The sequence below is a fragment of the Aptenodytes patagonicus genome, chromosome 8 (genome assembly GCF_965638725.1).
Source record: "Aptenodytes patagonicus chromosome 8, bAptPat1.pri.cur, whole genome shotgun sequence".
NCBI lineage: Eukaryota > Metazoa > Chordata > Aves > Sphenisciformes > Spheniscidae > Aptenodytes > Aptenodytes patagonicus.
Window position 1 is genome coordinate 8,535,557 of NC_134956.1, and position 60,948 is coordinate 8,596,504.

The following is a 60,948-nucleotide window of genomic DNA, read 5'->3' on the forward strand; positions in this document are numbered from 1 at the left end:
CGGGTGAGGAGGCTGCATGGACTGTAACCGTCAATTTACTCAAGAGCAAACACGGGTCACGTGCCTCTGCTCGTCCCGTCAGCCATTTCCTGGCTGCTCTGATCTCTCTCAGGACACTTGTCATGACTCCTGCTATCAGTGCTGCAACATACTGCAAAAACTGCAGGTCCCTGAACATGCAAGATAATCAGGCGAGTCCCCAAAACTCGCCACAGCCAGGAACTGTTCTAGTTCCCAGTTGTGGGGGCAGGTGCCAAGAGTGGCCCAAAGCAAAACCCCTGGATCCTGCGGTCACCTGGGAACCCAGACCAGAGACACAGCTTTATATGCTGGCCTGTTAGTAGTGACAGCTGGCGTTTCGTGATGAGTCCCCGATACCAAGCGTGAAAGAGAACAGAGAGCAGTAGCGGGGGCCCTGAGCACATCCCCCTGCACTCTGGGGCCCCGGCTGCCTTGGCTGGGGGCCAGGGCTGATAAGCAGATGCCTGACCTTGGGGCTGTTGTGAATGGAGCTCACTTGGCGCAAACGCTGGCAGGAGCCTCGGCAGGGGCTCCCTGCTTCCCCGCAGGTGCTGTGCTGAAGCCCTTGCTCTTGGTCCCTGCCGAGGTGTGCTGCCTCACGTCCCTGTTGGTCCAACCCATGGACATCACCTCGAGGCCTGAGCCCGGACCTGCCTTTTCACAGTGTGCTCTGGAGGAGGGCGATGTTTCAGCACAAAGACCCGTGGAGGAGCGGCTGGGCCACGCTGCCTGGCGTGGGTACAGGCAACAGTCAGCGTAGTTCACTTAGGGCTGCCTTGAATCCGTGAGAAAAAGGGCAGTCACTACTGTGTGATTTAAAACTCCCTGAAACAGACCAAAGCATTAAAGCAAGAAATGGAAAAGCCGGGGATGGGGAAAAGCAACCACTGAAGTAAAGGGAGGCTTTACCAGCCTCAAAGAGGTGGAAAAATTGTAAAAGGAGACTGAAGAAAGGCATTTGTGGCCACTCCTGGACCGCAGCATTTTGGGTTCAGGGTACCTCCTGTTCCCCCTCCTGGTGCACAAACTGAAGGCTTTTCTCTCCCAAAAGCCGCTCTTGTTGGCAGTAGTGTCCTAGGAGGATGCTGCAGCCCCTGGTGCTGCGCTGTGCCGTCTCCGTACCCTGTGCTGTCTTGTTACCACAAAGGTTTTGGCTCCTGGGAGCACTTTGTGTTTTGCTGATTTTCCACAGCATTTCCGAGAATCGGTGGCACTTCCCTGTGTGTTACCCGTGGACGCGTAGAACACCCAATTCTGAGCGTTCGATTGATCAGAAAAACGCCAAGCCTTTCCGTGACGATGGGAAAGAGGCAGGGACACGGCTGAGCACGGCGGCGCCGACCCCCTCGGCTGGCCGGTGAGCCGCCCGCCCGTACAGACGCTCCGCGCCCCGCCGAGCCCCCGGGGAACGGGGGTGCCGGGGGGGGGGCGATGCCGCCCCCGGGGCAGCCCTCGGGAGCACAGAGGCGGAGGCGAGGAGCGATGGAGAGGTGAAAGCGGCGGGGGAGGGCTCCCGGCGGGGAGCAGCGGCTCGGCGGGGCGGGCCGGTGGGCGGGGAGGCGGCGGCGGCGGCGGGGAGCGGGGCCCGCCCGGCAGCGCTGACCATGGCGGCGGCGGGAGCGGGAGCGTTGGGGCTGGCGGGGATGTCGGCGCGGCCGCTGGGCGCGGCGGAGCCGCTGTCGCTGGGCTCGCTGCAGGGGAAGGTGCTGCTGGTGGCCAACGTGGCGTCGCTCTGAGGCACCACCACCCGCGACTTCCTGCAGCTCAACGAGCTGCAGCGGCGCTTCGGCCCCCGCGGGCTGCAGGTCCTCGGCTTCCCCTGCAACCAGTTCGGGCACCAGGTAGGGCTCGGCGGCCGGGCCGGGCCGGGCCGAGCCGCGCCGCGCCGGGGGGGGCCGGGGCAGGGGAGCGGGGAGGAGCCGCCGGTCCCGGCTGGGCTCTCACGGGCCTTGCTCGGGGCGGTTTTGGTTTTGTTTCCCTAGGAAAACGCCACGAGCGCGGAGATCCTGCTCTCGCTGGAGTATGTTCGTCCCGGCAACGGGTACAAGCCCAATTTCATCATGTTCGAGAAGTGCGAGGTGAACGGGAAGAACGCGCACCCTCTCTTCACCTTCCTGAAAGAGGCGCTGCCCTTCCCGCACGACGACCCCTCCTCGCTGATGACCAACCCGCAGTACATCATCTGGTCCCCGGTCTGCCGCAACGACATCTCCTGGAACTTCGAGAAGTTCCTCATCGGCCCCGACGGCGTGCCCTTCAAACGCTACAGCCGGCATTTCGAAACCATCAAGATCCAGGATGATATTGAATTGCTTCTGCAGAAGGTTCCTAAGAATGTTCTCGAATAAAGCAGAGCACCGCAGCGTTCGCTGCCCAGCCCCATCGCTTCCTGCTCAGCTCGCTGCGCTCCTGCCTGTTCCTCTCGCAGGGGGCTGCTGCTCTGGCAGAAACCCCAATGTCTCGTGCAGGTTTTGCTTATGATGGTGCATCTTCCAAATTCTTGAAGTGTACTTGATGTTTTCAAAAGTTGCATGCGAATGTTTGGGAAACTATGCCGGGGAAAGCAGCCGTGAGTCTCAGTAGCTTACTGTGATTCTCTGAATAAAAAAAAAAGTGTACTTTCTTTAAGGCTGTGGCTTGATAAATCTGGGCAAGTTGGGTGAAACATGGCGGCGACGTTACCTGTTCATCAGCTCGTGTGGGTGCTCACAGGGGCTGACTCAAACCACTCGAGTGGGATAGTGCAGTCAGGCTGAAATCTGAATGCAAACTTAGGGCAGTGTGATGGGCAAACAGTGTTTGCGAGCTCTGCAAACTGTGAATCAGTGCTGCGTCCTACCCCGTGCATAACGAGCTTGGCAGAGTGGGAGCGCGGCACGGAACAGAAATACCTTGCCAGACTGCTTACTGGACCTCACTCGAGGCTTGCCTGCAGAGGAAAGACACGGTGGCACACAGCCAGGGGATGATTTTACACGGGCTGACAAACTCCCAGCTTGATTACCAACAACAGGCTGCGACAGGTTAATAACTGTTCAGGCAGGTAGATGAGCGATTCTGCAGCCTGCGCTGCTGCAGCTGCGCTGGCAGAGGGCTTGGGGAAGAAGAGCCTGTTGGCCAAGGCCCATCTTGTTATCTGGCCTCTGTCAGTGGATGCCCAGGGGAGACCTAGAAGAGGAGCAGCACCCGCCATCCCTCCCCTTGTCCCAGAGCCGCTGCCCCCTCACTGGCTTAGCTGTCTCCTGGCTCTATCCCATTTTGCATCGGTGGTAGCCCAACACAGATCTCTACGTACTCGCCCAGTCCTACATGAAGCCCATTATCACCTTCATGCATGCCCAACGCCTTGCAACGCAGGGAATCACACCAAGAACCAGTTCTTTTGTGTTCCCAGTGCAGAATACCAGCCTACTCAACCACTTCTCCCACGGAAACTGTGCCTTGCCTCAGAGCGCCCTTGTTGCCCTTTGGGCACAGGAATTGCACGTGACAAAGTGCGGGTGCGCCAGGGTTCAGGCACTATTTTCTTCTCTTTAATTCTTCCCTAACACTTTTTTGACTCCTGCCAACCACAGAGCTGACAGGTATGTCATGGAGTTGTTACAATAATCCTGACATGTTGCTCCTGCGTGGCGATCCTGGGTTTATAGCCTGCTGCTGAACAGCTGGAATTAGGATTGGTTTCCCCTGGGAAACTGTGAGCCTGTGCCAAATTTCACCTGCCATCCTTCTGCCCAGTGGCTCAGGTCCTTCTGCAGGTAAATTTTCAATCCTTAAATGGCTCTGTGAGCACATTTTCATTACAAGCGACTCCTCACGAGGCCTCTCAGCACTGAGTATAAACTTGGTGCTGGACTGAGGAGTACACAGACTAAACACTCGGGCTTTCAAAGGGAAGGCATAACACTTTGAAGCATTACTGCACTGTTTTCATAATTAACAATACTTGGGATTTGAGGGTTTTGTTTTTTTTTTTTCCTGTTCGTAGCTTCTCACCTCACCAATTTGCTGGTTGCTTTGTTACTGTACCTACATTCAAGGCTCCCTCCGCGCTGACTTGAGACACCGGGACAAAACCTACAGCCGGCTCCACCCTGCCTGCTGCTACCCCTGAGTCATCGAGCTTTGAACTCAGATTGCACAATCCTCACCGGGCTATTTCCTAACTTCCAGTACAGCTTCGTGGAAAAAAACAGGATGTTTTCAGTAGCTATTTCAGCTTTGGAGCAGAAGCTGCTTGATTTGGGGGATTATTTTTTCAGTTACATCTACTTCCCTCATTAAGGCAGGATGTTGAAATTTGTGGAGAGTGCAGGGGATCATGGGCAGCAGGAACTCATTGTATTGAAAAATCTTTCTCGACATGAGCTGTGGCACTTCCTCAATCCTGACTCACCAAACTCGAGCCATTTGAGCGGGACCTCCTTTGCTTTGCCTGTTCCTTATCAGCCTGCAGCCCCTGCTGAGCCCCACCGCCGCGGGGGAGCAGACCGCAACACCTGCTGCTGTTCCAACGGCAGCCCTGCCAAAAAGGGTCTCTCGCCAAGCCTGCCGATCAGAAAGGCACCTTACACCACGCTTATTCAGTGCTAATGGCCAAGGGATTTATTTACCTTCCGGCTGCTGGGGCTGTGCGAGCAGAAAAACAAAGCAGCAGCTCCAGAACAGATACAGCCACGCCAGCAGAAGTACAACGATGCGATTCCAGGATGAAAATTAGCCATGCCAGCAGGAAAATGAATGATCCCAGTGTAAGCACACCAGCAGGAACTCTGCAGTGTAGATAAAAGCCTCTCAGCCTTATTATTCACCGTCTCATTTCAGCATTCCCCAGAGCAGCTGGCTTCTGGGGTAAAGCGGGCTGCAGTGGAGAGGGCAGCCTGCGGGCTGGAAACCTTCGGCAGCGACACCCGCAGAAGAGCACAGCCCCCACGCAGGCTCTCATGCCCAGATGTTATTTGGTGGTGTGACCGGAGGGGAAGATGTTTCACTACAGGTAGCAGCTCTATGCTGAGGGTAGACCTGAAGAATCCCAGGTGATTCCTCAGGGATTATAAAATGGCCCAGTTCTATTTCTGTAATTCCAGAGAGAAACAGACTGACTCAGTAGGAAACCTTAAAATAAATACTACTTTAGCATGCTTGGATGCTTCTGTGGCTTGAGGACATTGTCCTTTCAACATCTCGTGTCTGTCACATCTACACTTCTACACTATTTTTTTCTACTTCTGCACTTTTATTGCAAACAGCTAATCCCTGTTAGTGTTCACCCTGCTTGTCCATTCTTCTACATATCAGAGTCCCATATAGCCCTCCCTTTCTAGAGAATGTTTGTCCTCCCCTTCTCCCCCCTCCCAATGATTCCCCCCCCCCCAGCTTAGTTGCTGATAGTTGCCATCAACTTCTTAAATCTTTAAACAAGTTCAGATATTTGTAGCTGTCAGGAGTGTTAACTAGCTGCAAAGAAAATTATCCTTCCCGCCCCTACCTCCGCCTCCCGGGTTCCCTAGTGTTCTGCCCACCGAACCCTAGCACATCTCCCGAAATCATGGCTGATGAGATGTGGTGTTCATGTGGTGGTGGCCTACTCAAGTGCCTACTCAACAGAAACACCATCAAGTGGAGCCCAAGACCTTTCTTAGTCAGCCTGTTAAATGTTCTTTCAGCTATTTAAAAATCCCTTTCACCTCCTGCTGAGCTTTGTTGCACCCGCTAACTTTTAAGACCGCTTTCAGTCACCATTTTTGATCATTGCCATCATAAGGCAGGTAGGAAACACCTGCCTCCAAACGGGTGGCACTTGAAAGGGCTTTGTTCCTCTTGGTGCCACTCTCGCAGCGGGCAGCCATCGGGTTCAGCTGGAGACAAGGGCAGGAAGCCGAATGGCTGAAAGGAAAGCGCTTGAAGAGACAGGAGATCACAGACACCCCTATCTACGGTGAAACTGCAATAACGTAATTTCCTAGTACTGAATCAGAAAGCTTTGAATGAGACCATTTGAATTGTTTACTGCACTTTCTATTAGGAGTAGGTAATTCATTAGCAGAGTGAGGTCAGCCACGTAAGCATTATCTCAGAATAGCTGACTCATTTTAAAAACACACCCAGTCTTGCCATAACAGGGTGTATTAGTTTCTTGAAGCCCAAAGGGGCCCTGCCCTTCAAGAAAAACAGGAGTAACAGGACTCTTGCTGGAAGGAGAAAATGGTGTTCTTTTTCAGTGTTAACTGGATGGACTTGCCCTGCTATCAAAAAAAAAGGCCTTTAGCATTTTATTGCTGCAGCACTGCCAGGCCTGGCTGGCAGGAGGTAGAGCCCATCTGCCCACCACACTGCCGGACACCGGCTGCCGGGAGAGTGCTCCCCGGCACAGTCACGGCCCCAGCACACCACCCCCAGCCTTTTTTTCTGTGAGGTAAATGGATTTGTTTGGTGTATCAGTTTAAAGCAGGTTTTTAAGTCTCTGAATCATCGAATCCTTCCCAATTTTCCCAGTTCTCAAGGACAGGCTCCCTAAACAGCACAGGATATGCTACTCGAGAGACAAATGCCTAAACCACTTCTTGAGAGGTTCTTTCCAGAGAGACTTTCAAATTCCTGAGCGCTCCCCAGCTGGTTACTCAAACCCATGCTCCCGTTTATTCCCATAACAATTTGAAGTCTCCTTCCCTAGCCAACTCCCTGACCAGAGGGCTCCATCAAGTCAGTTATGGGAGAAAATGGAGCATGTAACACTGAAACCACACAGTCCACACCAAGCATTTCTGCCGCCCGCTTTGGACGAGGCTGCCCAGGGGGACCCTCTCGGCCACGGAGCCACCTCGGGGACGAGGCCCACCCCTCCCGGGAATGAGGCCTCCTGTGCCCCGGCGCCTCCAACCTCGCTTCGAGGCCTCCCGGCACCCTCTCAAGCCTCCAGCCCTGGCTGCTCTCCACCCCGCCGGCCCCAGAGGCCCGGGGACGGGGGTGCCCATCCTGCCCGTCCCTCAGCGCAGCAGACACCACCTGCCTCGGCAGCCGCAGGGGCTGCGCCCGGCAAGGGCCCGCATATCCACTGCCGCCCGGGAGGGCCGCAGGGCTGCCTCCGGCCGCTGCAGGGCCGCCTCTACCACAGCCGCCGGGGCGGGGCGGGCCCAGCGTAGGCCCGCGGGCGGCGACTGCAAAATGGCGGCCACCGCCCTGCCGCCCGCGCCACCAGCACCGCCCCTGCGCGCGGCCCCGCCCATCCGTCAGAGGGCGCGCGGGCGGGGCGGGGCGAGCGCAGCAGGCCCACCCAGCGCGCATGCGTACGCGGGCCGACATCCGCCCGCGACGGGGCTCGCGCATCGACATGGCGGCGGCTGAGGGCGACGGCGGCGGCGGGGCGCGGCCGGACACGATGGTGCAGCGGGCCGAGCTGGGGCCGCTGCTGGCCACGGCCCTGAAGCCGGGGGAGTCCTGGTGAGCGCGGCCGGCCGGCCCTGCCCTCCGTCCCCTTTCCCTCCGGGCGGCGGGGCCTGTGGGAGCGGGCCGGGCCGCGCCGTGCCGCCGCTGAGGGGGCCGCGCCGCCCGGTGCCGTGTGTTGCAGGTACCTGGTGGACAGCCGCTGGTTCAAGCAGTGGAAGAAGTACGTGGGCTTCGACAGCTGGGACATGTTCGGCGTGGGCGATCCCGGCCTCTTCCCTGGGCCTATCGACAACTCGGGTCTCTTCGGCGGTGAGTGCTGGCCGGCGGCGCTGGGCCGCGGGGGAGCGGGGCCCTGGGCGGCGGGGGCCTGGTGCTCGGGTCGCAGCCCGGGATCCGGTAAGTAACCTCCGCGTGCGGTCGTCTCGTCGTGCATCTTTCGCTTTTGAAGCCGTGTGTTCTGGGAGGGTGCAAGCGGCCGTCCCGGCCTTGTAAGTGAGGAGACTGGTGCAGTGCCTACCTACCCGTGGGAGTGCTGGTATTTCTTTCCGGTCATAGTGGTATGTGTGTAGTTCTTGAGAAGAAAGGATTATGTTTGATGCCGTGCTTTCTTACGTCTGTCTCCCTTTTAGATCCAGAAACTCAGAGTTTAAAAGAACACCTCATTGATGAGCTAGATTATGTATTGGTTCCCACTGAAGCCTGGAATAAACTAGTAACGTGGTATGGCTGCATAGATGGACAGCAGCCTATTGTGAGAAAAGTAAGTATGGGTGAACCAAGTTCTCTTCAGCCTGCTTTCATTACCTGATCTCTACCAAACTTAGACGATGTTTAAACATTTTGCTAGATGTGAGTTAAGACAGGATCCTCAGCAGCTCTTTGGAGGTGATAACATGAGGTCTTTCTGCCTTGTTGTCTGAAAGAATGACCTTCCAATATTACAGTTAAAATGGCTGAATCTTCAGTGGTTCTCAGTTGATGGGTTATATGGGGTGAGAACCATGAACCTTGTTCTGGTTAACTTTTTACATTATGATTATTTGGACTGGTGCAGTGGTCTTATGTTGCATGGAATAGTTTGTGCTTTGCTGAAAAATGCAAGTTGTTACTCAAGCTTATCGACCTTCTGGGACAGAATGAGGCATTGGAATAAATTGTCTTTTGGTGGCTTAGGGACTTCCTCTGGAGTTTAAGGTGGTTCTTGTTTTCTCTTCCAAAACTGTGATTCTAAAATCATGAGAAGAGACATATTCATGGTTTTGTTCTGTAAGGCTTATTTTTGTTTGGCAAATGCAGTCATGAATGCATTCTGAGTATATAACCTGTTCCAGAAGGTGAAATTCGCAAGTTGCTTTTTTGGAAATCTGTCAGATGCTTGTTTATGGGTAAAAGGGTTTTTGTTTTTATTTTAGTCTTAGGTTTTTGCACTGACTAAATCGAGTAGTGCCAGCCTATGGGGTTCATAAAGACTAATCACTACACCAAGCGAATAGCGTTGATATAATGTACAGAATTAATATTGCTTAAGTTTAAGTAGCATTATGTTACAGTAAGGGTTGCTTCAAGGTGTGCAAGACCCAGGAAAGTGTGGCACCAGAATGGTAAAAGGAAGGAAGATCCCTCTCTTGCAGGACCACTCATGCTGATCAGTGGTACTGGAACATTGTCATTCAGTGTGGGCTAGAAATTGTACGTAATGAGAAATTCTGACATCTTCAGAAAGTGTAAATGATCCCAGGCTTACTCTGCTGAGTAGGCAGAATTCCTGTGTAAACCAGAAGTGGAGGGAGTGGAAAAGAATTACAGGTTTTAGTAGAAACAGATAATTTCTTGAGGAATAGAAAAACTAGAACTGTTACTGATCACTGCGTCTCTGAGTGAGGAAGCTTTTGTTCGTGAACTGGCTAGCCGCTTTCACAAAGCCCGGCATGTTACTAGACACTCTTTTTTTGAAGAATTTGGAAGTTGGACAAGAGGTTTGGAAGCTATTGGAGAAGCACTTGGGTGACAGGCTTAACCGTATGAGCCTCCTTTTCTTGGGAGATCAGATGCCACTATTCAACACTGTATTTAGTGAGGGCTAGAGCTTAGAGCTACTGTTGTTTTACAGACAGAAGATGCTGAGTTATTGTAGTCCAGTTATGAGCAAATTTTTAAAGTTTTGAGTTGCTATGAGAGTTTCAGTCTCTGTTGTTTATTGTTAACATGGTAACTGAAGTGGATTTTTACATTTAAAAAAATGCTGAAATATAGCAGAATAGTAGGTTTGTGGGATGTTACAGCCTCTTGCAAAAAATAGAAAGTGAAAGGTCAGTGGAACTCACAAGCTGCAGCACTGCACCTGAGTAGAACGTAATCAGTATCTGGTTACAGTATTCTCCAGATAGCATTGGAAGTAAAGCACTTGAAGTTGTGGTCCTTGAATGCTTTAATCCTTTTCCTAAACCTGGATCAACTGTAATTCGTACATCAAAATATCCATAAAAGTAGGATTTGGGAAGTAATTTTCAGGCATCTTTGTAATTTTACAAGCTGGTATTTCTTCCATCCCTATGTGCTTGATGATCAGAGACAAGTACAGGAGGATTAGATTAGATTTATTTCTGGTTCAGGTTTGTTTTGATAATCTCAAACCATATTTTCAGGCAGTCTTCTATAGAACCCCACTGTGAAGTGTGTTAACGTGCAAAACATAGAACAGTGTGCTTCCTCAGTGGTTGAATGCATGTCGTGCTCAGATTGCTGTCCAACGGGATGACCTGCGTTTTATTTTGACAGAGAACAAGCTAGCTGATCAGACACTATTTAAAAGACATCTGCAGGCAATTAGAGACTCTTCTTGCTGTTCATCTGTCCTAGTGGACATGGTGATCTGATCAGAAAGAACTTCTTGGAAAGAGTTCTTCCATTTCTGAATATGGTTCTTATTTATTTGTTTCTAACTATAGAATCCTCGAGAACAGGAAGTCCCATTTAATGAAAATTCCTTCTGAAAAAGAAATGGAGAACTTGTGAATTGGTTCCTTTGCATTCTTTAAAAAAAAAAAGTCTAATTTGCCTGTCAAGAAGCTGTTTTAAACAGGGAGTTTTACTTTCTCTTTCTGTTGTAACAACAAAATATTGAAGAGCTTTCCAAATGTATTGGTTAATTATTTACCTTTAAAGCACCTTGCATATCTAATATAACCCAGCTCAGAAAAGCTGAGGTGAGGGAAGCTCAGAAGAGGGAAGGATAATTTAGCCAAATTCTCACAATAAGTCTTAGTCTTGATTCTTTGTTTCTTTCCAAAGCTGGGTAAAGTTTTTTTCTGTAAAATGATGCAGATGTAGATCATAGCAAGTCTGGTGTCACGCGAATAGAATAGAATATTTCAGTTGGAAGGGACCTACAACAATCATCTAGTCCAACTGCTTGACCACTTCAGGGCTGACCGAAAGTTAAAGCAAATTATTAAGGGCATTGTTCAAATGCCTCTTAAACACTGTTACTTTTAAAAATTATACCTGCTGGCTCAATGAAATATGATCTGAATTTCTTAGGCTTTATAGCTGCAAAGAACTGTGGAGAGAATTGAGATGTGGGTTGTTTGGGTTTTTTTGGTTGTTTTTTTTCTTCCCTTTTTTTCCTCCAGTTACATCACAGTTGTCTCAACTGGCCTCTGAAATGTGCTTTTCTTTCTGGCATAATGTTGCCAGAATTATAAATTATAAATTATGTTCTGTAGGTGAAGAATGGTGTCTAGTCTTACAGAATACCTTTCTAAAAATATGCTGAAAGCTAGTGGGATGGGTAGATGTACCTATTGGAGTATTCTCTCAAATGCGAAATTGATTTGAAAATGACTCTGAAATAAAGCAACGTCATCAAAACGAGTTCTGACATATTTGTCTGTTTTTGCAAGGAGAGGGTAATGAGGCAGATTCTGTATACTGTGCAGAAAAATAATTAATGCTTTGTCTTACTTTCTACTAATAGAAAGGATTTTGCTCCAGTATTCCAGGCTTGTTTCTTTTTTTTATGTAAACGTTAGCCAAAGACTAGAGGCAAAAGGTAATCTTTTTTTCTAGAATGCTCTGACTGTGTGATCAAATATTTTTCATGGGTAATTAGCTGGCAGTATCAGTTCAGCTGTGATGATGGACCTTTGGAACTTTGCACTGTGGAAGGAAAGCACTGGGATTTCTTACATTTTAAAAACAAAACAAAAACCCCAAAACAAGCTGACAGAGGTTGTGACTGAATCTGGACTTGAGAGCAAGTCAGTGTTCAGTTTATGGCTTGACTTGCAAGGCTCCTAAAGACTTAAAATACTTAGACAAGTGTACCTTACAGAGGACTGCTCAGTTTTTTAACTTCATGTTATTTTGTTTATCGCGTCTGCCTTCTGCTTGCAGGTAGTGGAATATGGTCTGTTTGTGAAGCACTATAAGGTTGAAGTTTATCTTCTTGAGCTGAAGCTGTGTGAGAGCAGCGATCCTGACAGTGTAATTAGCTGCCACTTCAGCAAAGCAGATACTGTTGGTAAGTAGTTCTCTGATACATGAAGCTGTGCTCTGATGCTACCTCAAGATATTTTATGCCCTCCAGAACAAGAACAATGTTGATAAACGGGAGCAAGTCTAGTGGGTACCAACAGGACAGTCGGGGTTGGAGCATGTGATGTGTGAGAAGAGGCTGAGGGAGCTACATTTAGCCTGGAGAAGAGAAGACTTTGGGGGGACCTCGTAGCACCTATGAGGAGGTTACTGAGAACATGGAATCAGGCTATTTACTGAGTCACAAAGCAAGAGAAGAACAGACAATAGTCATAAATTGAAACAGGACAGATTCCAACTGAATATAATGAAAATGTTTTCCCTATTAGGACAGACAGACATTTGAACAGGGCCCAGAGGGGCGGGGGAGTCTCCTTCCTTGCAAGTTTTGAACACCTGATTGGATAAGCCTCAAGCAGCCTGGTCTGAATTCAGTGTTGACCCTGCTTTGAGTGGTTGGACTACGAACCTCCTGAGTTTCTTCCAGCCACGGTGATTCTGTGTGCAACACAGGGAGTTGTGGTTAAGAGCTTTGAGGAGCACATTGCTTACTAACTCATGTCCTTAAGAAACATTCACGTCACTCATGTAAAGCAGTTCTGTCTCTGGTTCTCCTACAATTCCTTCTTCCTAGTGTGCGAATATTTTGGACGTCTTCTTAATGGCTCTTCCTACACTTCTGTTCTTCCTGAAATTTGGCCCGTCTCTCTCTCTCTCTCTCTCTCTCTGTATCATCGCTATATTTTCTCGTGTAAAAATGCTGAATGTCAGCTGTCGTATATGTCCATAAAGATGCTTTTTTTTCAGTTTGCTGATGTATGGCCTGACAACAGTAACTGAAAACACTTCCTTCTTGAACTTACATTTTCAAATGATGACTGTTTCACAGAAGTTGGCCTTTGGGCAGAAACTTCTCAATGTGTTTTGAACATTATTGGTTTGAGGGTTTGACAGGCAAATATATGACTGAAAACAGAAATTTTTCATTCTTTCAGACTAAAAATTAGACAAGCTATATAAGCAATTATAACTTCCATGATACATTTTCTACTTAAAGGATATTGAAGGATCAATGATGTACCTCCTTGCTGAATGTCTGGCTTGTCAGTTTTTTTTCAAAAGCACTCATGTTTTAGGAATTTTGGTGTTTTTTTCCTCCTGAACAGCTACCATCGAGAAAGAAATGAGAAAACTATTTAATATCCCAGCTGAGAAGGAAACTAGGTTATGGAACAGGTATATGAGTAACACTTATGAGCAGCTCAGCAAGCTGGATAGCACTGTGCAAGATGCAGGGCTCTATCAGGGTCAGGTAAGGGGCATAACTTTTATTTAGATTCTCATGTACTGCTTTCTCTGATACATAATTTTTTTCACTTGCTTTTATGTACTTTGAGCAAACATTGAAAATGTGATTTGTTAATGATTTTGCAAAATGTGTAGCAGACTTGCAGTTACCTTTCTTTATTACCTGAACTCTCTTTCAGGTTGTTCTAATAGAAGTGAAAAATGAAGATGGCACGTGGCCTGGACAGCATTTCCTGGCAAAGTAAGCAAGGATGTTCTAAAGGTTTCTGCTATTTTGTCCAGCTTGTTCACTACTAGGCTTTAGTGACCACATGTTCTCCGTGAAAGCCTAGTTATCACTGGCTATTGTGATTTCTTTGTTTTGGGTATTTTGAAGAAGGAGAGAAAATCTTGAATATAAATATTCTTCAGTGGTTCTGCTGCTGGTTTCTTGTCTTAGCAACAGTCTCCCGTGTTAAAGCCCATTTCAAATAGGTTGTGTAAGGATTAAATAGCTTAGGTTTCTATAGCGCTTAGGAAACGAAAGTGCTATTTATGTTGAGCTAGGCTACTTAAAAAGCTACCTCTGCAGACTGCACAGTGGGGGAAAAAAAAAAAATCTGTCTTCTACCATTGTAGAACAAAAAGGATCTTGCAGTATATTTACAAAGCTGCCAGTAGTGAATGCTCAGTCCTGGTAGTTCCCCCTTAAAAAGGGTATAGAAATAGCTGAGCAACCCCCTCTGCTGCCAAAGGCAATTATAGAAACCTGTAAATACTGACACAGATACTGTCTTGCTATTATCTAATTTAGAGAAGAGATAAGTAAGAAGGGGGCTTGATGGAATATTGTATGTATAGAATGAGTGGTGTAGAATGGAAGTTGCTTGCAACGATAAGGAACTGCTCATATCAAGTCATACTACAGAAAGTAAAATTAAATGATTAAAATGATTTTACTAGTCTGATGGCCTACGTGCTTTCCTGTGAGTAGGCCATCAGACTTGATATTGATAAAGAAAATGTTTTTCCGTACAATATGGTTAACTTAGAGAACTTGCTGCCAAGTTATCTCATTTGAGATCAAGATCTTACTAGTGTTAAACTTGAAGAATGGATCAAATAGGTCAGTGAAATCTATTTTGAAACAATTCCTTACTTCTGAGATATAATACTGGGTAAATGCATCAGGAGAATGTCCACAGGATTACAATGAACTTTCTGTAAGAGTACCATGTGAAAGGCATCTAAACATTCATACCGTGTACTAGTTGACAGTATTAGAGAGGCACCCATGCAAGACTAGATCATAATCTTTTGTTTCCACATAAAGCAAAGCTAAAAAGGAGCCCTGTAGCATTCCCAGGCCTCTGTCTTTTCTTTTTTTCAGCAGCTAGTCTGATATGTAAAGACTTTTAATTAACCTCTAGTGATACTTAAATGAAAGTGGTTATCAGTATGCAGATTAATATTTTCTAATGACATTGGAAATTATAATGTAAAACTTGTGAAATTGTTTGACGATGCTGATAATGGTGGCTGAAAGAATTGTGTTGTCATACATATAGGATTATCTGTTCCTTCGTACTTTGTCTTGGCTATTTCCTTGCCCTTATCTCTGTTAAGAAACTAAGCGTGTATATTTCACATAATGTCTTCCTTATACAGTTGGGTGCATTGGTTTAGCAAGTTCTGCTCTCTGGCTCTTGTGCCTTAGTTACTTAGTCTTGTAGGTTAAATGCATAATTACTGTTTGTTCAAAAACATTGTTTGGAAAGACAAAGAGGGGAAGAAGCTGGACTGCCTCTCCTCTTTAGGATTGACACTGGTGTGTGCTGATCAGCACACAAACTGCTGATCAAATGATAAGGACCTTTTTAAGTGGCCAGGGTGCAAAGGCTATCTCTCAGGAAAGCAGTATGCTTTGATGTCTTTGGGTTATAATGAGCCCTGCCAGACTGACATCATGCCTTGCTACGCCAAAGGTGGCTGTGTCATGTAAGGCAAGTTGGGTAGAAAGATTGGACTTTAAACTTCTTTCTGTGTTTGAAATGGAAGGAGGAAAAAGTTGAGAACTCATAGACATATGATAACAAAAGATGATGACGAGCAGTAAGTATTTTCCTGTTAGGTTCAGTGATGTTTTCTGTGCCATTTTATGTCTTTAAGCTAGTAATATTGTACAGCAGCTGCCTTGATAACCCCAAAACCGCATATGAATCGCACTCTCGCTGTTGAAATACGAGGAAGGCTGTACTGGATCTGGACCAGATGTGTCCAGTAGCCTGCCTCTTAGCGTGGGCAGTAGCAGATGCATGTAGGAGGAGTAAAAAAAGTTCCCTGTAAGAAGAGGGCATAATTAGCAATGCATCTGCCATGATGTACTGCTGTCTTCCGGTAGTCTGCAGTTCAGACTCTTTCCGAGACAGCTGACTTTAGATATTTATGTTGAATATATGTTGACTGTCCGGGGGGACTTTTCTTCTACTTTTTGGTGCTTCCTCTCTTGCATGTCATCACGCCCTGTCAAATGCGGGTGGGCTGGTGGCAGTCTAGACTGGATCATTTGTATATGTTAAGTTTTCTTTCTGCTGTTCTTTCAAGGGTTATTTCACAAAGCTTTTTACCTATTTTTAAGGGATTTATATTTTAAAAAGAAATAACAAAACTTTTTTTTTTGTTACTTAATATATTCTTAGTGAGTAAGCTAAATACAACTTCTCTTACTTGTGCTCCATATTAATGCATTTATAATTGCTCTGTGCTTTCCTTTCACATCAGTCATAACCAGTTGTGAAGTTTACTTGGTTTCCTTCCCTTTTTTAGCATATCTTCATATAAATGCATAAATACTTAATACTCTGTAGTTTGTAACTTAATTTGATGTTTGAATATTCTCCAGCTAGTTCTCATGTTTTATTGAGAATCCTTAATTTTTTCAAGACGTTCTTTTCTTAAGGGTAGTTTCATATTTCATTTTGTTTTGAATACACTGTCTAAATTTCACTTCCTTATGAAGTTGAAAGTGCAAGTACAAAGCACATGCAGAGATTTCTTACTAATCTCAGGTTGAGTCTTTTACATAAATTAATCTTCGAGCAGCATGGATTTTTTTTTTTCCCCCCTTGGAGGGTAGGAATTCAATAAATAAAAACATTAATAAAGCTTTTCTATATAATTTAAAAATTTAGCTGCTTTTTTAACCATGTTCTTTCATTTGCCAGATATCTCAGCAGAAGAGAGATATGCTTTCCTCAAGGGAAAGCATACTCTGACTTCAAATGTGTTTTGAGTTGATCTTTTAAAATTTTTTTTCTTTTGTTCTGGAAACAGTAGAAGTCTGTACTGCAGTGAAACGTTGCCAGCATTTTCACTGTTTCTGCGAGCTGGTAAAAGACTCACTAACCTGGAGTGTAGGGTTCAAATCTTGTTACTGGGTTGGGACGTGATTTGTCTTTCCGTGGGCGTGTGTGTGCATATACATGTTGCATTAAATCAGTATTATATGTTTAAGACTCCAGATTAGTGAGTGTAGTACAAACTCGTAGGGACTGTTTATACATATAATGTCTGTGGGTGATTGTGAGCAATTGAACCAGACGGAACTGGTGAGAGAGGAAGGAGGAGAGAAGAGTAGCCAGAGAGAAGATACAGAGTTCCCAGCCCAGAAGAGTACCAGTGTCTTATCCTGTGCAGTCAGGAGGTGTTCAGGGTATGTTACGCTGTATTAATATTACAGAAAGTAATTCTGTAGTAAAGGAGGTTCTTGTCTGTAGGAAACAACTACTGCTTTTTGGAAGCTAAGGCTGATATCAGAAGTGAGTTGGAAGCTGCATTAACAGCATGACTAAGAAGATAAGTGAGACTATCACCCTGAAAACCTGTTCTGCTCTTTTGTGAGGCTAAGCAAGTCTGTAATGTTGATAAGCTGTTATGCTTTCTAAATAAACTTACATTTTGAAGTTCTGAAGAACCTGAGTCCTCCTGGCTGTATCTAGTGTCAGCAGGAACTGCGAATGCTCTGTACTGAGGTGTGGTTTGGAAGAGAGTTGAGTAATTCCAGGTTTTAATCCTATCTCAGGCAAACGTTTTACTCCAATACTCTGTTTCTCAGCTGGAGAAAATAGTGTTTAGCCAAGACCATGGGGAACTTCATATTTGGAGATCTTTCTTTGGGCCGCATTGCTTTAATACTAAAAGCTTATGAGAAAGTTTGTCTGTATTTAAAGTTTTGATGGCATAAGCCAAATGAGATGTAGAGCTGTCTGCTGTCAGTAGAGGAATGGTGAGCGTCTGCATTGCCACCTGTGTGCCAAAAGAGGCCTTGGAAAGCTGGGAGTTCATGTCATTCGCTACTCGCAGAATATGTGTGTGCAAGGTGACTGGGGGGTGGGTGGGTTCCCTGTCGTAAGGATTTTTCCCCACCATTTGCTGCTTGTCAGGGGCACTGGCTCCTACCAGGGGAAACCACTTTTCCACATGTTTGGCAGCCTTCCGTGTGTTTCCCCAGCCATCAAGCTGACTGACATTTTACAGAAAAAATGCTCTTAAACTCCACAGTGGTCCCTGGGTGGTATATTCAGAGTATGCCTGGCCACTGCTGTTTTGTTAGTTTGCTGCTCCCTAAGGAACAAAATACTTTCTTGTTGTAGTTTGAAACTGCTTTTACTACTAGACAAGGTTTCAGAAGAGGGAATGGATTATACTTATTCTAGGAATTTCAGAGTTGGAGGTGTACTTTGTTTGTGAAGGGAGATTGTGTCAATGACTCTGTGGAAGTTAGTCCTCTTTAATTGTTACTTACAAGAGTCCCAAAATAAAATCCTGAGCTAGCAGAGTTCCAGCTCAGTCCTAGCACACGCTTTTTTTTATCCTGGGTATCATTTTCTTAGCACAAATGAACGAGAAATTGTGTCAGATCTATAAAAATAGCACCTTTTCCATCAGGTACTGCATTTGAAAACAGGAGTGAAGTTGTATTTAGCATGTGCCTGGTAGCTGTCAGCCTCCCTTTGCAATATGCAGCAGGAAGATACCTTTTGGTTCTTTGGTTGCTGCTAGAATTTTCTTGCTGTTTCCTCTTCCCGCTCTTCTGTTTACTGATGGCACTGTGTACTTGGTGGACTTCCCCTGCCGCCACCTGGTACTCTTCTCAGTAAAAATGTTGAGTTGTTGCGTAGTTCACCCATCTTGTAACACATGTGGCTTTTCTCAACTACTCTGTCTTGTATCGACTTGAACAGATGCCTAAATCAACGTTCAGGGATACTACATGCCAGAAACAACTGCACAATTTCAAGACCTGGGTGGTTGATACGTACTTTGTAGGTACATAATACCATAATTAAATGCCCTTTCATATTTAAAACTGATCTCCTTTACCCAGTTCCTTGTGTGCTGATGATTTCAGAGGACTCCTTCAGCAACGGGGCTAAATATTTTGTGGGCAGATCTTCATTACATGACTTTCAAGTGCTTGAGTTTGCAGCAGATGCCATACTTTCAGAGTAGCATTGAGTATGTAAGTTAAGTTAAGGAGGCTTTTGCATGTAAGAACTTTCTAAATGAAAATCCATTATGTCCTTTGCTTTGCCAGTTAAATATAAGTTCTAGCTTTTCCTGCTTTGGCAAAACCTTTTGTCACAATACTTTTAATGTTGGGTTTTGTTTTTTTTTTATATTGGTAGTTTAAAGGAGGAGGACTAATTCTACTGTATGCTCTGAAGGTAACCTCAACTGAATTGAAATATTTTTCCTATCTCTGTCTTCAAACCCCTTGAAAGCCTTTTACAATATTTTTCAAGCTGTTCAGCTTAGCAGTTTTTCTACTTACCAACCATATGGCCTCACAGTTTCTGTACTAGATTAATCTAACTTTGTCTTCTTTATGCTGATAGTCTCCAGATTTCTCCTTACTTGCCATTTGTGTGGGTTTTTGAAACGTTGCATGGCAAGACATGAAATGGCTGTCTTTAATTGGCAGATGGGGGGCAGTGCGCATCAGTATTGTGAAGCCTGAAGTTGTGTATGTGGCTATGAAGAACATGAGCCCGAAATATATGCTGGACTCTGTGGGAATGTGATTCCAGTCCTGGTTCAGTCTCCTGAATGTGAGCTGCTGTAGCAGCCTTGAGGCAAAAACAAACAAGTAACCTCAGTGGTTCAGCAGGGAAATGCCGAGTGTGCATCAGAAGACTTTTTTGATAACTGGCACACTGATAAAACTGCATGTGGAATGATCATGTCCTGTGAGGTTGTCAACAAATTTGAAAAGTAGACTAATGAGAGATTTCAGAAGGAGCCAAGTGAATTGTTGAAGAATTAGCGAATAATTTTAGTGCTAGAAGACTTAGAATTTAAAGTATCATGTCAGTGAGAAATGTAAAAGTTGATTTTAACACTGAAAAGCTTCTGTGGGATATGAGAAATGGAAATTGAAGAAGGAACTCTACAGGCAGCAGATGGAGATGAGCACAAACCAATGTCCAGATGAAGCCAGATACTCGTGCTGCAAATGAAATGCAAGTTTCTTCTGACTGTAAGGGTTATTGATCATGGGAACAGTTTATCTGTGGTCTGCTGGATTGGCTGTTGCTGGCCACTGTGAAGCCATGATGGTAGATTTTTCTAGAAGAGGTATTTTAGCTCATTTATCTTGAGAGACTCAAATTGTGCTTAAGCAAGGAGGACTGATTCCGCAGTCATACCACGCAGTCTCATCCTCAAACCTGTGAAATTATTTTCTCAAATCCCTGAACTGTTGCATGGTTAGATTAAGTCTTTCTTTGCTATAGTTTACTCCTGTATAGATTTTGTTGATGAAATGTAACTGAATGTGTTTATCCCTGTCAGAAACGTTGCTGTGGAGATCAAAGGGAAGCTGCAGGAGCTTGGCACCTTCTGGTCCAGCATCTGTTGTGCCTACAAAGAGCAAACTGAGCAAACAGAGTAGATTCAGTGGTAACCCACTGAGGGGCCTAGAACATTTTGGAAGGTTCTAAGTCATGAACTTCAAAGAAGAAAATGTTTATCTCTTACTTCAGAGCAAGGTGTTGGGACCTCTGTTTCCAAGGGAGCAGAAGTCACATACTGTGAGACAGAGCAGTGGAGGGGGCAGGTGGCTTTGACTGGTCCAAGTCTGCATGTTCCACAGAAACCCTTTTTGGGGCATTGGGGGTAAATGCTTGGCATCCAGGACTTTGATTGTCACCTCTGTGTGCAAATGAAGCAGTCTCCTCAAGAGCCTACAGTATTGTGGGGTCATTGACAGTAGCTTCCTGGGCTTAAAATGGGAAGCTTTCAGAAAAAAACATTTTTCTTACCTGCTCTCTGTGCCTTTCACCTGGAATCATAGCTACCTTTGTGACCATCTTGTGAAATGAGAGGGAGCAGCTGTGCTTAGTAAATCCTCAGTCTTTCTTCAGTTATTACAGATAGATGAGTAACTTGTAAAATATAAGAGTGCTTAGAATTTTTATCTTCCCAAGTGCATTTGATTTCTATTTCTGCCCCCCCCCCCCCCCCCCCGGAAAGCTGTTGGCCTCTCTTCGGTTGTTTTACTTCTTACATGATCCTTCCCAATTTTCTAACAGGAATTCACTCAAGATCCTTGATGACTTTGTAGGTAGACCTTTCCCCACTCTGTGACTTGTCCCTTATCTTTGCTTTCTGATCCATTTTTTATCTTACCCCATAGTTCTTAGCTTTTTTTTGTGTGCATAGGATACTGTTGAAGTACTTCTTGGAACTCTTCAGTTGCTGTCTGACTTTTGATTATGCACTGCCTCTACGCTTCTATTGGAAATTTTGAAATCCCTTAAGAGGTTGTCCTCCTTTTCTTTTCTCCCTGTTAGATTTTCTTCATATTATTTTCTGAGCATCTTATTCTGTTCTCTCATTGGGGTCAAACATGTCAAACAGAGATGCTACATTTTCAAGTCTAGCATTTTCTGGATTGCCCTTCTTTGCTTCTAGATAATTCACTTCTACGTCAAACTTTTTAAAATGTGTTCTTAATGTTCTTTGTCTTTTACAGGCTGTTGTTAGCTTAATTATTTTATTCTTGACCCTTGAAACTCCCACATGTGGAGCATGAGTCTGATAATTGTTGTTTTAGTCTAGACCCTATAGTTCTCTCATTGATCTTATCTTTGTGTCCAGGTAGTCTTGAGAAGTTCCACCTCCAACATGTAATGACTAGAAGGTTGTGTATTGTCCCAGAAACGGTTGTCTTAGTTATTTTGATAGATCTGCTCATTCTTGCTAGTATACTTTTTGGTTGTACTGGCTGGTGGTTTGGTTTTTTTTAGCATGCTTCAGGTTTAGACTGTGTTTGGGGTTTGCGTTTTCATCTGGAAGCTCCTGTCGTAGCTTGTTTCCTTCTGTATTTATTCTGCTGCTATTATATTTCCAAACTGGTAAGGCTGTCCAGCTGTTCTGCCTCCTCTTGGCCATTATGGCTTGTTCTTTGTCTTTTAGTTTTTGCTCCACAGAGGTTTGCCAAGACTGTTTTCTTAGTAGCATCTGAGCTATGAATATGCATTTTTGGTTTGTATCATTTGAGAATCAGGGCCACATTAAAAGAGATACAAGAACAAGCTAAAGCTTGAGGGCACTGTCCTCTGATGTTGGTGTCCTGCACCTCTTTGCATTCAGTTTTGCATATTTATTTGGGCAAAGATGGAGAGAATAGACAATTTCCTAGTTAGCTCTTGCTATAGAGAAATTAATTAGTATCAAAATAGTTTCTTTAAGCTTATTTATGTAGTACTGTCTTGTGGGTTTTGCTTTTTTTATGGAGCCAAAGCTGTTTATGACAGAACATTGTTGAATTTTAGTGCCTTGTTGGTCTTCTGTAACATTGTGTTCTGGTTCTTTTCTGGACCAGGAGAGTAGTAGTGTGGAATAGCCTGGGATTCACAACCAGATGGACTTGAGGCTTACGAACTGCTTCCATCCATTTCAATATCTCCATTCTCAAAATGCTGAGGATTGCTATGTGCACTGCATGTACATAGCAGTGTGTCTTGCCTCCAAGCAACACAGTTGTATCAACTACGCTCAGTAACAAACTGTTTTGTGCGCACCCTGCTTATCTTCTTACTAATTAACGTTCTGTTTGAGTGGGTGATCTGGGTTTCAAGTAGGGAAGGACTGACTGTCACTTTTAATGTGGGGCAAGTGTTTTGTGGTCTTAGGATTGGGATTTTTTTGCTTGCTTGTTTCAAGGTGATTTACTCATAAACTTAAAGCTTGCTTCCCTGTCACTCATGCCATCCAAATTGCCTACTTATTGCAGTCTGGGACCCAGATTTTGCTTTAAGCAAGAATTGTTACTCCTGCTTCTGGTACCTTTGTCTGAGGTTTCTGTTCCAGACAAGTGTTTGGAAGTGTGATCACACAGATCAAAACAGTAAATTCTGTGTGTGGGAACTAACTGTGATGTGGCAAGTCCTTGGAGTTTTGTGGGAGGTGGGGCTGGGGATGAAAAAAGTAGTAGCACTGTTTCTACTTCTTTTTCCTTTCTCCCAGATCAAGCACTGCAACTAGCAGAAACTTTACTACCTCTTCAAAATCATCAGCAAGTTCTTATTCCTCAGTGTCTGCCACTTCTGTCATTACTAATGGTGATAGCAGTAACTCCTATGGACTGAACAGCTCCCACCTGGGCAGGGGGTAAGAGCAGGAATGTTCTTTTTGTTTCTTAGTCCTTCATGTGAATGAATACTCCTGTGCATCCTTGCCTGTATAGAAAAGGAGTGTGATGGTGCCCTATGAGGAGTTCTGCTACTCTTGTGTACCTGTTTATCCAACTTAGCTTTTGAAACCACTACGTTCTGCTATTCCTTGCTCACTTGCAAAAGTAGCATATGTTCCAGAGCTTACTAACTACTAGGGCATTGCCTGATTTTGAGGGGACTGGGGGTATGAGGGAAGGGATTATATTCTTTTCTCCATCTGCCAGTGTGGTAGAAGCCTTTCCAGGTAGAGATCATAATTTTCTTACTAGCTCTTACAATGTGTCATATAGATTCTCACAGACTCTTGCTGCATTAGGATAGTGTGCTGTGTACTTGTAGACAGAGGAAATTAATGTGTTATGAACACATAATAGACTGTGTAACAATTAATGTTTCCAAAGTTAGCACATATACTTCACATTCCTGGTATTCAATATTAGCCACTATGAAGCAGCAGAAACATGTAGGCTGGTTAAACAATTTCATTAAACAGTTTTTTGATTCATATTTGATGTGACTCTCAAACAGGATTGAGAATCAGTAAACTCATTGTGGAGTTCACTGTGTTGTCTTTCTTCCAGAGGTTCTGGATTTGTCTGTAACTCTTACAACTGCAGGGACAGTGCTTCCCTGTCACAACCTGGACTCTGTGGACTCAGTAACCTTGGAAATACCTGCTTCATGAATTCTGCATTACAGGTAAGAATTGGAAAGAGCCCTATTTAGAATTAAATAAAAGAGCTGTCTCGCAGAGATTGTGGATTAAAATCTTTGGGGGAAAAAAACCCATGTTTTAATGTGATTCAATGAGGAGACTGCACCTGGAATGAAAAAACAAACAAAAACCAACCAAACCAAAAAAATCAGTTCATATTTAGTTTGGCTTACGCGTAGCACGTCAGTACTATAAAACATAGTACAGCATGAAGGACTGGATCTGAAATACAAGCCTTCTGAAAAGGCTGTGGGGAAAGTCGTACTAAACAGATGCCTAACTAACGTAAGGTCCTGTCCTGGTTTCGGCAGGGATAGAGTTAATTTCCTTTCTAGTAGCTGGTACAGTGTTTTGGATTTAGGATGAGAACAAAGTTGATAACGCACCGATGTTTTAGTTGTTGCTAGGTAATGCTTACACTAGCCAAGGACTTTTTAGTTTTCCATGCTCTACCGACTGAGAAGGCTGGAGGTGCACAAGAAGCTGGGAGGGGGCACAGCCAAACTGGCCAAAGAAACGTTCCATACCATGGGACGTCATGCTCAGTACATAAACTGGGGAAAGCTGGCCGGGGGGGCCGCTGCTCGGGGACTGGCTGGGTATCGGTCGGTGGGTGGTGAGCAATTGTACTGTGCATCACTTGCTTTGTGTATTATTATTATTATTATTATTATTATTATTATTATTATTATTATCATCATCATATTATTATTATTATTATTATTATCATTTTATTTCAATTATTAAACTGTTTTTATCTCAACCCATGAGTTTTTTCTCACTTGTGCTCTTCCAATTCTCTCCCCCATCCCACCAGGTGGGGGGGAGTGAGCGAGCGGCTGTGTGGTGCTCAGCTGCCGACTGAGATTAAACCACAACAGCCTTTTTTGGCGCCCAACGTGGGGCTCAAAGGGTTTGAGATAATAACAGATTAACCGGAGTGTATTAATGAACTTATATCTGTTAGTAGTTGTGGGTCACAATGTTGGTTTCTCTGTTCTCGATATTGATTTGTATAATCTGCATCGCGCTCTTTTTCCTGCTGTACATGTTAAAGATTGGTGTTGGGTTTTGCAGTTTGCTGTGGTCTGCAGTGAATAGTGATGTCTCGCTTGTGAGGTTTGTTTTTAGAACATTGACCTTGACGTTAGTGTGGTATGTAAATTTCGCAATGAAGCCGTTACTGTACCACGGAGACCATTTCGTGGAGACAACTAGCAATTGCAGTAACTTTTCTGAGAGTATTTTTACGGAGGAAATACAGAATGGCAGTGTCACTACCTTCTTCTATGATGTTTCCTCCTTCATTACAGTAACTTTTCAGTATTTTGAACAGCCTTGGGTAGTTAAGATACTTCTATTAATACTTCTTGGGAATATTGTTTCGTTTTTGTCTAAGGTTGGTAAGCAATTTAAGAATATCATCCAGAGATCTGCCCCAAGGCTGAATAATTATGAGTGGCAGGGTGTGTGGGACAAGATGGGCAAATACCTAGGCCAACGGGCACCCCCAGTGTTTTGGAACTTCACCCCTGAGCAAGTGCAGAATCCTGAAAAGTTAGTAGAATATTTGGAAAAAGTATGCTGTCACCCTGGCAACTCCAGAGAGATGAAGATCACTGCAACGTGCTGGGGCCTGGCCCATGCCTACCGAGCCCTGTTCAACACCATTCAGTACCCTCAAAGGGAAGAGAAGGTCTCTGGCTCTGACAGTAAAACGACACACACTGCGGCCACTCAGACCCCGGCGACATGCACTGCAGCCACTCAGACCCCGGCGACATGCACTGCGGCCACTCAGATGCCGGCAACAGGCCCTGCGGCCACTCAGACCCCGGCAACATGCACTGCAGCTACTCAGACGCTGGCAACAGGCCCTGCGGCCACTCAGACCCGGGCAACACGCACTGCGGCCACTCAGACCCCGGTGACAGGCCCTGCGGCCACTCAGACCCCGGCGACACGCCCTGTGGCTGAACCAAAGAACCAGCCTGTGCCGGTATCAGTCGCCCCTGTACACAAGAAGAAATTTTGGAAGCGGAAGTCGGCTCGTTTAGTAAGGGAGGAAGAAGCTTCTTCTAAAAGGGGGCTGGAGGAAGAAGTGTACGAGACAGATGACCCTAGAGAAGGGCCATCACGAGAACAGCAGGAGGAGAGCCGGCCGCTGATCAGGGAGGAGGAAGAGGAAGAACTCATAAACGAGGCAGTGACCACCCAATCTCTATCCCTGAGTGAGCTGCGAGATATACGAAAAGATTTCAGCCGTCGTCCAGGTGAGCATATTGTCACCTGGCTGCTCCGATGCTGGGATAATGGGGCCAGTAGCCTGGAATTAGAGGGTAGGGAAGCCAAGCAGCTGGGATCCCTTTCTAGGGAAGGGGGCATTGACAAAGCAATTGGAAAAGGGACACGAATCCTCAGCCTTTGGAGGCGACTCTTGTCAAGCGTGAAGGAAAGGTATCCCTTTAAGGAAGATGTCATATGTCACCCAAGCAAGTGGGCCACCATGGAGAAGGGTATCCAGTTTCTGAGAGAATTAGCTGTGCTGGAGGTGATTTATGATGACCTGAACAATGAACAACTATCCAAAGATCCAGACGAAGTCAAGTGCACACGACCCATGTGGCGGAAGTTTATAAGGAGCTCACCATCGTCATACACCAATTCATTGGCAGTGATAACCTGGAAAGATGGAGAGGAACAAACAGTGGATGAATTGGCTAGTCAACTCCGGCAATACGAGGAAAGTCTTTCTTCCTCCCTCGTCTCGGCTGTGGAGAAACTGTCTGAAAAACTGTCCCAGGAGATCCAGCAACTCAGAGAGGATAGGTCCTACTCCTCACCTGTACGGACCAGTATCTCGGCTATTAGGAGTCAGCATTCTTTTGCTCAAGAGAGAGAATATAAAGGGTACACACCACGGGGCACCCTATGGTTTTACCTGCGTGACCACGGAGAGGACATGAGGAAGTGGGATGGGAAACCTACTGCAGCCCTAGGGGCACGGGTACGTGAATTGCAAGGGAAAACAATCACAGAAAGAGGTTGTTCCAGGAAAATTGCTGCTCCAGTTTCCGCCGGGCAGTTCCCCAGACAGAGTAGAAGGGTTGATCTTACTCCTGATCTTAATGAAGAAACTTCTGACTCATATGTACAAGAAATGAGAAACGAGTACTGTGATGAGGATTAGAGGGGTCCTGCCTCCAGCCAGGGGGAGGAAAAGGACAACCGGGTTTACTGGACTGTGTGGATTCGGTGGCCTGGCACATCAGACCCACAGAAGTATAAGGCTCTAGTAGACACCGGTGCACAGTGTACCCTAATGCCATCAAGCTATAAAGGGGCAGAACCCATCTGTATTTCTGGGGTGACGGGGGGATCCCAACAGCTAACTGTATTGGAAGCCGAAGTGAGTCTAACTGGGAATGGGTGGCAGAAGCACCCCATTGTGACTGGCCCAGATGCTCCGTGCATCCTTGGCATAGACTACCTCAGGAGAGGGTATTTCAAGGACCCAAAAGGGTACCGGTGGGCTTTTGGTATAGCTGCCTTGGAGATGGAGGAAACTAAACAGCTGTCCACCTTGCCTGGTCTCTCGGAGGACCCCTCTGTTGTGGGGTTGCTGAAAGTCGAAGACCAACAAGTGCCAATCGCTACCACCACGGTGCACCAGCAGCAATATCGCACCAACCGAGACTCCTTGATTCCCATTCATGAGCTGATTCGTTGACTGGAGAGCCAAGGAGTGATCAGCAAGACTCGTTCACCCTTTAACAGTCCCATATGGCCAGTGCGGAAGTCTAATGGAGAGTGGAGACTAACAGTAGACTATCGTGGCCTAAATGAAGTCACGCCACCGCTGAGTGCTGCTGTGCCAGACATGCTAGAACTTCAATACGAATTGGAATCAAAGGCAGCCAAGTGGTATGCCACAGTTGATATTGCTAATGTGTTTTTCTCAATCCTTTTGGCAGCAGAGTGCAGGCCACAATTTGCTTTCACTTGGAGGGGCGTCCAGTACACCTGGAACCGACTGCCCCAGGGGTGGAAACACAGCCCTACCATTTGCCATGGACTGATCCAGACTGCACTGGAATAGGGTGGAGCTCCAGAACACCTGCAATACATTGATGATATCATCGTGTAGGGCAACGCAGCAGGAGAAGTTTTTGAAAAAGGGAAGGAAATAGTCCAAATCCTGCTGAAGGCCAGTTTTGCCATAAAACAAATTAAGGTCAAGGGACCTGCACAGGAGATCCAGTTTTTAGGAATAAAATGGCAAGATGGACGTCGTCAGATCCCAATGGATGTGATCAACAAAATAACAGCCATGTCTCCACCAACTAGCAAAAAGGAAACACAAGCTTTCTTAGGCGTCGTGGGTTTTTGGAGAATGCATATTCCAAATTACAGTCTGATTGTAAACCCTCTCTATCAAGTGACCTGAAAGAAGAACGATTTCAAATGGGGCCCTGAGCAACGACAAGCTTTTGAACAAATTAAAGAGGAGATAGTTCATGCAGTAGCCCTGGGGCCAGTCCGGGCAGGGCAAGATGTAAAAAATGTGCTCTACACTGCAGCTGGGGAGAACAGCCCTACCTGGAGCCTCTGGCAGAAAGCACCAGGGGAGACTCGAGGTCGACCCCTAGGGTTTTGGAGTTGGGGATACAGAGGATCCGAGGCCTGCTAGAGTCCAACTGAAAAAGAGATATTAGCAGCATATGAAGGGGTTCGAGCTGCTTCAGAAGTGATCGGCACTGAAGCACAGCTCCTCCTGGCACCCCGACTGCCGGTGCTGGGCTGGATGTTCAGAGGGAGGGTCCCCTGTACACATCATGCAACTGATGCTACATGGAGTAAGTGGGTCACACTGATCACACAACGGGCTCGAATAGGAAACCCCAGTCGCCCAGGAATCCTGGAAGTGATCATGGATTGGCCAGAGGGCAAAGATTTTGGAATATCGCCAGAGGAGGAGGTGACGCGTGCTGAGGAGGCCCCAATGTATAATGAACTACCAGAAAATGAGAAGCAATATGCCCTGTTCACTGATGGGTCCTGTCGTCTTGTGGGAAAGCATCGGAGGTGGAAAGCTGCTGTATGGAGTCCTATGCGACAAGTTGCAGAAACTGCTGAAGGAGAAGGTGAATCGAGCCAATTTGCAGAAGTAAAGGCCATCCAGCTGGCTTTAGACATTGCTGACCGAGAAAAGTGGCCAGTGCTCTCTCTCCATACTGACTCATGGATGGTGGCAAATGCCCTGTGGGGGTGGTTGCAGCAATGGAAGCAGAGCAACTGGCAGCGCAGAGGCAAACCCATCTGGGCTGCCGCATTGTGGCACGATATTGCTGCCCGGGTGGAGAACCTGGTTGTAAAAGTCCGTCACGTAGATGCTCACATACCTAAGAGTCGGGCCACTGAAGAACATCAAAACAACCAGCAGGTGGATCAGGCTGCTAAGATTGAAGTGGCTCAGGTGGATCTGGACTGGCAACATAAGGGTGAATTATTTCTAGCTCGGTGGGCCCATGACACCTCAGGTCACCAAGGAAGAGATGCAACATACAGATGGGCTCGTGATCGAGGGGTGGACTTGACCATGGACACTATAGCACAGGTTATCCATGAATGCGAAACATGCGCTGCAATCAAGCAAGCCAAGCGGTTAAAGCCCCTCTGGTATGGAGGATGATGGCTGAAATATAAATATGGGGAGGCCTGGCAGATCGATTATATCACACTCCCGCAAACCCACCAAGGCAAGCGCCACGTGCTTACAATGGTGGAGGCAACCACCGGATGGCTGGAAACATATCCCGTGCCCCATGCCACTGCCCGCAACACTATCCTGGGCCTTGAAAAGCAAGTCCTATGGCGACATGGCACCCCAGAAAGAATTGAGTCAGACAACGGGACTCATTTCCGAAACAACCTCATAGACACCTGGGCCAAAGAGCACGGCACTGAGTGGGTGTATCACATCCCCTATCATGCACCAGCCTCTGGGAAAATTGAACGATACAATGGACTGTTAAAGACTACGCTGAGAGCAATGGGTGGCGGGACGTTCAAACATTGGGATACGCATTTAGCAAAGGCCACCTGGTTAGTCAACACTCGGGGATCTGCCAATCGAGCAGGCTCTGCCCAGTCAGAACTTTTACGTACTGTAGATGGGAATAAAGTCCCTGTAGCGCACATAAAAAATATGCTGGGGAAGACAGTCTGGGTTATTCCTGCCTCAGGCAGAGGCAAACCCATCCGTGGGATTGCTTTTGCTCAAGGACCTGGATGCACTTGGTGGGTGATGTGGAAGGATGGGGAATTCCGATGTGTACCTCAAGGGGATTTGATTTTGGGTGAGAATAGTCAATGATCTGAATTATGTGATGCTAAGTACTAATTATAGTTATAATAGTTATACTAATAATACACAGATATACTAATAATACTAATAATATTATATGCCATACTAATGATATTACAATAAGAATCACCCAGACTAATGAAGAATAACTTCAGTGAAACCAAGCAAAGCACAGTGATGATGGTACCAGAACTGACTTCAACATGAAACAATCTAACACCACATACCATCTCCATTTTTTCCTGCCCTGGAAGATTATTATGACAGATGGAGCCCGAAGTCATGGACTAAATGAACTCACCGAACGTTTTAGAGGGATGGCCCACAGATGAAGGGAATGATATCTCTGTGTGTGTGTGTATATATATTTAAAAAAAAAAAAGGGGGGGGTGGTGATTAATGAAAATGTACTGGAAAATATGAGACTTGAGCATGACGCAGATGGTATAGAATAAGGGGTGGATATTGTCCTGGTTTCGGCAGGGATAGAGTTAATTTCCTTTCTAGTAGCTGGTACAGTGTTTTGGATTTAGGATGAGAACAAAGTTGATAAAGCACCGATGTTTTAGTTGTTGCTAGGTAATGCTTACACTAGCCAAGGACTTTTTAGTTTTCCATGCTCTACCGACTGAGGAGGCTGGAGGTGCACAAGAAGCTGGGAGGGGGCACAGCCAAACTGGCCAAAGAAACGTTCCATACCATGGGACGTCATGCTCAGTACATAAACTGGGGAAAGCTGGCCGGGGGGGCCGCTGCTCGGGGACTGGCTGGGTATCGGTCGGTGGGTGGTGAGCAATTGTACTGTGCATCACTTGCTTTGTGTATTATTATTATTATTATTATTATTATCATTTTATTTCAATTATTAAACTGTTTTTATCTCAACCCATGAGTTTTTTCTCACTTGTGCTCTTCCAATTCTCTCCCCCATCCCACCAGGTGGGGGGGAGTGAGCGAGCGGCTGCGTGGTGCTCAGCTGCCGACTGAGATTAAACCACGACAGGTCCTAATGCTGTGCTCTGGCAAAAATGGGCTGACGTGGAGGACATTTTAACTTGTGTGTGCAGCATAAGCGACATGAGCAGGCCACTGCACACATCTCTGGGGTCTGTGTTCAAAGACTCTGGAAAAATTAAGAGTGTGAAAAGTCATGGGAAGGGTTCAGGGTGATTGTGTGGGGTGGTAAGGTTGTAATGGTTATGCAGAGCTAGTAATTATTAGCATACTTATTTAACTTAATCTCTTAGGTTTATTTGGTTCATTTAAAAAATGCAGAAACTTGTTAGGGATAGTTGTTTTCTAAGGAATTCAAACAAAATATGAGCCAACTTATATCAACTTTGATTTAAGCAATGGGCAAACTTCTAGTGTGACACAAGTGCTATGTAATGACTTCTGTCTCTCTTGTGGTAGCTTTGAAAGCTGGAACAGGTCTTAAAATAACTATAATGTATTATGCGTGTGGTATTCAGGATACCACAGTAAACTTGGACTGCCTCACTTTTTTGTTCGACAGGACTTTCTTTGCAGTTGTATCATGGTAACCTTAAACCACGTTGTTTTCTTGAACTTTATAGCTAAGAGACAACATTTTTAATTAATTGAATATCAAAGTAACTTAATCCAAACACATTTCAATCTTAATTTTGCATGCAAACTAGTCATGTTAAGGACTAATTGCTTGCTTTCTTGTATTTTCCATTAGGCTTTAATTTTCTAGACATCAGTCTTTCCAATGCAGATTTCTGCCTTAGTTTTTGGAAATTCTTTGTCAGCAACAGTCTCCCAATGAGAGACTGGTGTCAAATGATAGCAGTCTGTAAGCACTTTAATGTCATTTGCCTGGAGAAAGCTGCTAACACCTGGGCATCGGAACTGGAAAAATCTGATAGGCAATAAATTCCACAAGATACGCATCAAGGCAGTGAAAGTGGGGTTGGCTAAAGGGCAGGACTACAGTTTCCTGACTCTCTCCAGATTGCCATGTATAACTCTGCTAGGAGATCTGTCTACCTACACCTAGTTGGTGAAGCACTGTACAGGCATCTGCTACGGGTCCTGAAATTTCAGGCTGTCAGAAAAAGCCCAGTTTAATGTGTTATTGATACTACAGTGCCTTGATGTCCTAGTAGTTTTGATTGTAATCTCAGACTTGGCTCTCTTTTTGTTCATATATCCAAGTCTTGCCTTACTTATCTGAGTGTCACTTCTTGCTATAAGCTTTGAGTCTTTTATTGAATTAGGGAAACTACTTCCTGTGCTAGTTTTACTTGTGTCCTGAGGTTTACGGTGATTCCCCAGGATGTATTAAATCATTACCATGATACACTGATAATAAGTATATAAATAGGAGAGCAGATACGGAGTGGTATCCTTCCTGCCTTTAAACTTTGCTGACTTTTTGATGGGGATATTTTAATGGCATGTGGTTCTTTGTAGGACAAACTATAGCTTGTGTTTCACCCACAAGGACCCTTTCTTACTCTCACTATTGCTTATATTAGGATTTCAAGCTTAGAGAGTGGATATGGGATGTAGACTTGAGAACACTCAGGTGACATCTCTAAAGACCTTCCTGACCCGTTCTGTGCAGATTTCTATGTAATACATCAGTAAGGTAGCCTACCCTACCACCTCAGTGACGTGGAAAAACAGGCCAATGTACGTTAATTATAGGATTTGGTGAGTATTGGTAGGAGTGTGATTGTAAACTTTACTCTTCTGGCACTTGCAGACTTGTTTTTGTGTCACAATTCAGCATTACACCAAAAGACTACTCAAATTGAAGTGTCAGTGGAAGTTACAGAACAAATGAACAAAATGTGGAGGGACATAATACCAAGAGCAGATATCTTCCTTCCAACAGTCTGTGGGGTTTTTTTGGGTTTTTTTTCAGAAGATTGCTTGTTCTTTGCTTTGCTGGACTATTAAATACAGTAACTTCAAACGAATGCTTAAAATTACACTGAACTAAAGGAATGGAAGGTGACAAATGATACCAGTTTTAAAGAAACTTCTGAAGGACAACCAAGGAGCTGCAGACCAGTGAGCCTTAACGCCTTAAGCTAGATAAACCAGTAGAAACTGCTCCAGGGGGGAGGCTTACACTTGTGGGCAAATACATTGTATAGGAGAGAGGTCAGTGTGGCATCTGCAAAAGGAAACCATGTTTCAGAAATGAGCTGTTAGTCTTTTGAATGCTTATTTGGTGGTGTTTCTTGTTTTTTTCAACCATGCTCTTGAGTTGCAGTAGTTACAGTATCCCACCCTCCCAATAGATTTTTTTTTTTTAAACTAAATATGTACTCAAATTCAGTCTCACCAGTTTTGTTAATAGCTTAATACATGTTCTGATGTGAAAGCTGGGTTTGTTATTTCATTGTCACACAGATTTATTGTCCTGTGCAGTAAATTCATTTTCTATGCTTTTTCAGTGTCTGAGCAATACCCCCCCTCTGACTGACTATTTCCTGGAAGATAAATATGAAGCTGAAATAAATCAGAACAATCCACTGGGGATGAGAGGAGAAATTGCAGAAGCCTATGCAGAGCTCATTAAACAGATTTGGTCTGGGAGACAGTCTCACGTGGCCCCACGTATGTTTAAAGTAAGTACTCCATGTTCTTGTAGCATAGCTCTTTGACAGAAGAAACAGTAAAAGCTAATATGCCTTCCACATATTTTGGTGTTATGAAAGCAGTAATGACAGAATTGCTTCAGTGTTGTTTCACATTTTATGTAAATGCTTTTCAGGTGCAGGGAGGAACTTGCCAGTGAGTAGTGTCGTATCCCGGAGTTGGTTACTGCTCTTTAATGTTAAGTGCCTTACTTAGTAAATGACCTTCCAGCCTGAGAGCTGTTTACAGATGCATCAAAATGACCTTTGCTACGAAACTAGGCAAGGTCATGTGAATTTTCACAGCTGTGGACTTTAATCAGTGAGAAAACGTGTGCAAGTTATAAATGTAAAAAATGAAATTATAAAGTGGAGAGCAAAATGCATCCCCTTGTCTATTGGGGATATTTATTGTTATTTATTGGTTTAATGTTCCCAGTGCTTCAGTGTAAAGAGCTGCTTTCAACTGAAATGCTGCAGGGTAGCAGTTGTATATGAACCCCTAGAAAAATTGTAACTATGTCTTTTGTTTTAAATATAATGCAAAGATGCTCCAGTGCAGAACAACATAATTAAAGCATCCAAGGAACATGAAGAGTTTGCTTCTGTAGTGCAACCTCAGTATGCTGAGGAAGAATAACATCCCAAATGCATGAAATAAGTAATGACCTAATATTAATGTAAATGTGCATCCTGTTGCTGTTCAAGTTTTGCATGGTACGGTCTTGAAGTTGAGGTTATATGCTTTTGAGACCTGGAGCAAAAGTCTTACGGACTACAGAAATCTGTCCTCTCTAGGGTCATAGGTAGTTCTGAAACAAGATGATGATGTTCAGTTTCTGTTACTTGGAGTTGCTGGCACATCATCCACCACTATTAAAGTTGTTCTGTAAACCTCTGTTCAGAGGGAATATGTGAATCTGTAGTGGACATCAATAAAAGTGACTTAATGTGGGCTGTTCTTGTTTAAGACTGGAATAGGAGTTACTCTTTATTTCCTAGTACAGTATTACTTGCGATTTTTCTAACAATTGTTGCTGATTTAGTGACAGTGTTGACTATCTCTGTAATATAAATAGCCCTTCAGTTTAGGCTCCCTTGCAGTTGTCATCTTGAGTGGTTAAAATGTACTAAGCATAATTCTGCAAGTCTGTTTGACTGTTTTTGTTTATGAGAAAACTAATGATGGTCACTGGGACTGACCACTCCTTCAGCTAATTGTTGGTTTTCCTGTGGGACCCCTTTCTATTGTTTGTTTAGAAGCAGGAACACTGAATGGCAGTGTTGCGAGACAGCACTTGTGAAATAAGAGGCTGTATTTGGGTGTTTGTTTTAGCTTCATATCACAATTTTTAGAATAGCTAGAGATTACTGTGGCGAGAATTTCAATCTTGGTTTTAAGCCAGTTTTGTTAGTTTGTAAGTATCTTCTGCAAGCATTTTCAGTCTTGCAGTCCACCTGCTTCAAGATGCTACCTTATAGCAAGTCTGCCTTGTGGGAACTGTAGGTTTCTGAAAGGGAAATTAAAGTACAAAATGCATTGGGCAGATAGGTTTTGTGTACTGGTTGTTTGCAGGTTCCTAAATTAATATTGATAACTTAAATTTCTAGTGTCACAGCACTAAATGCATTCTTCCCTCTTAACACTAGGGGGAAAAAATAAAAATAGTTGGGAAAATTATTCTGGCACCCTTACGGCGTTAGCATCCAGTTCACTGTGGTCTACTGCTAATATAATGTAGCATGGAGTTGATCTCTGCAAAAGCCAGAGTGAGTGTTTTTATTCCTGTCTTTTACACATAGGTAATACTCACCCCGCTCTGACTCTTGCCTTCGCATTTCAGACACAGGTTGGCCGATTTGCTCCTCAGTTTTCAGGATACCAGCAGCAAGATTCCCAGGAGCTCTTGGCTTTTCTTCTAGATGGCTTGCATGAGGATTTGAACAGAGTGAAGAAGAAGCCCTACTTGGAGCTGAAGGATGCCAATGGCAGACTTGATTCGGTATGGTGCCCTTTACTTGAGAGTAGGGCAGGTAGTGCTTCTGAAGGAGTTTAATTGGGTTTCGTGACACTTCTTGGCCTTCCTGCTCACAGGCCGCACAAACATCCTCCCTACAAAGCAGTGCACCTGGGAGGGGAGAACCCTGTTGTGCTTTATGGCCCGCCTGACTCTTCATGACACCTCGTGGCACATAGCTGTTGCTCTGCCTTACAGCAGAATGTCTGTTCTTGTACTGGCATGCAGGAAGATGTGCTTATGGTGCAATACTGACGTGGTTCTGTAGTGGAAAGGAAGGGAGTTGATCTTGTGACATAACAGCTACCTAAAAGTAGGCTGTAGTTGCTACTGTAACTTTTGCTCCTGACTACTCAGGCCCACCTTCTTCCTCCAGGTAGATTAAGCAGCAGCTTTTAGCATCAGTTTGAGGAGAGTGCTTGCTGTGCAGGCTATTGTACTTGCATGTGGACTTGGGTGGGACTGGGATCATTCTTGCGTGGAGGTGCCGAGGTGCCCCTCAAATAAGGGTCTGAACACGTGCCCCGGGCATGGGATTGTAAGCAGCCATTCTGATGTCCCTCTGGTAGGCAGCAGAGTGTCAAATGAAATGAGCTTTTAGGTTAGACTTCTCACGTGTGTTCCCTCATGGCCTCTAGACATATGTAACCCATGAGCTAGGTTTAAACCCAGGCTGAATAGGGTGCATGAAAGCACTGTCCAAGGCAAGGAGAGAACCAAGGTTTAAGTGACTTGGTACAACCATGGATCTTGATGAATTCCCAGTGTTTGGTGAACTACCTGCATCTCCTTAAGAGGCTTGACTTGATTTTCCTCCTTTCTGGTGCTGTGGAAATTGGTACACTGATAGTAAAGCAACTTTACATTTTATTTAATTTAAATTTGAATTTAAACACCCTTGGGCTCCAGTTACCCACTCTACCTAGAGAAAACTAATTCTCTTATGCTGTTTTCCTGACAGAGGCCAGAAAAGTCTTCTGCTCGTTTTTCTTCCTGCCTTTTCTCTGTCCTCTGTTTCTCAGTCAATAGTGATATGTGAGCACCTTGCAAACACTTTGTTCCTCTGAAGCTGGCAAACACCATGCTCACATTAAAATGAGAGACATAATAGTGAAATGTCTTTCCCTAAGTGAACTCATGTTCTCCTGATGAGGCTTTTACCTCTTGTCACAGTACAAACAGCTGCCACATACTGACAAATGCAGAGTCCAGAGTAAATATATTGGGCGGAAAAATGTTTTAGGAGCCTCTAAAAGACAGATACAATCATTATTTTTGTTTTTCCTCTTAACTGGCAATAACTTCATGTCTTTTGCCTTTTCTTGCATAATACAGTGTATGTGACGACACCACAAGTAGTAGTATATTTAATCTTTTCTCTCCAAGAAATGCTGATAATTGTGGGATGGAAAGGATGCCCAGCATGCCTTCATTTTATTTAGGTACTTCCCTTCCCCCGATGTAGGAGATGCCTTTCATACATATCACTGCAGTTGTTGGAGCTAATTACTCTGTTCCCATCTCAGCATCCTGGTTAGTGACAGTAGCATTGCAGTGTGTGTGTATATATGGCACTTACTTCACTTTAGAGATGTAGAAAATAGGTTATTTGTACCATAAACTAAAAGTCTCATGCTAAGAAGAGCCTCTGATTGCACTGAATAGGCAAATGCCAGTTATCAGATGCCCTTAGGTAAGGAGTTTATAAGTTGTATTGTGAAAGTCTTCAAGGGATTATAATTTGTCTCCTTTTATACTTTCTGAGACATGGACCATCACTTTCCAAGAAGAAAAAACTCTACTTTTTTCTCAGAAGCTGTAACTGCAGTTGTCTTTCAAAAGCAGGGGGCAGCAGTCCATTCCTCAGGGAGGAGAGCAGACCCTATCTTGTTAGCAGCTTTCTGTCCTGAAGAGCAGCATGTAACCCCGTCACTGTCCCCTCGGCTACATTCATGCTTCTGGCATTGTGTGCACCAAGGAATACCTGACCAAGTGACTCAGCTAAAATAGATGTATTACATTTGACTTGATGCAAGGCCTTAGTTTCACTGGGAAGAAATCCCAGCATGTTATGCTGGACACACTGGTAGACCCCCCTTTCAGTATCAATTTTCCAAGTTTTCTTTCATCTCTATGCTTGCCATGCTATGGAAGTGTTTGCAAGAAAACTTTTAATATATTTTTTTTTCTTTTTATAGGAGGTGGCAAAAGAGGCCTGGGAGAATCATAGGCTGCGGAATGATTCTATCATTGTGGATATTTTTCATGGTCTTTTCAAATCTACCCTTGTTTGTCCCAAATGCTCCAAAGTTTCTGTGACCTTTGATCCCTTCTGTTACTTAACCCTTCCACTGCCCTTGAGGAGAGATCGTCTCATGGAAGTTACCCTGGTATATGCAGACCCACAGCATAGACCTGTCCAGGTGAGGCATATTGAAGACACAAATTTCTTTAAGTCATCTGAGTCTTTCTCTTGGGTTTTAAAGTTGAGACTTTTCAAGTAATCAGGACATTGATGTCCACCTTTGAGTGAGGTAAGATGGGTTTTTTTAATGTAAAAACTGGGAATTGAACATGTGAAATCAAGCAGCTTTGTAAAATCTCTGTTCGTGAGACTAGGGTCATGGGTCAGCTGGAAGTGGCTTACCTGTTCCTGTGATGTGATTACCTGTGTGATGTACTGCTCCCTGAAAGCAGTAATGTGTTTGCATTGTAGTGTTTATCTCTTGTTACCTTGGAAAATGTAGAGGTGAAACTTATCTAAATGGGTAAGGCCTCTGAATTTCAAACAGAAATGAAAAACAATCCCTCTTGAAAAAACTGGAAAATGACTTGGTTGCTTTTAAAGCCTGCTCAATTCTAAGATAGACTGACTTTTTAATCCCCCCCCCCGCCATTTTATTTTCAAAGGGGCCTGTGGGTGGGCATACACATACCTAAAGTAACCTTGTGCTTGCCATGCATGTCAAAAGAAGCACAAGATCTGGGAGGCCCAAGCAGAGTGACTGGATGCCCTGATGCAGTTTTGGAGGCACTGATTGGCAATATTTGCATGTGCTGTGGATTATAACTGCAGATGGTAAAACTTGTGCTTTGTATATACACTGTTAGTTTGAGGGGGGTGGTAGGTACAGTGGAGAAGGATGTATGCTGAATTCACAATAAATTTTCATCCTGCTTTTTGTACAACTGTGAAATCAAGGACAGCTACACTTGTTCTTGTCACCAAGACTTTATAAAGGGCAAGAACAGAGAAGGGATTCATTGAGAAAACGAACAAGATTACCGATAGCATAGAGACTGAAAGGATAAATTCTTCTACTTTAAAGAATCAAGATTAACAGAACTTCCGCTACCTGGAGCTCTTTTAGATGAGTTGGCCACGTGCATGTTCTACATCCCACCTTCAGTCTCCCTGTGAGCAATTCTTTGCATTTTGTGATCTCCCACTTGGGAAGCCAGAGGTGTGCACCACTACTCCCCTCTGGTGTGTGACACAAGAAGGAATTGTGTCTCTGCCATGTGGGTTGTGCTGAGACAAAGTGAACTGAAAGCCTCTGATGGCCACAGTGGAATATGCAGATGGATAGTATAACTGAGAAGATCCTGGTGAATATTGATACATAACTCCTTTTAGTCAAGGCAAGTATGTTCCACATAATTCTTTCTGAGTGTGTGCCTATCTATAACCTACAGTGCCTTTGAATCCTTCTCTTAAAACATATGGTACTGATTACTTGATGGAGGAAAGATGCTAGGTTAAACCAAACTGTAGATGCTTGTGTTCTGGTGCACCTGTATTCTTGCATCCATGCACGTTGCTGATTGCAGAGTGTCACTTAGCCATGTTAAAAGCTCACAGATCTGTCTTCAGGGAGGTGTTCAGAACACTGGAAGTGGAACCAATGGATTATCATATGTTTAGCATCCCACTGACTTACAAGATATTTCTGCTTAGGAGTGTGAAAAGTTTCTTGACTTGTGCCCCTCGTACTTTTTGTAGCTGAATGTAAGTGATGCACTGGCCCAGGCCAGCAGCCAAGCACCCACACAGCCTCTTGCTCACTCTCCCCTGCCCTCTTCCCAGCAGGAATGAGGAGAGACTAGAAAGAACAAAAGCAACAAAACCCGTGGGTTGAGATAAAGATGGTTTAATAGGTGAAGAAAAAGTGGGGAGGTGGGGACAATGACACAAATGATGCGAAGGAGATCACTTGCCACTTCCCACGAGCAGGCCAGTGCCCAGCCAGTGTCTGAGCAATAACCTTGGAAGCCAAAACCACCCTTTCTTTCTCTACCACAATTTTTATTGCTGAGCGTTACATTATATAGTACAGAATAGCCCTTTGGGCAGTTAGGACAGCTGTCCTGGCTGCACCCCCTTCCAACTTCTTGCCCACCCCCAGCCTACCTGCTGATGGGGCATAGTGGGGACAAAGAGAAAGCCTTGACGTTGCACAAGCACTGCTCAGCAATGACTAAAACATCAACGTGATATCAACACTGTTTTAGCAACAAATCCAAAACGTGGCACCATACAGGGTGCTATAAGGAAAGTAACTCCCTCCCAGCCAGCCCCAGTGCAGTATAATACATGGTGTGTCCTGTTCTAGGTGAGCTCTGGGGATTTGTTTCAGTTTGAGGGCATGTCCAGAAGAGAACTCTTAAAAGAAGTAAACTACAGCCTGTATTGATGACATTGCCCATCAAAGGAAGGTTTAAGTGGTCCGATCTGCTCAGGAGGGTCCATCCTTGTATGCAGTCCGCACACACGTTTGCCTTCCTGTCTGTCAAGACTTCTGACTTGACCTCCAGAGGCACTGGGGAGAATGGCCCTAGGATGTTTTTTATGAGAAAAATAAACAGCAATTTTATGTTCTGAGCAAGCTGCTGTGTCTGGTGATTTTTTTTTTTTTTTTTTTTTTGGTGGGTTTTGCTACTGCTGAACCTGATCAAAGCAGAAGGCCAACTGTTCTTCAAGGGTCTTTCATTCCTTCCAAATCCCTGCTTTGTAAAGTAGAGCTGAGATTCAGAAGACCTTGAAGTGTGTGGCTGTGACCTTAACTTCAGCACAACTCGTATAAATTAAAGGGTTTATTTCCATTTTCTTGCTCTCTGCCTTGCATGTGTTTATTTTGCGTGGTGTAAGCATGATGTTATCTTTGTTTCTAGTACCGGGTTGTGGTGCCGATGATGGGGGCCATCTCGGATCTGTGTGAATCACTCTTCAAACTCTCTGGTGTTCCTGCAGAAAACGTAAGGATAAATGCAGCACAGTAATTTTGATAAATGCTTGTTCTTGAAACATTTTGGTGGCTTAGCTTTTAAATGGGTGATAAGCTGAACTTAATGGAATAATGACAAAACCCTAACAAGTTTGAATGCTGTTCTTTGATTGTAAAATAAAAAGATACATCAAACAATGTGTTTATTCTGATACTTCCGTTGCAGTAGAGAGGTTTAAGAGAAGGGGCAGAAAGCTAGCCTCCACCCCCAACATTTCTGATAGCGTAGTTTCCTAGTACTGAGAGATGTTCAATGTCTGTTTTGGGTCCACCTCTTCTTGAACATCCTTTTAATTACAAAGAGATCAGGTGAGCTTTTCCAGAGGGAATGGTTTTGTAGTTGGTGGGGTATTTTCAGGATGCCAGCGTAGCACTTCAATTTATTTCCGTTAATTATAGATGTGAGTGATCTGTGCCTGAAATCCTAGCCTGTTGCCACTTTGATGTTGGGATCTGTGCTGCTGTTTCCACCAGCTGTTGGAATCGCATCTCCTCAGTATCTCTGTAGAATCAGTCTGTTATTTGCTTTGTTTTTCTGATCCATCTTAACAAATACAGCTAATTAGCTGCTGGGTGCTCTTACAGAAAACAGTGCTGATGGTGTGCTGAAAATTCTGATAAAGAATAGGAATAAACTATTGCTTGAATTTAAAGTTAGTTTGCCTAAATTTATGTAAGCTTTTATTATAATCTCTTTGCAAATATCACTTGCTGTTCTAGATGGTGGTGACAGACGTGTATAATCATCGATTCCACAAAATCTTCCAAATGGATGAAGGTTTAAATCATATAATGCCAAAAGACGACATCTTTGTGTGAGTAAAGTGGGAAGATGCCATGATGCAAAGAATACTACAAAACACTCGCTTTGGTTTCAGGATATAAAACCCGATTTCTGCCCCCCCTCCCCCCCCGCCCCAAACCCTAAGCCTTCCTGTAGACCTTTTGCATGACTTAGCAGTGATGCAGCACTTCTTCTAGCAGCAGATCAGCATGTGCAGTGTTTTAGTAGGTGTTTTTCCTAACAAAGGAAGTCATGGCCCTGGGTGATAATGAACTTTTTGTTTGGTCTGTGTTCTGCAGTTTGGAACTTTCTACAAGCCTATTTCATAGATGATAATCTATGTCTGGATTACAGTTACACTTTCACTGGCATTTTTAGGCAAGCTCAAGCTTACTGTTCTTAAGTTCCAAATCAGCCAAAAGCCTTGGAGCTGTTATTAGGATAGCATGAAGTCTAAGCTGTTGTACTCTGCCTCTTCTAACGCCCAACATAGTTGTTACAGCACCCAGCTAACCATGACTGGAGGTTCTTGATAGACTCTTGACTGGCGCTTACACTACTTGTGCCTTAACTGTGCTTGTGAGGGACTTCAGCGAAGCTGAGCATTTGGTTGTGCTTGATGTTTTACATATGTGTGGTGGATGAGATGTCTCTAGTCATCTGTGAAATCTGGTGAGGAGAGCAAAAGTAGCGTTCCTCTGTTGCAGCTGGAAAATGAAAAATATTGCACATGAAGTGCAAAACGGACTTTGAGGCTCACAACTGAACCTGGGGCTTGTGAGGTCAAATCCAGCCTTTCATCGCAAGTCCAGTCTTCCTCATGTGAGAATGTTCCAGTGCAAGGATGTTGCTTCCATAAAATTGTTGTGCCAGTGTGAAGTCCTGCACTACTATACTCTGGTGCAGTGGGTACCTTTCACTGCTTGGGATGCTGTGACGTACTGCTTGGGATGCTGTGACATACTGCTTGGTGCTATTCTGTCATGCTGTCTGTCGTGACCTCATTGCTGAGATTGAGTTTTTCTGAAAGTTCTTGTCATGTTGTTGTTTTCTTCAATTGCAGCTAAAGGTGTGGCCAGTTAGGATGCCTAGGAGGGACATTTGGCTTCTGTGAAATCTGTTTTGTGAGGGTATTGTGAAGTGGTTAGATTGTAAGTAAGTCTGTCTCTGAAGCCAGTAAAACATTGAAAAAACAAGAAGCGTGTTATTACAGTAGTAATTACAAAAATACCCCACTTTCCTACAGGCATAACATGTTGCATATTCCTCCACAGAAAACAACTGTCTGAATTAGCTCTGCTCCATGGTGGGGGGGAAGCATTAGCTGAACTGCAGCTCCATATGTATTTTACTTTGCAGTCACCACTTCCTTTTATGTGCAGGCACAACTGTAAATGGGGTGATGCTATGAGTCATAGTTGTAGTGAGTGAACTGACCTGGGTTAAAAATAATCCTCCAAGGAAGAGGAGAGCTAGTAGGAGGAAGTTTTGCTAATCCTGTTTTTCCATGTAAACCGTCTAAGATGTTTTCAACACTGGGACAAGAGCAAGCAGCCAGGCACCAGGGCAAGGATTAGGAGTAAGCTGCTCATAGGAACTCCCTTTAATGGGTGATGCTGCCAGGAAAAAGATAATGTAAAGTAATATTCTAACCTACAGCTAAAAAACAGCACTCTCTTGTTGAAAGGGAGTCTTGTCTCAAAAACGCAACGCAGAAACACTTGTTCATAAAGAGCAAAACTTTTTATGTAACGGCAAATGCATAATTATTTTTGTCGTGGACAATCTGCTTACCTTGTCTGGTTATAAAAAGTCTGCTCTTAGGTGTTCTAAGGTTTAATTAAATCATTCAAGAAATGGTAATAGCAGTGCGAAGGTTCTTAAATTCTGCTCTGTTTCCATCTATTAAGGTCTTGTATTTGCTGAAGTGGGTGTGAAAGGAGGGATTGACAGTACATCAGTTTTGTGTTAAGACCAGTACAAGGGGGGAGCGATCAGGGTGGGTCTGAAACTCGGGATTTCTGAACTGCAGGTTTGAGTGATTCTTTAGGAATTTTTACCCTTTTGCTGTTACTTGCTTGTAGAGCCTGAGGTGAGCAGGCTGTGAGAGTGTAGTGGCACTGGCAAAAACTTTGAAAATTGTCACTGAAAGGACTCGGTTGGATTTAAGACTAGCTGTGTTAGGTTTTTGGTTCATTGGGCTCTTGCAAACTGACGGCATTAAGGATATGCTGAAGGCATTTTTTTTTGTTTTGTTTTGTTATTCCATGTATTATGTGTTTCTAGTATCTTTCTAAGAAATTTACGATTTTCTTTAGTTTTTCCTTGCAGGAAATGTTTTTATTTTTTCTCTGTATTTAGCCCATGGTCTGAGGAATCCTTGAGATCTCTGTGAATTAAAACTCTTTAGTAAGTTGAAACTGTCTTGTGCGAGTTTTTTCAGGCTTTCTAAATCTTAATGTTTAAGACTGAGAATTATCTGAGTTGCTTTTGGAGTGGTAATATTGCCTGTTTGGACTTGGTACATCATTGGTAAAAAAGTGCATAACTTCCAAAGTAATGTAAATATTTTTGTTCTGCTGGCTTCAAAACTTGTTTTCCATTGTGGAATGTACGTGTAGCCATGGAGGTGCATCTCTGCCATCTGCTTCTTGCAGAAAGGATGATTTTATACCTGCTAGAGAAGACTCCTGCACAGAACCCCACCCCGGCACTTTTAGCTGTCACACTGGCCCTCGTATGTTTTCCTTCAGTGCTGGGACTTCTCTTGGGTTGTCTGCCTGCTCTTTTTGCTGAGAAGCAAATGCTGCTCTGACTTGCACCTACCACTGCTACCCACCTTGGGGCTGGACCCAGGCACTGCAGTGCACGCTTTCTTTGTGGGCCTCTTCTCCCAGACCAGAGCAGGAGTAGCCCCGTTCACTCCTCCTGTGTTCTCTGGTTAACTTGTTCCTTCTAGCCTAACTGGTTTAGTGTTCCTAAAATTTCCTGCTTTTTATGTTTTTGGCATGAAAACAGAGCTTATGCTTATCCTAAGTGCTGGTTGAGTAACACTCAGCATTCGTTCTTGCACCTTAGCTGGGTTGATGTAACTGGAACTAGATGATAACCTGGGTCAGGATACAGAGCAGTGTTAAAATAACCGTTCTCTTGTCCGGCGTGGGGTGCCGTGTTGCTCTGCATACAGCTGTCCTGGTGTACACGTGGAAGCGGATCAAGAGTGGGGCAGGGGCGGATTAAACAGAAACTTCTCAAGTGCTCCTCAAGCTGTCACATGTCTGGCAGAAGTTATCAACAGTAACGTGTCAGATCGGGGCTTGTTGCCTTCCTGAAGGTGTTGTGTGATGCATGGCTGGAGAATGTGGTAACGTGGTGGTTGTATGTTCAGATTGCTACTGCTGCCAGTAACATCAGGAGTTTCTGTTATCCCAGCAACTAACTTACCTTCTTAGATTACAGGCAAATATCTCACTGTTTATTAAATGGAAAAATAAAAAATATTTCAAAAAAATCTTAAGTCTTTCAGAATCTTCCACCTTTAAAGAACAACATTGCTTCCACTTGAAACTAAAAATATGTAATTGAAATAATGTATAGTTGAGAAACATTTTATTTCCCCATAGTCAATGAAGAAGACTTGAATGCCCACTAAAAAGCATTTTGTTCTTTTGGTTTTAAATTAAGGCCAATTCTTTAGAGAAGTGACAGGAAAAGACTTGCTTCTTATGACTTGAAGGATGCCTCTGTATGCCTGCATAGTCCACAAAATGTTCAGCTTGGAAAAGATCCCCTTGTGCTGACTGGTGATGTAGTTGTGGGGCGTATCACTAGTTACACTGACTAATGTGTCTCTCTTCTGTTCCTGAAAGAAAACTGTCTTTGTATCGATTAATGAAGGGGAACAGCTGCCTTTTATTAGAAAATATAACTGTGTAATGTTTTACAGTGACAGTATTTTCACCCAAAATTCACAACTGAAATAAATAACAACCTAAAAAAGATTCAATAAATCATGCTAACCCATCAAAAGTGTATTTGCACTACAGTTATACTGGATATTGCCACAAAATAAACTAAGAAGACTTTCTAAAGCGTTAAGTTGGGCTGACAAGATAGCAATTGATTTATAAGCAAGGAAGAAAGAAAAAAATTAAATATAAATGGTCAGTCTCTTGCAGTATTTCTCCAGGTTTGCTTTGCTGAAAGCGGTAGCCAGACCTGGGTCTGCATATGACAACAATATCCCCGCTGGTTCGACAGACTTCTGATTTTAGAGTATTGTGCGCTAGCCAGCTAGCAACACACGTCTCAATTCAAAATTCAAGGAAGAATCTAATACTGTAGAAGACCTGTGCCCCAGCAGGGATGTGATTTTGAAAAAAAAAGTCGTCAGTACTTTTGTACTGTTGTCTTGCAATGCTTCAGTTGTAAAGGTCACTGAGCAGGAACTGACACAACATGTTGCAGCAGGAGTAGTGTAGCTGGAATATTCTTTATTGTTTTTCTTATATTTGCTTGACAGAGGACACAGTCTGCAGCACAGATATTGTAGTCCAGACTGTGCTGTTGATGAATATTTGTGAAATGGGCAATATGTGGGAATATTGAGCTTGCACCTTTTTTGGGTGATTTCAGTGATTGGAAAAGCTGTATTTTTCTCCTGTTTTCACCGTAGGAATATGAGGGAAGACATGTTCAGCTTTCTGTGATTTTTGCAGGGCACCTTGGACATCTTGAGACATGCATTGTGAATTTTCACGTCCTGCTAAAGTGGTGGGAGATGCTGAATCTTGGGGGGGGGCAAGGGGGCCAAGAATTGGACTCCGTTTGGAATTTAAGCTGAATGGACAGTAATTTAAAAAAAAAATCCAATCTGCCGTGGATGGCTAAGATATATTTTCCCTTTCAGCTGCTCAGTTTCTGGCTCATCAATTCTTGTGGTGTATTACCTTACCTGTTGTGCTCTCTGATAGTAAAACTTCAAAAAGAAGAAATGTGAACGTTACTGGGCTTCTTGACATTTCAGTGACTTTAACTCTCAGATGCATCCCAAAATGAACCTGGCTTCTTTTACACAAAAGGACAAAACTACACATTTTCTTCTCCAGGTCACCTGAAAGGGGAGGAGAATTTGGGGCTAGAATTCTCCAAGCCCCTTCTTTCACGAGGCTTTGCGCTCATCTCTTTCTCATCATGACAGGCTTGGAAATGCAGGATGTGTTAATATTTAGCATCAGAGAAGAGGTGAGATGCTTGCAGAAATAGGGGGGTTTGATGTAAGACTTGAAGCAAGATCACTGACACGATGTGTAGGGGCAGTGCAGCCAAAGAATGGTGGGACTAGCCCGCTTCTTACAGCATTGTAGATGTTTCTTTCGAGGCATGTTGTTCCTGTGAAAGGACAGGGAGATCTGTGGCAAATGATCGGAAAGTCACTTATGTAAAGGTGGTCTGCAAATCAATTTGACAACATTAGTTCAGTGTTTGTGCTGAATGCTCTCATTCTCCAGGCTAAGCAGAGAACAGCATTCAGCACATAACCGAAATGCTTACTATTTCTTTTTCTTAGGTTCTGTGAAGTCCAGCCCCGCTAGGACCTCCGGCTCCCGCTCCAATGTAACACCCACACATGCACCATGCTGGTGATATCACATCACCCAGGGATCCTGCTGGAGCTTGGAGCCGGCCTACAAGGGGTCAGGTAAGTACCACTTGAAAACAAACTCCACAGCCCGTTTCAAGGGTATCACTCTTAGTATTTCTTCTTAGTTCTTAAGGCCTAAGAAGAAAAATGTTTTGATGGATAAACTAGATACCCCTGTTCTCTTAGCCTGGCTAATGGGGCATATAATGTAATATGTATTGTTTACATTGATAAAAGTTTCACAAATTGATTTGCAGGTCACCTTTAACCTATAAAAGTGTGCATATTTGGATAAGATATATTTAGTTTGCCATACATACCATGTTTTCTGCCTTCTCTTACAACATGCTGTGTATTATGTTTAGATGAGTTCATGATCTTGAAAAACCATGACTGGCTGCAGAAGTGTCAGGTTTGTTAACGTGACTGAGGCTACAACAATTGTTGAACTGACTTAGGTCAGCAAACCAGCTAGTCTAGTAGTTTTATATGAAATGTTTGAGATGTGTGAGATCTTGTAGCAGACTGATCTGGGAAGTTTGTTCTCACTTGCTGAAATTGGTGTTTTCTTGTTTGAAATGAGGGTTTGTGTCCTTTCCAAAATGAGCTTGTATTTTTTTTTTTTAAGCTTTGTAAAAAATCTTGCTGGTTTAATTCCCTCATCCTTTATAATCTTGCTCCTCTGTAAGACTGGCAAAATCCTGTGACCAACTTCTACAGGGCAAACTACCTGTTGTCTGAAAAAGTTACATATGAAGTTTATTTTCTCCTAGTTTACTTTTTTGTATGTGTTCTGGTATTATGAAAGAAAGTAAACAGATTAGGAGTATTTCCACTTCCTAGAAGAGATCAGAATATGTGCAGCCAGGTTTTTTCACCCAGGTTTTTTCTAGTCGCCTGTTCATTCTTACTGTCAACTTTTGAACCTATCATAGTTTCACAGCAGTATCTCTGGTTGGTGTGCAGTAGTAATCCTGTTCAGACAGATCTGTTTGTCAGCTTCTGCAATGGCATTTTTTTCTACTCTTCTCTGTTCTCGTACAAAATACACTTCTTTTCTTGGTTGTTGCTATAGACTGATGTGATCCATGTACTGTTTTCCGGCTGGAATTAATATCATAGATCCCAGCACTTGGGAGGGAATGTTTCAATAGCATACAATGTATATATTAGCCTGGTGTTTAGCTCAGAGTATTTTTTTGCTTTCAGTGCCCTTTCACATAGCTCTGCCTTGTCTTTCTGTAGCTTTTCATGCTCCTGTGCACTTGCTTAACTTTAGTTTGCAAACTTCATTGCTCACTACCTCCTTTCTGAATTATAACCGCAGACCTGAAGCCTTCATAATGCTGATGAAGACTGGTCAAGTACTACCATATTGCTTAGCAGTTTTCAGACACTTTTCAGAGTTGTTATGAATTCTAAAGGCAACCAGCCAATATTCAGCAGTGTGGTAGCAGCTGAGCTAATGACTCCGACTTCTAAAACTGTGTTGTGTAGTCTGGTGTAGCATCATCTTTATGTTCTATTATTTCAATTAAGTTGTAAGATACAGAATTACAGTGTATTGTCCAGGAATTCCCAGTATCAGCTCTATAGCCTTCCTTAAACTATAGATAAAGTATTTTACCTTAGATTTATTTTTTTTCTTTTAGAAGGGATGGCTGTTGCTTGAGACATTCAGAAAATGACAGATCCTGATTCTGATATGTCTGCCTCTGATACTAGTATGTAAAAGCTGTTCTGAGGTGGAGTGGGTAGAAGGGCACTTGAGTAACCAAATCTGTTATGTTTCAGTGAGAAGTGTGTGAGATGCTCTTTTGCAGAGTGTTGTAGGGCTACAGCATGCTGGCTGTTTGTGATGGATGACACCTGCATATGGGTAATACGTCACTTTTTCTTTCTGTCCCATCTGTTCCGTCGCATGGGCAGGGCTTCATTCAGGTGCATGAGGGTGGAGTATAAATGGGGGCTGCATTAATTGCTGCTTGCAGAGCACAGTGTAGGTGGTGTGAGAGGCAGTCACAAGAATGTTGAGGAACGTGTGCATGTCGTCGTGTACTGATCTGTTTTTAGGAGTCCAGCTTAAGGGTCTCATAGGACCTGGAGTTGATCGTAGATGATATTCTGGGACTGAGTATGGTCTTTTGTTATTTAAATAGTGCTAAGTAAAGTAATTCACTTCTTTGTGGTGCTGTTTCTCAGGAAACTTTAGAAGGTGTGAACTGTATCCAGTGCTGGCGTCCAGCTGAATAGCACTGACAGCATAGAAAACCTCAACATCCATTTGCGTTGGACTGTCTTATGCTGGCTCTGATCTCTAATGCTCTTGGTGGGCTGGGCTGGGACTCTCTGGAAGGATATTTTTCTTCATGTACTCTACTGACTCAGTGCAGGCCCCGAGCTGGGATCCCTTTTTGTTTAAATAGGATGGAACAGAACTACAACTCTGAAATTTGTTCTCCTCCCTGCTCTACAAGGGCATTTTGAACACAGGAATAAAAAAATGTTTCTCGGCTGTTGAGAGAAGGGAAGTGACTTGTCTAATGTAAGAGAGCTGTTAAAGAGTTGGTACGTTCGGATATGTGATTGTGGTCTTGGTCGTTATGCATAGTGACATCTTTCATGAAATCTTTCTTTCTCTTTCAGTTTTAAGATAAGTCTGGGACAGGTGACTCACCAAATTAAAGAGCAGTGTGACTTGGCATTCCTGAAAACGAATCTTTTGTAATGAATAGTCCTGAAGCGAACAATGTGATAGTGTTGGACCACGTGGTTTCTTTTGACTCTGACATCTGCAAATATCTGATTTGCTGTTTCGCCCAGTAGCACAAGCTGTGTCTCAGTCTCCTCACTGTTCTCCAGAGCTGTTTGTTTTCTTCCAGAATGTTTTTCTTGTGCGTTTACTGTCCTTGGATTTTTCTATGAAGCAGATGTTTCCGAACTCTAAGTTTTCTGAAACAGTAATGTGAGCTCAGGCCATTAACTGTATGAGAGGCTGGGAGAATGCAAGACCCAAGGTATCAAGAGGGTTTCTTTCTCCAGAGGGAACAAACACTGTCTGAGGGATTTCAAAGTGCATTTAGTATTTTTCACTGACACCGTGATCTGGTTGAAGCAACGTGTAGTTGTCAGGGTAATGTCTTGAGAGGTGAGTGGCAATAGGGATGTGAATTAGGAATAAAGACAGAGGGAAGGTGGCAGTCGAGCTGGTGGTAGGTATGTATCCTGTGCCATTGTCAGCCATGGGAAGTGTTCAGGAAACTGCTCTGTAGCATGAAGACAGAGTACAACCCTTTTTGTACTTCTCAGGAGGACCTGGTGGAGAGACTTGTTGGACTGAGTTCATGTTGGTTTTACCTGCTGTGCTTCTTGGCAGTGGAAATAACCCGTGGAAATATCTGTCTTTCAAACAGATACGAAGTTTGCAAGCCAAGTGAGGATGGCTCGGAGTATGTTACTCTCTCTGTTTACTTTCGGGAAAAGACAATGAGGCAATCCAGCAATACTTCAGGGACCGTACTCTTTGGTCAGCCACTATTAATATCTGTGCCGAAACACAAGCTCACTGTAGATCACTTGTACAGTGTGGTTTTGGAGCAGATCAGGTAAGTCATGTCTGCACCTTTGAATCCTATGCAAAGTTCTAGTGGTCGCTTATTCAATTACACTGTAATAGGATTACTGCATCCTTGTTAATGGGAAGAATTTTCCTTGATTTGTGTGTGGCGTATAGACCAGGCTTTGCATTGCATTAGTGTCTGGTGGCCCCAGGGACATTTCAAGGTCCTAGTTTTTTGGGCTCTGTAAAAGCAGGCTGTAAGAGAGTGCTGGTGGTGGTCACAAGGGAAGCTATCTGCTTGACATTGCAAAACGGTCAGGAGCAGAACTCAGACCATGTTTTCGGGGCTCTCAGATGGAGTCACCGTAACTTATTTTTGCCTTTTCCATTTACTGCCAGTAAAACTTGGAACAAGCAGTGAGAACAGAGACTTATGAATTGTTGATGTTTGACTCATTCTGAGATGCTGTACAGGATGGGTTCTGGTTTGCTGAGGGGATTGGACAACAAGAACTGATGATGGAGAGGGGTGCTGTTGTTCTGATGTACATTGTGTGATAAACATATTCCCTTTCTTTAGCCGCTACGTGAAACTCCCTTTGGCAGAAGAATACTCTACACCCTGCCCAGACAAAGGAACCTGCAATGGCTCCAATGGTGTGGTTGAAGGTAAAGTCCTTTCAAAATTGGCTGGAAGCTTTTCAACACTTAAAGCTTTTTATTAGTATTTGGTTTGTACTGTGTATATTTGGCTTAAGCTCTAGCAGATTGTTTTTTCACAATGATTAAACCACACTATTGCATAGGACTTCTGCATGATATGGTGAGAGTTCTTGTAGACTGTTTTCCTTCCAAGGGAGATCAGATGTGTGTAACCAGCAGCAGGAGAACAAGGTACGGGATGCATTCGTCTTGACCAATGTCAGGGAAGTCCTTGCTTCCCTATTAGGTGTTCAGGTACCTCCCTCCAGAGGCAGCTCCTTTCCTAATATGCCCTTTGGTGATGAAAACTGGCCTGTCAGGTCACAAAGACAAGTTCTGGGGAAATAAAGTGAAAATGGTATTTTTCTATTCATGGACCTAGAATCATGAGGTCTCATTCCTAGGTTAGATGCTTACAAAAAAGCTTTTAACATTGATGGCAAATGCATGTTTCTCTTTCTTCTTTGAAATGATTCACTTGTGCTGCTGTGAGAGTAACAACTGGAACAAGTTAAATGGGAAATTTTAAATGGGGAAAAAAATCTGCCCATTTTTCCCAAAGAATGGAAATAACTTTCCTGGAGACTTACATATGCCCTTCTGTAGAGACACCCAACTGCAACCTTGCTGATTCTGTCTTGGGATGTTTATTAGGGTGTGCTATCAGAAGGTGTGATTGTTAACCGTCTGTGAACTGAGCACTCTCTGTCATGTCTGATACTAGGATATAAAACCCAGCACATTACCTGGCATCTGCTAAAGGAAAAAAAAGTTTGTTTGGTTGGGTTTTTTTTGCAAAAAAACCACAACTTCAGAGGTAGTGGTTAGCAAGCACAGATTTCTTTTTCTCCGTGTCTTTTCATTACTTTCTGAGTAATCAGTGTGTGTCATAACAGGCTCATGCAAACAGCTGTCAATGTGAGGTGTCACTCTAAACTTTCATTGCAGCTCTTTAATATTGTGCTTGTTTTAAATGTTGCCAGGTGACATTGAAGAGATGGAGCATCAGGATGGCGGACAGGAAGGCAAGGAAAAGCTGGCAGAAGTTGATCCCTGCCACTCTGAGGGTTGTATGCAGATCGAGTCAGCAAGAGACCTGCAGCCTTGCAAGAAGCAGCATTTCACTTTTAGCCTTGTGAATTCCTCTGGGACCTCTGAGATAAGCTCCATTGTAGAAGGAAAAATCTTAAAACTGAATGGTAATTATTGTCTTGCTATGTTTTTTTTTTTCTTCCTTCTTACACATTTGCAATAAATGTTTCTTCTTTCTTGTAGCTTTTTCTGCGCTTGCTATTGACTGGGATTCTGATACACGGAGGCTACTTTTTGATGAACAGGAGGCACAGGTTGTAGTATGCTCTTTTCATAAATAATCTATATGTAAATTTGCATGGTACTTGAAAGATTACAGTAAATGGTGAAATGCAGGTGTAGCTCCCTTCATAAAAATTGGAGTCACCAGCATAAGATATGTTTACTTAAAATCTTTTAGTGATAAGGTCTATAGATCTATAACTGCTGATCTGTTTCCAGTGTATTCTGAAAAGTGGACGTTTTAATTTCAAAGCTAAGTACTCTAATTCATAGTCTACTCAAACAAAACAAACCCCCAAAACTCAAAAGAAACCTGAAACCAAATTCGTAGAGCCTAGTAGAAAGCTCAGTATTCTTTCTGTGAGAGTTCTGCTGGATCATGTTTTGTAACAGAATAACCTGTTGTTACTCTTTTGCAAAAAACCCAAACCCCACCAACTTTGAAGTAAGGACATACTATATTTTCTCTTATGGACTGTTCATAACACAAGAAAGGAGTGGCTGGAAGCTTGAGATGATTGTATGGGTGGAGAAGGGGGGGGGGCGGGGGGGAGAAATAGGCAGCATGGTGAAGGTGAGCATGTTCCTTTTTGTGATGTCAAGGATTAAAGACTTATGTGGAATTGAATAAAGCATGCATCTCTTTCACCAGGCATTTGAAAAACATGGAAGTATGTTACAACCACAGAAGAAGAAGGCTGTGGTAGCCCTCAGAGACTGCATAGAGCTCTTCACTACTATGGAAACGCTTGGTGAACATGACCCGTGGTAAGAGCTTCTGGCTGCCTGCCATGTTTATCGTAAAATGCCATAACTATTTGAGTTGACATTATTTGTCATGGGATTCTGATAATTTCCCGGGTCTGTCCTTCTGTCTTCATCTGTGAGAAGTCTTATCAGTTCTGTGTTAAGTCATTGACTCAATAGGCTGCAGATGTGGGTTAGTAAAAAGTATGTTTCCTGCCTTTTTTTTTTTTTTTTTTTTTTTTAATAAAGTGGCTGTGGGCTTGTGGCTTCCAAAGATCAGGCTATTTTTAATTCCCCAGCATACATCTGTCTTCTACACAGTGTCAGAGGAAGCAGTTGTGGTAATAAAGAGTGAAAGCATGTGGCTACCTTAGGCTTTAATCCTGTATTATTTCTAGCTTGAACCAGTCCTGACCTGCCCCGAACTCTACCAAAAGTCCCTAGCCAGAGGGGCTAGGTACAGCAGATCCTAAGTGACCAAAATGTGATTACTGTGTAGTAAGACAGTAAGTAAGATCATCTTTGGAGGTTGTTTGCTAGCTGTGTAAGAAGATAACTTACAGTGTAGTAGGTGATTGTTTAATTTCCAATTACGTGCTATAGATGTGTTTGCAACTGTTACCTGTTTGAGCTGCATCAGGAGATAATAAAGAAGTAACAGGACCTTTAAACCTCTTTTTTAATTTACAAAAGAAAAATTAATCTTTGTACAAAGTTCAGTTAACGCACTTGCCATAGGACATTTTGCCTATAAAGTGAAAGCAAGTTGCAGTTTGGAAACCTCTGAGGAAGTGTGTTCACCTGCATATTCCACAGCCAAAATGCCTTCTATAAGGCGGGGACTGTACTGCACTATTGAGGCATCTTTTAATGGAAGGCCAGAAGCTTTTCTTTTAACGTAGTCATTCATTTCCTTGTTTGTTACTCCTTCCTCAGGTACTGCCCTAACTGTAAGAAACATCAACAGGCCACAAAGAAGTTTGACTTGTGGTCTTTGCCCAGGATTTTGGTAGTGCATTTAAAACGCTTCTCATACAGCAGATACTGGAGGGATAAGCTTGACACTGTTGTGGAATTCCCTATCAGGTAGGATTCTTCCCTCAAACTAGGCAGAGCTTGAAGAAGCTGGTCAAGAGAAATCTACTTCTGATGTTACTGTTGGGTGGGCTTGTTATTAAAGCTGTAACTGGAACAGCTCTGTCTTCCGGGTTTGAACTGTAAGACAACAGGCATGAGTCGAGTTGTTTTTTCTTTTCTTTTCTTTTCTTTTTTTTTTGTTTGGTTTCGTTTTTTTTGTTTGTTTGTTTTAATCTTAACCTTAATCAGTTCTTCACGTCTCAAAGAACACTAGTTACTAGGAGGTACTGTTTCTTCTGAAATTAGGTTAAATCCTTGTGATTCTGCTGAACCGAGAGAACTTCCACAGAGAGTTTAGCAAATTTGTTGGGCAGAGCTGCACTTGTAGTACTGAGGATTGCACAAGTACAAGATGAAAGCCTGCCTCATGCCTCTGCTTCTGCTTGTCAGCATCTTGCTGCGGGATGAAGTGTGTACCTTACTACTCCTATCTTACTTTTCATGCCTACACAGGGACACTCTGACCTGTCTTATTCAGCACCTCCCTCTAAATCTTTTGGCAGCGCTTGATGTGTTTACCAGGACCTGCCCTGTGTGGGAGGGGTGACATGTCTGGTCTTTACACTAATAACATCTGGCCGTTGAGCAGCAGAGTGCAGCACATCTCCACCAGTGCTGCCTGCCTGCAGAGCTTCACTGGTGTCATGCTGATTACTGGTGTACTGATACTTCTGGATTTCCTTGCAGGGGTTTAAACATGTCCGAGTTTGTCTGTGACCCAAGAGCAGGCTCATATGTGTACGACCTCATTGCCGTTTCCAATCACTATGGAGCCATGGGAGTAGGCCACTGTGAGTAACTGCTTCTCTGTCCTTTGTAAGCAAGCAAACATAGGCAGAGGGGTCACGGGAGGGCTCTGTGTGTTGGAGATGTGCAGCAGCCCTCACCAAGCAAGTCTAGTCTAAAACTCACCTGTGTTGTGTGTGCAGGTGGCTATCATATTGGAAGGTAATGTCCTTCCTGTTAGGATTTGCAGAGCAGCTAGCCAGTTCGTGTAGTTTGCAGCTGCCTGAGGTCTGACTCTGATGCCTGTGGGACCTTGGTTAGTAGTCACTGGAGTGTGTGATGGTGTTCCCCAACGTGCGAGTGGAATCAAGGTTTTTCAATGCCGAACATGAAATTGTGCAAAGGAGCTTCTTACTGGAGAGCGTGGGGGAGAGTCTTCAGTGTAAGCTGTTAGTTCAGCTCCAAGGCTCAGCTTCTTGCCCTGCAGCACACCAGAGGGCAGCTGCTTCTCCAGTGTGGGTGCAGCGTGACAGCTGCAGAGCAGAGATTGCCAGCATTCAAGCCAGCCAAGCAGGAGCTTGCCAGGTTCCCTTGGTGGTGGTGAGACAAGGTCTGACGAGCAGCAGTCACCTGTAGGCCAGGAAGACAGAGCAGAGGGCATACCTTGTCATGAAGCTGGGTCCGATGCCTTTCTGCATTTCCTGTCCTAAATTCTGTTTGCTGCAATAGCAATTTAAAGCACTTTTTTTTTCCTCTTTCATTTTCCTTTGTTCCAGACTTTTTCTAAAACAAGCCACAGACAAATGTGTAGTTCTTGGGACCTCTTGGTTGCACAGCTGGCACTAGCTTGAAGTAGAATGTCTCCACCTTTGAGCTGGCAAGGGCTCACATAGCAGGGAAAATGTCATGCCATCAGGAGAAAAAAACCCCTTTGTTATGTGTGACAAGTCTGATAGGTGACAAGTCTGTATTTTCTGTCACTGGTTTTGCAGCATAGACGAAATGCATCTGTAGGTGGAGATCCCTGTATCAGGTGTCTGTGCAGATCCATGCTGTAGATGATGTTTCTAGAACTACCCAGAAGTATTTTACTATGAGAGGATGAAGAAACCCTGTTTGGCAGTGTATGTGCTTAACTCGTAGGGTCTGTCGCTGTAGGATAGCATTAGCTGAAGGGGGATATGTTTTGAGATTGGAGATCATGGTCACAGAAGTCTTGGTTGGAAGAGACTTTGCAGGACTTTAGTCCAACTTCCTTCTTGAGTGAGGACTCTTGCAAGCACTAGATCAGATCCATCATCAACAGAAAACTTTTCTTTCATGTGAAAAATGAAAATGCAGAGTCTTAAAACTGTGTTTAGGAAAGCTCTGGCTCAAGGGGGGTGAACAAAACACTATGTTTTTTTCCCTAAGTTTCCTTGCCCTATATCTCGGCTGTCAGGGGTAAGTCTGGTATGCGGGACATGGTTCTAGACTAGCTGGACCAGCTAGCATGTTCTGGAAGATATGTATGTTGGTGAACTAGGTTTGGGATAGTTAATGTCAAAGCTAGCTCCTGGCCTCCCGTGCACACTCAGTTTGAGTCTTGAGCATCGCTGGTGCAGTGCAGCTGGCGTGGCATTGCCTACTGGTCTTCCTTGGAGTACTGAGCTGCAGTTTCTTCTCCTGACAGACACTGCCTACGCAAAGAACAAAGTGAACGACAAGTGGTACTACTTCGATGACAGCAGTGTATCGGTGGCTTCAGAAGACCAAATAGTGGTGAGTATTTGGCCTGAGGCTATCTGAATTTGTGCTGAAAGTGTGGTTCCCTGCTTTGGGCGTTATATTTCCAGCCAAGCTGCGTGGGTTGTTTCAGATGGTTTTCTTCTTTGTTTGGTAGACAAAAGCTGCATATGTGCTGTTTTATCAGCGCCGAAACAGTGAGGAACATACTGCCCCATCTCCTCCCCAAGAAGAGTGTGACGGCATGGATACCAACTAAACATCACCTCCAGCACTCGGCCACCATGTTAGCGGTCGCTCTTCTAAAGCCATGCCTGAGGCGTCTGAAAATTTTTCTTCCTTCTGTAGGAGTCAAGCAGAAAATCTAGCACTGAAGGATTCAGTGCTGGGGGTTGCAGAATAGCACTGGAGAGCCAGGAATAGGTGCTGACACTTGGGTATTTAGAGGCCAAAAATAATATATATTGGAGCTTCAATAAAGTTCTTTTTAAAATCTGGCTGAGCTGTGTGGCTAGAGGCAGGGGTCGGGGCTGAGCTGGGCTGGGGCTGTGGGTCTTGGCCTGAGGGTTGTAGCTGGTGTCGGGAGAGTACAGCCTGAGCTGGAGGCCTGGTCACAGCTGAGCCTTGTGGGGCCCTTGGAGGAGTACAATGGGTACGATTCTGTGAATCGGCATGGGGGCTTCCTGCCAGCTCTCTGGTGTTGCTGTTGGGCTCTGCCTGTGTCAGGGAGGCTTGCTGCAGCCTTTCTGGAAGCCCAGTTCAAATCTTTGTACATTTGGCCTGTCTGTTGCAGTCTTTGCCATCGTACCTTGGTCCCCTTGCTAAGCAGCAAAGGTTTCTCTTTCTTGTGTCCTTTCACCGATGCATTTGAGGCTCTTCTGGGCAGTTTTGACTCATCTTTTTTCATGTGAACACTGAATCCTGTAATGTAGAAAACTTCACCGGAAGCAAATCATACCTGCCTATGGTATGGCATATATGCAGGCTGATCCCCACAGCAATGCAGGATACAGCTGTTATGGCTTTGGCTCCCATTCTTCTGCAGAAAAAGATGTCATCCATAAGGTTGGCGATTTCTTGTCCTCTCCATTCATCTCCTACACCCCTCACTTCCAGGCTGCTCTATAAGTACTTTTCTGCCTCCACCATTTCTCCTATGGTTTGTGCAGTGGCAGCATTGTTATCCTTTTTTGCTCATTTATGTGGCTCCTTGGAGTTTTCTCTCCAGCAAAGCTCAGCCCTGCGTCCCCAGAGCTGTCGCCTGTAAGGATGACAGCCCAATGCAATGGATTGTGTGAGTTTTCAGTCTTTTCTCTTGCGACTTTTGTTTTTTTGGACTGCTGTTTCAGCCTTGCTCTTCCACCCTTGAGAGCTGCTGTTTAGATCCCCCACCCCCTCATCTTCTGTGAGGCTGCAGGTGTGAAGGTCCTGTCCGAGGTCTCTCTTTGCCTTAGCTGTTCAGTAGTTCTGCTCCATCTTTCGGTGCAACTGGCAAATGCTCTTCCCTCTGTCCTCCTTTACTGTCTGTGTTACTTGCAGGACTCAAGTTCAGCTTTCTTCTTGAATGAGGACTCCTGTGAGCACCAGATCAGGTCAGTCCTCAGTGGAGAACTGGTCTTCCCTGTGAAAAAGGGAAAAATCTAGAGCCTTAGTCTGTGTTTTTTGGGGAAAGATCTAGCTCAAGGTGGGGAACCAAACAGGAGGGTTTTTCCTTCTTGGAGCCAAGTGCGTTGGCAGAACAAAAGGCTAAGACAGGCTACTGCCCTGCTTCCCCCCCCCCCCCGAAATGTGTGCTTGCAGCCACTCGGTCCTCTGTGCACAGTCCCTGTGGCTTCGTTGCTGACCATAACCACCTCTGATGGTCAGTGTAACAGCGGTCATCCATTTAACTCCAAATATGCCAGCTCAGCTCTCTTTCCGCAGCTCTCAGCGACAAGCCCCATAGGAAATTGTTGGGTGCCCGTCCCTGCACCCCTGCTGTGCTGCAGCCGAGCAAAAGCCCAGCCAGCTACTCGCTGCCTTCTCCTGCTCCGAGCAATGGGAAGGGAGGGCAGCACATTGCGGCCCCTTCGCCAGGGCACTGGAAGGCAATAGGAGGAGGGCAGGCTGCCTCTGGCTGGCACACTAGTGTTGTGATCCTCTTCCGCAAAATTTTGCTTTTAAAGCATTGAAATCTGAATTTTGAGATCAGAATTGCTTAATTGCTTCTGCTGTTCTGGTTTTCGGGTTGTTTGGGATTTTTACAGCTCTTAATATTGTATTTCTGTTTTTTTCCTCGTTACTGAGGGGAGCATCCAAAAAGCAATTTTTAAGCTGTAGCACTGCACTGAATTACTCTGATCAGCATTTTTTTGTTCGTTTTACCCTGAAAGAAAATCATGTGGGCATTCCAAAATGGGGAAGAGAGGAAAGGGAGGGGAGTAAAAGACCTTTTTAAAAGAAAAATCAATCTGCAGTAGCCTTTGTTCTCCTCCTCGCCTCCCTACCTGTGCCGACACTGAGAAACTGTGGGGCTAAATCTCCGATGCTCAGATGCTGAACAGACTCAGTTGTACCGCAGAAAAAGTGGCCCAGCTCTTACTTTCTCTGCCTCTGAGCTGATGGGCTGTAGCTGGTGTGTGTGTGTGTGCTGTAATACCAGACCTGTTTTTTAGACTAGCACTTTGTAAGTGGCTGGCTCTATTGTACAAAGAGGAAAATTAAAGAGTGGTTTGCACTGAAACTGGGTTTTGTTGTATTTTCAGCTTTCATTATGCGGCCTGAGACTGTTGGTTGTGGGGATGCCTGGTGCTCCAGGAGCTCTTTTGGCTGGGGGAGGGCGAGTCCTGAGGAGCCAGCCCCTCCCTGCTCTGCCAGTGGGGATTTGGGAGAAGAGCAGCCATTGCCTGCACCACGCTCTACATCTGAGTGTTCGTGCTCGCTCCAGGGTTGCCTTTTCTTGCCTGTGGCGCTGGATTGCTGATATCTGGTGCTGTAGCAAAACCCGTCCTTGCCTTTCTCTGGCGCTGGGTAGCCTCAGCTACGGCGTCCTCATCATTCTTCTTCCTCTGCGGATCTCGGGGCAGTCCTGGCCTTCCTTCTGTCCGTTTTCTCCAGGGGTATCAGGGCTTCTTGTGGCTGTACCACTGAAATAGTTGTCCTGCAGTCGCTGCAATTTCCTCCTCAAGGCAACCTGAACACGTACACAAGAGCACGCTGGAAAAGACTGAGGAAGTTAAATGTAACAGGCTTGTGTGCATTTAGCATTGGTTTGCGTGCAGGGGATCTGGGGGATTGTCAAAATCTTGCAGGTCAAGGCAGGCTGTGAAGCCCCAGTAAGAAGGTTTGAGCTCTTCATGTTGCGATTACAGTGTAATAGCGGAGGAGCTTGATCTTAACTGGAGCCTGAGAGAGGGTTAGAAGAGCCTTAATGTAGAACAGCAGATGGTGAGCTTCGCTATGAAATGCTGACCACCGAAGCGTGGCATGAGACCCATGACGGGAAGAAGGGAAAGCAAAGTGGCAGCTTTTGGGTGCGGGGGCGTTTGGGTATTCTGTGTCAGCGTGCAGGAACGGCTTATACAAGAACGCCGAGGACATGAAGCGAAATGAAATTCCCCACTGCAAAAGGGAGGGAAAAATAACCTGAAACACAAGTT

General features: G+C 44.3%; 2 protein-coding genes across 10 annotated transcripts; both read left to right on the forward strand.

The window, feature by feature from the left end:
* The first annotated feature begins 1,615 nt into the window (after positions 1-1,615).
* GPX1 (glutathione peroxidase 1) lies at positions 1,616-2,644 on the forward strand. The gene is made up of 2 exons (XM_076346242.1): positions 1,616-1,862; positions 2,004-2,644. The coding sequence occupies exons 1-2, from the start codon at positions 1,626-1,628 to the stop codon at positions 2,367-2,369; spliced, it is 603 nt and encodes a 200-aa protein (XP_076202357.1). The 5' UTR covers positions 1,616-1,625; the 3' UTR covers positions 2,370-2,644.
* Positions 2,645-7,303: 4,659 nt separating this feature from the next.
* Positions 7,304-60,032, forward strand: USP4 (ubiquitin specific peptidase 4). 9 transcript variants are annotated; one of them, XM_076346243.1, is made up of 22 exons: positions 7,304-7,461; positions 7,589-7,716; positions 8,037-8,167; positions 11,803-11,929; positions 13,110-13,255; positions 13,431-13,492; positions 22,762-22,905; positions 23,552-23,669; positions 33,487-33,660; positions 35,514-35,672; positions 37,886-38,110; positions 40,860-40,943; positions 41,693-41,787; positions 50,814-51,005; positions 51,540-51,628; positions 52,645-52,860; positions 52,937-53,007; positions 53,628-53,743; positions 54,659-54,808; positions 55,547-55,650; positions 57,258-57,346; positions 57,468-60,032. In XM_076346243.1, exons 1-22 carry the CDS (start codon positions 7,304-7,306, stop codon positions 57,567-57,569), a joined length of 2,880 nt encoding a protein of 959 aa, XP_076202358.1. In that variant the 3' UTR covers positions 57,570-60,032. The 9 variants fall into 9 exon arrangements, with proteins under 9 accessions (XP_076202358.1, XP_076202359.1, XP_076202360.1 ...); XM_076346244.1 differs by lacking the exon at positions 22,762-22,905 and having other exon boundaries at positions 7,339-7,461; XM_076346245.1 differs by lacking the exons at positions 50,814-51,005; positions 51,540-51,628; positions 52,645-52,860; ... (4 more) ...; positions 57,258-57,346; positions 57,468-60,032 and adding an exon at positions 47,326-47,407 and having other exon boundaries at positions 7,339-7,461.
* The last annotated feature ends 916 nt before the right edge of the window (positions 60,033-60,948 follow it).

Coding starts and splice junctions, on each gene's coding strand:
- USP4 (XM_076346243.1), top strand. CDS start 7,304: ATGCGTACGCGGGCCGACATCCGCCCGCGACGGGGCTCGCGCATCGAC. Junction 41,788..50,813: donor CCAAAAGACGACATCTTTGT/GTGAGTAAAGTG, acceptor TCTTTCAAACAG/ATACGAAGTTTGCAAGCCAA. Junction 53,744..54,658: donor CTTGGTGAACATGACCCGTG/GTAAGAGCTTCT, acceptor CTCCTTCCTCAG/GTACTGCCCTAACTGTAAGA.